This window comes from Misgurnus anguillicaudatus, chromosome 4 (genome assembly GCF_027580225.2).
Source record: "Misgurnus anguillicaudatus chromosome 4, ASM2758022v2, whole genome shotgun sequence".
NCBI lineage: Eukaryota > Metazoa > Chordata > Actinopteri > Cypriniformes > Cobitidae > Misgurnus > Misgurnus anguillicaudatus.
In genome coordinates, this window is record NC_073340.2 from 7,965,129 (window position 1) to 8,037,217 (window position 72,089).

Here is a 72,089-nt window from a genome sequence, read left to right on the forward strand (position 1 = left end):
GTCAGTCATTATGTTTGTGCGTTCGATGTTGCGTACCCGCTCAAGGCAATCTCGTAATAATGTATTATCATATCCCCTATTTGCGAACCTTTGACATAGCTCTCCTGCCTGTCTTTCAAAAGCCTCTTCACTGTCACAAATACGGCGTACCCTTAGTAACTGACTATACGGTAAACTGCGTTTCAGTGATGGTGGGTGGAAACTCTTGTAATCTAGAAACGCGTTCCGATCTGTATCTTTTCTGTAAATCTCAGTGTGTAGTACATTATCACATTTTGTAACCCATACATCCAAAAAAGCCATGGCATTGGAATCAGAGTTTATGGTGAATTGAATGGACGGCAGTCTAGTGTTGACATAATCATGAAAAGCTTCCAACTCTACCATCATTCCTTTCCATATAAAAAACACATCATCAATATATCTGTACCATACCTTAAGATGTTTTTTGAATTCATTATCGGAATAAACAAAATCATGCTCAAATTTTCCTATAAACAAATTGGCATAATTGGGTGCCATTGGCGAACCCATCGCAGTTCCTTGTGTTTGTAGATAAAATTTATCCTGAAACATGAAATAGTTTTTGGTCAAGACATCATTAGCCAATGAGATTAAAAAGTCAGTGTGTTCCACATGATGGGTCTGCAGATAGTATTTTAAAGATGCTAAACCCGCTTTGTGTGGAATGTTCGTATACAAACTTGTCACATCCATTGTACATAATATATCAGATACATTCACTTCTATACTAGATATTTTTTTCAAAAAATCAGTCGTATCCTTCAAAAAAGATGGCAGTTTATACACAAGATCCTTTATATGGTAATCAATGTATTGTGAAAGAGGCTCTGTTATAGATTGATTGCCAGACACAATAGGACGGCCAGGTGGATCATTTAGCCTTTTGTGAATTTTTGGAAGGGTATAAATGACTGGTCCTACTGGGTTAGTCTGTAACAAATATTTATACTCTTTGTCATCAATAATTGCGTCATTCAATGCTTTTTTTAATTTAGATTTTATCTCATTGCTAAATTTCATAGTCGGATCAGCAGATAAACACTTGTATGCATTTTCATCACCAAGTTGTCTCTCTATCTCTGCAACATAAGACAACTTGTCCTGGATGACAATAGATCCACCCTTATCAGCAGGTTTAATCACAATATCATTGTCCAGCATCAACTGTTTTAAAGCCTCTTTTTCAGAAATTAATAGGTTGGGCCTAATTGAATAGTCCTCTCTTCTCACATGGCTAAATGTGTCTTGTTCCACCAATCGACAAAACGTCTCTAGTGAGGGATTGTTAACCGGAGGAAGAAAAGTCATCATGTCTGTGCCAATAAAAAATACGTTTTATATGCAAAGTGCGGCCCTTTTCTTTGTTCTTTGAGATTATTTATGAGTTTGGTCTTATAATATATAATAAATTGAGTGAAGCCTGCTCCTACGGCACAATTGTTTGAGAAATTATTGAGCGGAGCTCCTCCAACTATGTCATATGAAGAAGTTGAACGCCTCACTAATGTGAGAGCCAGTACCTTCGCATACACCGATCAGGATTCTACACAAATTCTCTTCCCTCTTACTACTATGGAAATGCCGAATGACACCTGGGAGATGCAATATAATCTGCTGGAAAATCTCAGAAAGAAAGAAACAAGAGCACTGCTCCATGGTAGCGTACTTTCACAATACTGGCGCAACAAACGTATACCGAGAGGATTATGCATCATGAAGGAACCCACTTTGGGTCGTGATGATCCAGATTTCTGCAACAAGTGGTGCGATATACTTAACAAATGTTCCCTTGATCTGATGCTGCTTATCATTGTTCGTGAGGAGATTGCCGATCTCGAGACACAACTTAAGAGCAAGTTTTCTTCGGCACAGCTCAAAGAACTTTTGGATAAGTGTGAAGCGCAAATAAATACATATAAAACTGAAACACAGCGCATTAAAATGGACAAATACCGGAGAGATACGATGGATTATGGGAACAATACTGTGTATCCCTGGCTTCAAGGAAAACAAGGCCCTAGCAGAGTCATTCAAAGACAGCGTAGAGCACCCAGCACTGCCTCATCTGGGGATTTGTGCACCGACACCGACTCATACGTCACTACCAGTTTTTTACGCAATCGGCGCCCGCCTCCCATGGCAGCCCCAGTAACAGACCAACACACAGCCGCAAGACGCGGAGGGGGAAGAAGAAACATAAACACGCGAAGATAGTAAGTGACAGTACCAACGTCATTAACATCTCATCTAAACAGTTAAGTGAAGACCAACTTTCCGTGCTATCCAAGGGCCTCTCATTTGTTCCTGTAAAGGTAAATGACCCTTTCACTTTGAAAGTAGAAATGTTTAAGTTTTTTAGATCCATTCGCCTGAGGGCGTTTTATTTGAAAGGGACGGATAGACTGTATACTCAACAAGAGACGCTAACCCAGGAATGCACCCCTGTCGCAAAAAAGACTGTGTTTAAACAAAGAAGTACTTTTCTTCCTCCGGTTAACAATCCCTCACTAGAGACGTTTTGTCGATTGGTGGAACAAGACACATTTAGCCATGTGAGAAGAGAGGACTATTCAATTAGGCCCAACCTTTTAATTTATGAAAAAGAGGCTTTAAAACAGTTGATGCTGGACAATGATATTGTGATTAAACCTGCTGATAAGGGTGGATCTATTGTCATCCAGGACAAGTTGTCTTATGTTGCAGAGATAGAGAGACAACTTGGTGATGAAAATGCATACAAGTGTTTATCTGCTGATCCGACTATGAAATTTAGCAATGAGATAAAATCTAAATTAAAAAAAGCATTGAATGACGCAATTATTGATGACAAAGAGTATAAATATTTGTTACAGACTAACCCAGTAGGACCAGTCATTTATACCCTTCCAAAAATTCACAAAAGGCTAAATGATCCACCTGGCCGTCCTATTGTGTCTGGCAATCAATCTATAACAGAGCCTCTTTCACAATACATTGATTACCATATAAAGGATCTTGTGTATAAACTGCCATCTTTTTTGAAGGATACGACTGATTTTTTGAAAAAAATATCTAGTATAGAAGTGAATGTATCTGATATATTATGTACAATGGATGTGACAAGTTTGTATACGAACATTCCACACAAAGCGGGTTTAGCGTCTTTAAAGTACTATCTGCAGACCCATCATGTGGAACACACTGACTTTTTAATCTCATTGGCTAATGATGTCTTGACCAAAAACTATTTCATGTTTCAGGATAAATTTTATCTACAAACACAAGGAACTGCGATGGGTTCGCCAATGGCACCCAATTATGCCAATTTGTTTATGGGAAAATTTGAGCATGATTTTGTTTATTCCGATAATGAATTCAAAAAACATCTTAAGGTATGGTACAGATATATTGATGATGTGTTTTTTATATGGAAAGGAACGATGGAAGAGTTGGAAGCTTTTCATGATTTTGTCAACACTAGACTGCCATGGCTTTTTTGGATGTATGGGTTTAAAAATGTGATAATGTACTACACACTGAGATTTACAGAAAAGATACAGATCGGAACGCGTTTCTAGATTACAAGAGTTTCCACCCACCATCACTGAAACGCAGTTTACCGTATAGTCAGTTACTAAGGGTACGCCGTATTTGTGACAGTGAAGAGGCTTTTGAAAGACAGGCAGGAGAGCTATGTCAAAGGTTCGCAAATAGGGGATATGATAATACATTATTACGAGATTGCCTTGAGCGGGTACGCAACATCGAACGCACAAACATAATGACTGACAGAGCGCGGAAGCCACATACAGATACTCCAATTACGTTTGTGTCAACTTATGGACACATATCTCATTCATTAAAACATATCGTTCAACGACACTGGCACGTTTTAAGCAGTGACCCCACAATCGGTCATGCTTTCTAAGACCCTCGGCGATTTTGTTATAAAAGAGCATCTAATTTGAGAGATCGTTTGGTGCGATCGTATTTGCCTGCGCCGAGTCCGCTGCGTCTTTCTTTCAAAATCCCAGACGGCAATTTTAAGTGAGAACGGCCTTCTACAGAGGGAGGCGTGGTATATTTTTAATTTGAATACACGCACACCTAATGGCTTGAATGAAGAATTGTCATTGACTTGTTTCTTGTAAAAAAAATAGTTATTGGTTCATTTGATCTGAGTAACTTTGGTGTATTTCTGTTGTAGTTCTGTGTACAATGTGTTAGAAAACAAAAAATGATGATTGTATTAATTGTTTTAATTGAATGATTGAATGAATGGGATGACACTACATTATCATTGGTCGATTGTGTGGGTATATGGAAGGGTAGGAATATATGAATGAGTTTGGAATGTTCATTCACTTAAGCACACTGAGGAAGGCGCAAAGCCGAAACGCGTCTGTGCCAATAAAAAATACGTTTTATATGCAAAGTGCGGCCCTTTTCTTTGTTCTTTGAGATTATTTATGAGTTTGGTCAAGCACTCTTATAATATAAAATAAATTGAGTGAAGCCTGCTCCTACGGCACAATTGTTTGACATCCCACCAAACCATAATGATATCGCTGCAGGTCAGAAGCAAACTTTTTCCAATACCCTTTTTTGCGTGACAATCTCCGCTGTCGTGGCTGTCAGTTTGGTTCCCCTCGACGCAACTTCGGATTTCCTCACACGATGTACAGAGTAAAAACATTATTGAAATTGTAATATACATTTAGTTTAATTGCTAAACTACAAGTGAATTAAATTTCAAAGAATTTGAACGACGCGCACAACTTATAAAAGGATTTATTATTTTACAAGGTTGTCTGTTGACTGCTGTATATAAAACCCCTTCAATATAGGTGGAGTCGAGTCAGCAAAAATAAAAAAATTAATATAGTACCGGGCACCTCTTTTGGGCCACTTAAAGACTGGCTACCGCAGTCTCACTCGCTGTAAACAAGGGTTTTGTTTCAGATGCATTGAATGCGCTTGCCCGATTAAAAGCATTTTATGTGTAATTTAATCTATAGATTAAACTCGTTGCGTTTATATTTTGTGCGCATCTGTTTGCGCTTACATGATTTACTAATAATTGTATATTTTAATTGAACTGTCTTAATGGATTAAGCATACATATTTTTTCACGTTATTCCTTGAATATCCCAGGGGGCTAGATGTTTTGCCAACAGTTTGACAATTTGTTAAATGTGCACAAAATACATATGAAGGGTGATTAACAGTTGACTTCTGAAATTAAATAAAAATAACAAGATAAGAGTTTATCTTATAAGAGGTTATCTATGGAGAAATGAGTGCTTGCAGAATATGTCATCTTTTTTTGACTAATGCTTCATTCGAATCAGCATTACTTTTTTGTTTCTTCAACTTTAAAGATGAATATTCTCCTTTAGAGATGGGCATTTTAGAGATTTTCAGCAATAGCACATTATGTTCAAATTTTTGATTATTTATATGCATTTAATAATAGGCTACCGTAAGATCATAATGTACACACCGTAAAAATGATTCAGTGGCTTTGTAAATATCTCTAAAATAAATGATTAAAGTAACTTTATTTCAGTTAATGTGATTTTTTTTTGTTGGACAAACCAAAATAAATTACTAAAAATAGAACAGATATTTTGAGTAAAATGTACATATTTTATTTGATGTATACCCCTTAATAATATAAGTATTACATTTACAGATTATTTTAATCAATATATTTAAGAAGGTCAGAGTTATATATTTAAGTTTTTAAAACTGTAATAATTGCACATTTCAAATTAATATTATTTCTATTTAACATCAACTTGTGTAAAAATGTGTAAGTTTTACGCCTAACTTGAAGTATGATTTACTTATATTTTTACATTGATATTATTTGAGTAAATGTAGACAAAAAAATAAATGAATAATAAGTACAAATGTTAATTTAAAAAAATCCCACAGCCAACGGTTTTTAATCAGCAACAAAGAAACTGCGCCTTTTGCCGATGACAAACACCTCAGAAACTCCTCAAATTTATGAATATTTACACACACAATATGATTTTATTTCCTTACTACAAAAGTATAACATATTAGACAAATTCTCAGTGAAATTTATTTAACACCATTGCATACTTTTTATCGTGTTGCATACCATGTAAAGGGAAACATGATAATATAAAAAGTAGACTATGTACAGTAATGCAGAAAAGCGCATCACAACCATCTTAAAGCTATTAAAACGTTCAGATGCAAAAATGAACTAAATGTAAAATTAGATAAACTAGTTAATGATATTGCGTAAATGCTCTCTTCAAAGGTCTTCGCAAATTATTTTGTTATAAGACTCAGTTATCATACATCACGTCTCTTCTACTGTAAGTGCATGGAAAAAAATAAGACAAATGATGCGCTTTTGAGTCGGACTTTTATGAAGAATATGTGACTTTTATGTAACTGGCAAAAGAAAACTTCGCCTACGCAATGTACAGTAGCGGAGTGGCCATCGGGAGAGTCGGGACATTATCATCAAAAACTTTTATGACAAAAATTATATTTAAATGAAATATTCTTACAGTTAATAAAAGATGCACATATTATTCCATAGCCTATTACTCCCGTTTATGAGCACGATCATCTCTTGTCTCGCTCTGTTATGTTATAGCTGTTTGATAGCTGCGCATCTCCGTCTTTCAAACAGGTATCATTTTGTGAAGTTACTCATTTAGGAAAATTAGCCATGATTTAATGATTTTATTATTATTATTATTTTTTTTTTTGCAGATTACGATATGTATTACCCCAGTTTTACTACCAATACGAGACCGTTTTTTGTTTTTACCACGGAGGGCCGGTGGTATACGAAATTTCCCGGTAAATTTTTTGGTCCCACTCCGCCCCTGGCAATGTTTGCCAAAAAGCCTGCATTTGTATGACATCACAGTCTTTCGCCTAAACACTGATAATCCGTGTCATGTTACTTCAATATCATACAGTTTACGCTCAGCATGAAGTCGAGCGCACAAATTGCCGTCAGTATAGCCTACATGAAACACGACTGCCCTCTACAGGTTTTTTATTTCCAGCGTCCCCCACCGAACACCCATTCTGCAGAATGCCGCAGAATTTCGGAAGTGCTCGCGGCATTCTGCTCTCAGAGACGCGCATTTTTAAAGGGCACATCTGTATGAGGATCCGGCTTACTTCATACTCGTCATGGAGCGGCCTGATCCTTGCATGACCTTGAATGAGTTTATTAAACTTCAACGAGGTCTGCTGGAATCAACAGCACGCACCCTAATGCGTCAGGCAGTCATGGCTGTAAAACATTGCTTTAAGTATGAGATTTTTCATACTGACCTCCACGCTGGCAACTTCCTCGTGGATAAAAACAACATGCTGCTGAAGCTGATCGACTTTGGGTGCTGTGACCGATTAAGAGACACGGCCTATGCATATGAAGAGTATTTGGGTGAGTTGTTTTTCATACCATAGTGTAGTGAGGCAATCTGCTTGTAGTGACTTATTGATCATGTGACTCTATCACACAACAACTGTCTTGCTTACAGGGGCACCGGCTTATCGGCCACCTGAGGTCCGCAACAGGGACAGATACCACGCCATGTCAAGCAGTGTCTGGTCTCTGGGAACTCTGCTCTATTATATGGTTAATGGAAACTTGCCCTTTCCCAAATATGGGCCAGTAACTGAAGGCATGATAAACCACGAGAATGACTATTTAACAAAGCGTAAGTAAACGGCACAAACACAATAGGTCAGTTAAGTCTCTGATCAAATGCACAGTATCTGTGGAAGTCAGTCAGTAAACATTATTCGAGCATATGCAGGACTCAGTGCAAGGATTATCCCCCTGACAAATTGTTTCAATATTTTTACTTTCATTGCCAAAACAAACATCCTGTAATATACCAGCAGAAAGATGTGATTCATTACTACTTAGCAGTTAGTTAAACTGACCGGTCAATGCTCATGATAAAATATGGGCATATTATTAAAGAAACTCTATAAAGTCTCTGATCACATGAACTTAAGGTTACATAGTCTTTTAATTTAAAATGATGACAATAATGTTTCCACATGCCATAACAGTTTATATGAAGATCATTTTCTTTTCACTACTCACATATCTTAGAAACTTTACTTTAGTGATCAACATTATTGCTCTTGATTAACCAGATTTATCCTAAAACATGCACAGAGATTCAGGATCTGATTGAGAAGTGCCTGTCCATTGATCCAGCTAAACGACCAACTCTAGACCAGATGTTAGAACATCCCTGGTTTAAAATGGGTGAAGAAGGAGGGATGGTAGGCCATTTAGTCCAACATTACTATGAAATATGAGGTATTGCAGTGGTTCCCCTGTCTGTATTTGGTATAATAACACCTGCTAAATCTGCTTCTTCTAGTCAGCCGAATTCCGTCAGATCATGGATGAACTCAGGCAGAACACTGACAAACCCAGTTAGACCATCAAGAAAGCCAGTTTCCAATAAGGAAGTCAGTAAGACCATTTAGGAAGTCAGTAAGACCATTTAGAAAGTCAGACAGACAAATTATCATTGATGTGTAAATTCTAGAGCAGTGGTCTCCAATCTTTTTGTGAGCAAGGGCTACCACAATGGATAAAACATTGTGTTGGCCCTTCTGGGGGGCTACTTTTTGTTATATTTAAGACTGGCATCACATCAGGTGAGATTGAAGTGGACTGTGTAACTTTAACGCACAGTAATTGTGTGGATTTTTGGCACCTGCAAATGTGATAACCATTTAATGAAGGTCAATAAGGTTTTAAAGTAAAATTGGGTGAATTTAAAGCATTAAGGGCGGAGTCCACAATGTTTGAAAAACGGTTTGGAAAAGGAGACGGGCCGACTTATAGCCAATCAAATCAAATCAAATGCCGGGTTGCGTATGTGTGGGGCGGGTCTATCAACAGAAGGTCCAGATTCTATTGGGGTAGGGGCGTGTTTGTTTAGGTGATTTCAAATATCAACATTTGCTTTCAAACATCATGGACTACGCCTTTAAAGGGATAGTTCATCCAAAAATGAAAATTCTGTCATCATTTTCTCATCCTCATGTTGTTCTAAACCTGTATAGACGGTTTCAGCAGTAACAACATAAACACGCGGCTTTCGTGGTCATCACGTAACTAACGGTAAACTCTGCGAAGAATAAATAACAACAAAGTCCTTTTAAAGTAGTTTATTTATATAACAAACAAAATACACAACACGTAGATTACATAGGAACCCAAAACGTTTGTTATTTTCGACGAGGTATTTGTTTAAGAGTTCAGTTTCAGCAACTAGTCAGACCATTTAAGAAACAGAAATCGGAAGTAAAGTTCTGACCAGACGCTTATCGCGTCACCGCACGTGCAGTGTGTTTTTTTCTGATATTTTGAGAAATGATGGTAAGCACACAGCTCATTACAGTAACCATTGACTTCCATTGTAGGGAAAAAACAATCATGAGCCCCATTCACTTCCATAATAGGAGAAAAGAATACTGTAGAAGTGAATGGGGCTCATGAACGGTTTGGTTACACACATTTCTCAAAATATCTTCCTTCATGTTAATCAGAACAAAGACATTTATACATGTGTGTAACAAAATGAGAGTGAGAAAAAGATGGTAAACTATCCCTTTAAATGATTCTTAACTCGCCCTTTGCAGCAGTTTAGATTAAGATATCTGTGATATAATGCGCTGTCATGCTAAACTCATAGAGAGAGGATGAGAGAGAGCTTTGGAATGAACAATGAATCACTGTTTGTTTGTTTGTTTGTTTTTAGGGAAAAAACAGCAAAATCTGTTAAAAGACATTGGGGAAGAAGATAAAGAGCCCCTTTGTTCACTGCTTAGGGAGGAACAAAGTGGTACCTTTCATACCCTCCCCAGAGCTGAAACCGGGGAATCCGGGGAAGGCCAATGATGATCTGGACAAATCACAGATGAAGACCAGTTCCGGGATGAAGACTGATGATGATATTGCCCATCCCGTGGCACTAATCACCTACAAAGCTTTAAATGGCCTAGCACCCTCAAATCTTGGAGAACTACTATCAACCTGCATTAACGACGACAGTGGGGCCTCCAGCCTTAGTCAAACGGGTTGGCACATATGGTCGGGTCGCGATTTTGTCGCTTTCGTGTATCTTGCGAATAGTATGCCATACAAACCCGTTTGCCACTGAACCTGCATTAACGACGACAGTGGGGCCTCCAGCCTTAGTCAAACGGGTTGGCACGTATGGTCGGGTCACGATTTTGGCGCTTTCGTGTGTCTTTTGAATATGCCATACAGACCCGTTTGCCACTGAACCAGCAGTCACGACCACAGTGGGGCCTCCAGCCTTAGTCAAACGGGTTGGCACATATGGTCGGGTCGCGATTTTGGCGCTTTCGTGTATCTTGCGAATAGTATGCCTTACAGACCCGTTTGCCACTGAAGCGGCCTTCACGACGACAGTGGGGCCTACTGCATTATTTTAACGGGTTCGAAGATATGGTGGTGTCTCGATTTTGGCGCTTTCGTGTGTCTTGTGAATATGCCATACAGACCCGTTTGCCACTGAACCTGCATTAACGACGACAGTGGGGCCTCCAGCCTTAGTCAAACTGGTTGGCACATATGGTCGGGTTGCGATTTTGGCGCTTTCGTGTGTCTTGTGAATACTATGCCATAAAGACCCGTTTGCCACTGAACCTGCATTAACGACGACAGAGGGGCCTCCAGCCTTAGTCAAACGGGTTGGCACGTATGGTCGGGTTGCGATTTTGGCGCTTTTGTGTATCTTGCGAATATGCCATACAGACCCGTTTGCCACTGAACCTGCATTAACGACGACAGTGGGGCCTCCAGCCTTAGTCAAACGGGTTGGCACGTATGGTCGGGTTGCGATTTTGGCGCTTTCGTGTGTCTTGTGAATACTATGCCATAAAGACCCGTTTGCCACTGAACCTGCATTAACGACGACAGAGGGGCCTCCAGCCTTAGTCAAACGGGTTGGCATGTATGGTCGGGTTGCGATTTTGGCGCTTTCGTGTATCTTGCGAATATGCCATACAGACCCGTTTGCCACTGAACCTGCATTAACGACGACAGTGGGGCCTCCAGCCTTAGTCAAACGGGTTGGCACTTATGGTCGGGTTGCGATTTTGGCGCTTTCGTGTATCTTGCGAATATGCCATACAGACCCGTTTGCCACTGAACCTGCATTAACGACGACAGTGGGGCCTCCAGCCTTAGTCAAACGGGTTGGCACGTATGGTCGGGTTGCGATTTTGGCGCTTTCGTGTATCTTGCGAATAGTATGCCATACAGACCCGTTTGCCACTGAACCTGCATTAACAACGACAGTGGGGCCTCCAGCCTTAGTCAAACGGGTTGGCACGTATGGTCGGGTCGTGATTTTGGCGCTTTCGTGTATCTTGCGAATAGTATGCCATACAGACCCGTTTGCCACTAAACCTGCATTAACGACGACAGTGGGGCCTCCAGCCTTAGTCAAACGGGTTGGCACGTATGGTCGGGTTGGGATTTTGCCGCTTTCGTGTGTCTTGTGAATACTATGCCATAATGACCCGTTTGCCACTGAACCTGCATTAACGACGACAGTGGGGCTTCAAGCCTTAGTCAAAGGGGTCGACAGGTTTCATTATCTCTTAAAGATTGGAAGGTGACCCTTAGTTACCATATATACCTTCGCATTGGGCCCCTAATTTGCTAAATCCTCGTCTGTTGATAACATAATTATGCCGCAATAGTTATCCTGTCTGGAACTAAGCTGATTTAAACCACAACACTGTGTGACACTTGCATTACTGTACATGTGAACGGCCCCTACGCTAAAATGATTTTGTTTTTCCCTCCCTGTCTCGTCCTCGACCCCGAGGACAGTGAGACAAACAGACCCAGTTCCGGTAAATGTGAAAGTCTGCACACCTCTGATCTACTGGCCGTCCTTCAACGTGATGCCCAGCTGATGCCGGACCAACGATCACCGGCAGAACCCGCTTAATCTCCACTTAATCTCCTTATCCGTTTATATGTCTGTATATATATATATATATATATATATATATATATATATATATATATATATCTCCCAAGGGTTTATTCCTCCTAGGACTTTTTTTATTTCCCCGGCTAAAAAGCCTGGGTTTTTTTCTCCTAGGGTTTTTTTTAAAGGGGGGGTTTAATGGTATTTCAAGCATTCTGACTTATTAACACAGTTATAGAGTTGTTTCCTCATGCTAAACGTAGGCAAAGTGTCAAAACCGCAGTTGGGCATGTTTCAGAGTATTTCTGTGCCGAATGCACTTCGCCAGGGTTCGTACAAGTTTCGGCTAGTTTTTTTCGATTACAGTTCGAACTGACGTTTCAGGGGTTTTCGAAACGTATCACTTCTTTATATGGGCTTCCGGCGGAAAACTTCCCCCGGAAAACCCCGCCCAGCCGTCAGTCAGCGGGAGACGCTAGAGCTTGCTAACAGCTTATCACGCCACTCAGCTTTGTTTAATTTCAAAAGTCAACAATGGCACAACAAGAAGTGTGTTTTTGGATGTAAGGAGAAGACATTCAGCCTTATGGAAACAATGGATATAGTTTATTATCCGGATTAGCAGCGGAGTTTTCCATGTGTGTTTGATGCTGTGGATTTTCAGAACCGGGTCATGACGAGTTAAAGCGCTATATAAATAAAATTGAATTGAATTGAAAGGCAGACAGTGATCTGCCGAATACTACAAAGACTGATGATGTCTCAGACGCCCCTCAGCATTACACTGGCACTTATTCCATCGGTAATGGACTTAAGGCTACCGATGACCAAGCCTTAACCAAGCTGGGGGCAGAGAAACGTCTGACCAATTTCATCTTGAACTCTGATGCCAGTTCAGCCGAGCCTCAGATGACTGCCATTTATTTGGTCAGCGATGGACTAAAGGTTGATGAAACAGGTGAGTCTACTGTCATTGTTTTCTTTCCTGTGGTTGGAGTTCATTTAATCAATCACAGATTCTAACAGTCAAAGTTTTTGTGTTTTTCATGATTTGTGCTTTTTGATTATAATATTAATACAGATGAGGTGCTTGGGGTGAGTGGCTTTACCAGCAGGATGTGCCAAAAAGCCATGAATCTGATGACCAACAGGTAACAAACTTAAATTATCATTGATGTGTAAATTCTAGAGCAGGAGTCTCCAACCTCTTTGTGAGCAAGGGCTACCACAATGGACATAGTGTTAGCCTTTCTGGAGGGCTACTTTTTGATATAGTCTACTCAAAACTTTTTTGTTTATTTTATTTGACTTGTTGATATGTTTTAGTATTGTTTAAAATATTAACATGCGTAAACCAAGACAAGCTAATATAAAAATATCCACCATGTTGGAGCTCTAGAAGTAGTTGCGCAATTATGTCTCATACTGTTTCAGATTAAAACACGCTTGGCGAACAGAATAATAAAAAAAGGGTCATTATATCTTTATCTGGAGCGACAGTTTATGTGCCGTACCCTTCGCTAAGGGCCCTTCAAGGGTGTATGAAAAATGGCCAGATTTTAGATTCTCAAAGCTTGAAAGTTATGTGTAGAATGTCAGGTGAAAAAATAAACTGATATTGTAAGTTATCAAAACAAGTTTGTGAAAAGAACATTTGATGTTATATTATTTATTTATGCATTAATGTGTTATAAATATATATATTTAGTTTATTAAGTGGTTATCGCTGTAAGATTGATAGAAATTTGTAGATATAATATCTATTTGATCTTAATTTCATCAGAAGGCTAACAACAATTCAGATGATGCCAAATTTAAGACTGGCACCATTCCCAAGACAAAGAGTTTCATTAATCCATATGAACCCAAGGAGAAGACGGACCCCAACCCTGCCAATCCCAAGCCAAAGAAGCCAACCTCTTCTACAAGCGGTGAGTCTACTGTCATTGTTCTCTTTCCTGTGGTTGGAGTTCATTTAAATCAATCACAGATTCTAGCGGTCAAAGTTTTTGTGTTTTTCATGATCTGTGCTTTCTGATTATAATATTAATACAGATAAGGTGCCCGGGGCGATTGGCTTTACCAGCAGGATGTACCAAGAAAGAGAAGAAACAGGTAACAAACTCAACATTGTGCTCTTTACATAAAGATTTATGTTTACTCAGAACATATGTTAAAAGAGTTAACTGATTGTAGATTCTCAAAGCTTGAAAGTTATGTGCATAGTGTCAGCTGAGAAATAAACTAATATTTTTCATGTTTCTTTCTGTATTTGCAGGTCACCATCAACCAAGTTTCAAAATAAACGTGTAATCTTTGCATTATTATTGTACTATTGGATACATCTCAGGGTTTCCTGCATAAAATTTGTTAGTTAAGGTGGTAGGGTTGGGCAAGTGGGCGGGCCAGAGGGCGTGACAATCAAATAGGCGGGGCATATGCGTCATGATGAGAATTAATTTTTTTTTATTTAAAACACTCAAATAAAACTCAATTTCGAAGAAACTATGACAGAAAATGAACACATACTAGATTATTAATGAATTAAATGTTTTAAACAGATACCTCTAATAGGAATAGCTGCGTAATGAATTGAAACTAAAGGGTTAATCAACACAAACTAAAGCAGATGTTGTAGAACGTCAGGCGAACAATGATAGATGGCGCAAAAATGGTAAAAACTGATTATTTCCTACTATTAATAACATTATCTTAAAGGTGTGTAACTACTGTAGCATGTAAATATTTGCGCATAAATAAAGTGAGCAAGATTATTATATTATATATTAAGATTATATCTAATCAACAGGCACGTGAAACCCAGCTAGCAGGTTGCTCAAACAACAAAATCACCAGCTAACTTACTTTAAATTTGCAAGAACTATAGACTAATACAATAACAGGCTTAAATAAACCCAAAACATAAGTCCTCTTACAGTTCTCATGGACACGCGTTTTATCAACTGGCTATCCTCCAGACATGACGGACCACGTCTTTATCTCATTTCGGCCGCGTGGCACGCGTTCACGCTCGTGGTGTGAAGCGCGTCCGCGCTATTCTCCGAGATGTTTTATCAACTGGCTAGTTATCCTCCAGACAGTGACGGTCCGGACCACATCTTTCTCATTTCGGCCGTGTGGCACGCGTCCCCGCTTGCGTGTACGCGCTATTCTCTGAGATATTCTCTTATTTTTTATGGACAACCTAGTTAAGGCGGTAGGGTTTCCAAGCTTAGGCGGGCCGCCTGAACTGAAATGTGCTGCGGGAAACCTTGCATCTATACTGATGCTATTTAACTCAGTCACTGACTGTAGTGCATGACTGTAGCTTTCAGCCAGGAGAAGATGTCATCAGGTGGAGTCCAACTTTCGACCCTGAATCACAACACCCTCCAGTTGGCGGGTCTGCAGTGGTGGCCAGTCACTGCCCATCTCCTCCTGGCCCCCAGCTCACCTCCTCCCTCCTACTCCAGAGCCAGCACAATGCTCTTTCTGCTGCCTCACCCAACCAACGGACAGCTGCCTTCCTCTCTCTTCCTGCTATACCCAGAGCTGTGAGCGTCTTCCACACACACCGTGCCGTCAAACCCCTACACCCGACGTCGACCGGGAATAGCCAGGTCTGCCGACCTTTGGCTCATAGGCCTCCTCGCACCCGTCTTCCCATGGGAGCATCAGTTCAATCATAATTATCTTCCTTGCCTCTTCAGAACATAAGACCATTGTAGCTCCCTGGTTTAATAAATACTGACTCTTCAACTGATGATCCTCAAGCTTTATTCAAATGTTCATCATAAATGCCGTGAGATTACTGAAGATCACCGTAAGAGCTTAGACAAAGGGAAAATCAAACAAACACTTGAATAAGTAAACCTTGAAATAAACATACATCAAAACCAAAACTACAAACACAGCAATAACTTAAACATACCCAAATAACAAGCGAATACTTATATCACAATGAAAGATAAATTAAAACATTAACAACAGGTAGCAAGTTACAATACCTTGTTCTCCACTTAAACCAGGAACTAAGCCTTTGTAAACCGTAAACCTTCGAGGCCACAACCGTTTGCATCTGGGTCTCGTTTCACTCTGAATTGATTAGCACATACTCGTGCTATATGCGGTCATGACCATACATTTCAAAATAAAAGCCTTCCTTTACCATGACAAAAATACAAGTAAATAATGCATCAAAAACATAAATTATACACATAAAAAACTCAAATTCTTTACAACCATGTCTGGCCTCAGCGGTGTTTGCACAACCTGGGGGAAGACTAGTCTCCTTCCAAGGTCCACCCTCATCTCACAGGATTGTGCTGCTTGCAAGAGCCTCTTTTTACTCGTCTTGGGGTATGGTGGTTTCTCCCCTTCCCTGATGAACTGAATGGATCTCGCTGGCCTTGTACTGGGCTGGTGCTTTTTCTGCCTCTCCCGCTCCAAGATGCCAGCCAGTGCACTAAGAACCTTGTCATGATGCCACCTGTATCTTCCTTGGCTAAGAGCTGTCTTGCATCCTGCCAGTATGTGCGCCATTGTTCCCCTCCCTCTGCATAACCTACACAATGGGTCCTCCCTCATTCCCCATCTGTTGAGGTTTGTTGGGGATGGAAGAGTGTCGTTCACTAAACAGAGCAGGAAAGAAATGCGAAAGGGCTCCAGTCTCTAGATCTCAGGCCACATGATCTTCCGCTTCGACAGGTCCCACTTTGTCCAGGCACCTTGCGCTCCAAGCTCGACAGCCCTAGACCTGCCCCTTCTTCCTCCAGGTGTCGGACCTCGGCTTGGATCATGTCCCTCCTCTGCCTTGGGTCTGCTTTTCCCCACTGCTGGAAGTGGTTGGATCCGAGTCCATGTCTCCCTACGCATGGGTTCCCGATGATGTCCTTCAGCTTCAATGCACTTTCAGCTTGCGCCACTGATGTTTCATTTCCACACACTTAATTGGGTTTTCCTCAAGTGATGGATTTGTCTGCCCCTGTACGCGCAACTGGAACTTGCTGGTCACTTTCCCACTTCTGATCACCATGCTTCTTGATTTCCTTGGCTTGAACTTCATCCGGGCCCATGTTGCCACGTCATCAAGAACCTTCAGGATCCATCTTGCTTGCACATGGGTTAAAGTTGTTATAGTAAGGTCATCCATAAAGCCTCTTATTAGAGGTTGGCTGGTGCCAGACTCCATTAGTGGCCCTCTGGATTCCTTTCCTGCAGCTGTTATGAGCAGGTTCATTCCCATGACAAACAGGATGGGGAGATTTTGCAGCCTGTCACAATTCCTTTTTCAAGGTCCTGCCACCGAGTTGTGAAGTGGGCAGTTTTGTATGTTATCAAAACAAGTTTCTGAAAAAAATTAATTTATGTAATCTTTTATTTATTTAAATATAGTGCTTATTGCTGTAATTAGAAATTTGTAGACATATATGATATGTATTTTATCTTAATTTTATCAGAAGGCTGACAATAATCCAGGCGATGCCAAATTAAAGACTGGCACCATTCCCAAGGCAAAGGCTGGCACCGGTGTTGGCAATCCAGTTCAAAAAACTATTGTTATTCCATGTAGTATCATAGTGAAGACCTGCGGTTTCCAAGAAGACGGCTCGTTTTCATCCACCTGATACCAAGGTGAAGGCAGACCCCAAACCTGCCATCCCTAAGAAGATGCCTGTTTTTTATCAGCGTGATACCAAGGTGAAGGCAGTAACCAAACCTGCCATTCCCAAGAAGACAGCTGTAGGTAATCCACATGATACAGAGGTGAAAGCAGATAGCGAGTAGGTCGATCCGGCACACTACTGTTATGATTACTCTAAATTGGTGGATCTTAATGATGTGTTGATGCCCTCTAATGAATATTATTATATTAATAAATAAAATAGAAATATTATTAAATAAAACACCTTTATTATATTTACATTACTTTGTCTCCTGCTTGCTGTTTTTCCCTTCATCTTTGTATCTGACTCATGGTTGATTTGAAGTATTACCTCACTACAAAGTTAATATTAGAGTATAGATTTAGTCGTTTCCATCATTTCCTGATGGGGAGAGACATCTAATGACATCTGGACTCTAATTGGATCTATAAGATAGTTAGGATATGACTGTAATATGCTGCGATATTAAAGAGAAAGCAGACAGACACACTCATTGCAGGGTTACTTAGTTTACAGCTAACTTCCGGGTGTGCGTGGAAACCCCATACATAAACAAGTGGGCGTGGCTTAACGTGCCCATCACTCAGCACATCTATTACATTCCTTCACCTTAAGAATTAAACATCTTTTGTGGGACAAAATCCCTCCTGCAGTGTGTGCAAACCTCTGTAACTGCAAACAAAGCCTTCTGTACCAAATATTAACATTGATTTTCTCAGGTGTTCAAATACTTATTGTCTTCACTGTATATAAATATGCAAATAGTCCCATCCTCCACTCTTTCGCACCACCTCAGACAATCCAGCCAAATCAAATGGCAAAAAGTGAAAAATTTATTTTCTGGGATGCACATTGACAAACAATTAACACTTAAAGAATAAAACAAATTATTGTAGAAACTTTGGTCTATGCAATAAGGATGCAGCATTTAAAAAAAAAAGGTTTTACTTAGTTGGTCAAGGCAATGAGGCCATTTGTATAAGACATACATTAACAAATGTTTTATCATTTCAAAAAAACATCGATACATTTAATCTCAAAATTCAATTAATGAAACACACACACAGACACACGTATAACAATAAAATAAAAGACATATACATAAAAGCATTTGGTAAAAAAATGTAGAAAAGTTGTTTTGTGGGAGGAATGTTATGCTTCTCTTGTATTTCTGTCAGATTTGGCAACTAGTAATCGGGGTCTGTCTCCTGATGTCTGAATGAGCTCCCTGCCACTGCAAACACACAAACAAAATACATTACAGTGATTTTATTGACACAGAAAATATAACAAAAATGCTTTATAAATGACTAAGAGTTACAATAATACTTATTAACAAATTGTCAAATCCTAATGCATCACTTGTGCTTTCCTGGTAGAGCATTACACACTGTCAGAAATTAAGGTAAAAAACTGTAACTGGCTCAATCTATAGTCATTTTACTCACGTTTGGTAGTCCACCCCAACCAGACTGAGTCCATTCACTGCTAGAATACGATCCCCTGGTCTCAGCCGCTGGGACAAAGCAGCAGGAGATTCCGGCATTACGGATTTGATGTATATTCCATTGACTTTAAATGGTGTTTCCTGTTTAAATAAAGATTACTGTATAATATTTATATAATATTATGACATGCCCACCAAAAATACAATACTAAACAACGAGACAGTAAGAATTTGTTACATATTCATTACCACATATTGTCACTTTTAGTGTTTGATTTCCATAAGCAGTTTTTTGGATGCAAACTTTTAGACATAATATCCTAAAATGGCCAAGTATTTATTGATTCCAATTTATTTTGCTATTAGTCAATAACACAAAACATCTGAAAGTGTATTTTAAAAATATTGCATATAGAGGGATGATGCAAACATTGCCTACTGATCCACTGACCTGTCCATCTACCAATGCCAGACCCAAACCACATGATCCTCTCTGCAACTCCAGCACAAACACATCTTCCTCATCACCCTCACCTTCAAAAACATATTATACACACCAAACACGTGTCACCATTTTAGCATCTTGACCTCATTATGGTTTTTTACATTCGGTGTATTTAAAAAACAAGGAAGACAAAATCCTGCTACCTTCTTGTTTGATATCAGTAAGGTATTTGGAGGTCTGATGGTGTGATATCGTCTCCTGCTGGTCTGTTTCAGGATCCATCAGCTCAAGGTTTTGCAGTGGGTTTGGTGGTGTAAGTAAAAATGGGGCCGAGCGCTCCACACTGCTGGGATGCAACCCTTTCATCTGTAACTGGAGATTTTGAAGCTTCTTTGTTAAAATAGTTTCACAAGAGCTCAAATCATTTGTTCCAGCCCAAGGAAAAACTTTCTCCGTGTGCCCAAGTTCAAGATGAGCTGTTGGATGAGCTTCCAGTTTAGTAAGTTTGGCTTCTGTTGGTACAGCGGAGACGAACTGTAAAAACACAGAAATAGGCAAATTTATTATTATTCTGTCATTTACCATAAAGTTTTTGGCTGTGTACAAAATAGCCCCCTTTACTCTCATTCACTACTCCCTAGTACATTACTTCACGAATGTTGTGCACTTAAAGTAGTGAATTTGGACACTGAAGGGATGTTTACAGGACTCCAAGTAATAAAATGGCATCTTTTGGCTGTTCATATACATTTTGGGGCTTTCAAAGTGCATGTTTTTTAAAACTAAACCATTATCATCTCCATATAAACTACAAAAAGGTGCATTTGTGAAAATGGTGACTTCATGCGTATTACGTGTTCAAACATCGCCAACTACAGGCCTGGTATGGGTAATACAACATGCTCATTTTTGTTGATCCATGTGAACAGGACTGTTTTGAAAGTTAGCCATGAATTTTTTTCTTCAAGACTGATCATAATTGTTTTAAGTGTGTTACATAGAAAGGTGGATTTGTCTAATTTAAATCCAAATAATAAGACTGATTAGCCCTAACTAATTGCTAGTTAGTCAGAATCATTCTTAAGACGCAGTCTTAACGTCACGGCCATGTTTATGCAACCGGCCACTGGTTTCAGCTAAGCCTTGTCTGTGAAATCAGGCCTATATGTTTTTGGTCTTTTTCAAGGGCGCATGATGCAAAGCTCATAAAAACATATATTGAGCCCATCATGTGTGTGGCTCGTCCTATCAAAATATGAGTTTGGCGCGTCATGTGAACCTATGCGCATTAGGGGTGTCCTCGACTAAGGATTTACATATTCGAATCAGAATTGTCGAATCTTTCCATAGTCGAATCATATCTATGTGTGTGCATGGGTTGGGAGGGGGCCAGACAAGGTACAAATTGGTAACTTTTATTTTCTTTCACAAGCAGCACACATAAACAACTTTCTGTTAAAGTGACCAAAACTGTCTTTCAAGTGATGAACGAAGACAAAACTGACGATGCATTTATGTCACACCCCGGGGCGGACCCAAATAGACTAAAGGGTCACACCCCTCTTAACCCTTCCACCTCGAGGGGTTTCCCAAGACCACCCCAATGACCAGACAGAGGAGTATACTATAATTAAAACAAACTTTATTAAATATTTAAAAAGGGAAAAGGGGGAAGGGAAAAAGGGAAATTAAAAAACTAATATGGCTCTTCTTTGCCTCCAGGGCCACTTGGGGAAAAGACTGGGGACCAGGGCTCTGGCCCAGCAATCCGTGGCGCGCTCCGTTTCTCCTGGAGGCAGAATCAAACACAGTCAGACCAGGGTAAGTACTCCTTTGCTACTCACAGTACTGGGGGATCCTCGTTCCCACACAGAGCTTCACTGATGCAGGTAGGTAGTTGCCATAAGCACAGCACAGGTTTATCCCACAGGTTGCGTTACTCACAGTGCCGGGGGATCCTCGTTCCCACACAGAGCTTCACTGGTGCAGGTAGGTAGTTGCTATAAGCACAGCACAGGTTTATTTCACAGGTTGCATTACTCACAGTGCCGGGGGATCCTCGTTCCCACACAAAGCTTCACTGGTGCAGGTAGGTAGTTGCTATAAGCACAGAACAGGGTTACTTCACAGGTTGCGTTACTCACAGTGCCGGGGGATCCTCGTTCCCACACAAAGCTTCACTGGTGCAGGTAGGTAGTTACTATAAGCACAGAACAGATTTATTTCACAGGTTGCGTTACTCACAGTGCCGGGGGATCCTCGTTCCCACACAAAGCTTCACTGGTTTCAGGTAGGTAGTTGCTATAAGCACAGAACAGGTTTATTTCACAGGTTGCGTTACTCACAGTGCCGGGGGATCCTCGTTCCCACACAAAGCTTCACTGGTACAGGTAGGTAGTTGCTATAAGCACAGAACAGATTTATTTCACAGGTTGCGTTACTCACAGTGCCGGGGGATCCTCGTTCCCACACAAAGCTTCACTGGTTTCAGGTAGGTAGTTGCTATAAGCACAGAACAGGTTTATTTCACAGGTTGCGTTACTCACAGTGCCGGGGGATCCTCGTTCCCACACAGAGCTTCACTGGTTCAGGTAGGTAGTTGCTATATACAGTGGATTTCGCTACAGTGTCAGTGTACCGTATTCCTTCGCCCCTCCAGTTTGGCTGTCAGGGCGTCGTAGGGACTAGTGGGTCCGATGACCGGAGCCGAACGCTTCCCAAACTCCCCCTCCTTCTTCCACGACCGGGGTCACGAGCTGGGGCGAACTTTCGTCGGGGCTCCGTTCACCACAAGCTTCTGTTGAAGAGGTCAGTACACACACCGTTACGACCCACAATCCGCACGGTACACACTTGATACTACTCACTGTGTTTTACCACTGTCTGTTCTGTGTACAAACGAAGCTCTCGTTGTCACACCCTGGGCACCGGGCTTGGTTTTCTCTCTCTCTGTAGGACTCAGGCCACAACGGATGTCGTCATCTCGTGACTCGTCGGAGGCTCGGCAGTTTGAACGCTACAAGCACAGCATACACACAGCAAGTAAAGCGTAAACACCATCAATCAGTGAAACTCACCCACAGCACTCTTATACAATTTCACGTGAATTTTAGATCGTCCTTGCCACCTGACTACGACGACCTTGAGAGGATGGTTGGGCAACAACTGGATCACAAATGAGGGAGAGATGTGTGATATTCACAGGCCCGGCGTGTTGGTTATCACTCCCCTGGCTCACCTGTACTTCCTTTTTTTCCCACAGGGCCACTGGCTTACTGGTGAACGGTGCTTCGTCCGTGCTTCCGGTCAACCCGCGGCTCACCCACGCTTTCCTCTCCAGTGGGGCCAGGGACCTCAAGAAACACAAAAAGCACACACCAGGACAACTCTTCATACAAGTTATGTACAGATAAGTACCACAGCGGTTACTCACGCTTTGTTGCCAATAACCTCTGTTCACTGCGCTCTTGATGGCTCTGTGTCCACTCTTTCTCACTGAGACTCCACAATATTCCTTCGTCAGCTGATTGTCTCTTCCTCTCTTCCCCAGGAGAGCGATCCGACCAGCGTGGTCCATCTGCAAAGCAGCAACACAGCGTACACAAAGTATACCACCAGCACCCCGTTTGAAGTCTTCAAAGGTGTTTTTATACACTGACTCTTCTCCTTGTCAGCCTATTAGCAACCGCTGTGTAAATTATCCCCACCTGCGCGCAATCAGGCTTAATTTTGACTTTGGGGAAACCCCGGAAATGAAATGTGGAAGACGGGTTCTGCCCGTCGTCGGTTCAACCAAGGATGTGGAAGACGGGTTCCGCCCGTCGTTGGTTCAAAACATCACCTGTGACATCCTCCCCCGCCGAAATGGTTCTAGTCCCTAGAACCGCTTCCTGTGACCCACTCTCCATACTGGATGGGCGGCCGCCCCCGGGTTTCCCGCTGGGGGCGCTGTGGTAGGGGCTCTGGGGCTCCTTCAGCAGGTAAGTTGTCCGGCTCTCCTGGAGCCTCTGGGGCTACGTCGTTCACTGGACCCACTACGACAGGTAAGTTCTCAGGCTCCCTTGGGGCCACTCGGGCCGGCCCCTCCGCCGGGCCTCTTGGAAAGATGACCCACCCTTCATACCAGGGGGTAGCAGTCTCCGGCTCCTTAGGAGCCACCTCTGTGGCTAGTGGGGGATAGTTTAGACAAGGGCGGATCATGTTCCGGTGAACCACCCGATCCGGTCCAGGCTTCCCTTCTGGCCGGATCGTGTATACCGGCTGCCCCGGTCTCTGCTGCCGTTGCACAATGTACAGCCTCGCCTCCCACCGATCACTCAGCTTGCCTCCACCTAGTCGCCGATTGTCCCGGACTAGTACCCTTTCTCCAGGGAGCAGGGGAGCATCCCGCGCCGTCCTATCATACAACCTCTTGTTCTTCTCCCCGGCTGCCTGGATCCTCTTATTGACCTGTTCGTAGGCAAAGTGGAGACGGTGGTGGTGTCGTCCCACCCACTCGGTCACGTTCCCTTCTCTCTCACCTCCCGATGTTCCCAATAGGAGATCTGTGGGCAAGCGAATGTGTCTCCCAAACATTAAGTACGTGGGGGCATACCCCGTTGTACTGTGTACGCTGTTATTATAGGCTTGTAGCAAGTTAGGTAAAGCACTCACCCAATCATCCTGGCGTCTCTGGTCCAGAGTTCCCAGCAGGTTCAACAGGGTCTGGTTGAAGCGCTCACATCCTCCGTTTCCTTGGGGGTGGTACGAGGTCGTATGGGTCTTTATACACCCGTACAGCTGGCATAGTTCTCGGATTATACGGGACTCGAAATTTGGGCCCTGATCCTAGTGCAGGAACTCAGGGCACCCAAATGGCTGAAAGACCGCCCGCCATAGCGCCGTGGCCGTGGTACTTGCCGTCTGGTCGAGAGTGGGAATAGCCCAGGCGTACTTGGTAAACAAGTCAGTCACGACTAAGATGTTCTGGTAACGGTCCTTGGGACGACTCGGGGTCAGATAGTCCATCGCCACAATGTGGAGGGGGGCCTTTGCGTGAATCGGGACCATCGGTGCTCGAGGTTCCTGCCGGGATTTAAACAGAGTGCATCGGGGACATGCTTGAATGAACGTACTCACAGAAATCTCCATCCCTGGCCAATAGAAGTGTCGGCGTAGCAACGACACGGTGCGCTCCTGCCCCTGATGTCCCATCTGGTCGTGGTATGCCTCCAGCAGTGCCCGAACTTGGCTGGCCGGTACCACAATCTGGCTAACCTCCTCATCGGTCCCTGGGTCCCGAATGTTCCTACACAACACACCTTCTCTCAATGTCAATCTCTCCCACTGTCCCAGTATTTTTCGACCCACCTCTGTCTGGGCTTGTCTCTCGGCGGGGGTCGTTCGCCGAGCCTGCCTAAGCCACTCGCCCAGATTCCGCAGCTCCTGATCCTCCTGCTGCCTAGCCTTCCAACGCTGGGGGTCCCATCCCCAACTTACGGGCGCTGCCTCCTGTTGGCTCCCAGGCGCCTCCACTACTCCAATCATCAGTCCTTCTTCTGCTTGTTCTCCTTCGAGTGGGGCCGGGCCCCTCGAGTCTTCCCTTGCTGGCAACCGGGAAAGGGCATCGGCATTGGTGTGCTCCCGCCCCGGACGGTACTGCAGCTGGTAGTCGTAGTTTGCCAGCTGTGCCACCCATCGCTGTTCCACTGCTCCCAACCGGGCCGTCTGCAAATGTACCAGAGGGTTATTATCAGTGACCACGGTTACCTTGGCTCCCCAGAGGTAATCCTTGAATTTCTCACTCAAGGCCCATTTTAGCGCCAGCAGTTCAAGCTTGAAGGAACTGTAATTGGCATCATTTCTTTCAGCAGGGTGGAGACTCCGACTAGCGTAGGCGATCACCCGTTCCACTCCATCCTGTTTCTGTGCGAGCACCGCTCCCAGGCCCAGGTTGCTGGCATCTGTATAAAGTAAGAATGGTTGGGAGAAGTCAGCATATGCCAAAATCGGGGCTTGTAATAATTCTTGCTTCAGAACCCTAAAGGCCGTCTCACACTCTGTGGTCCACTCCACCGTAGGGGATCCTCGCCCTCGTGGTCGCCCGGTCCCGACCAGTAACTGGTTCAAGGGTTTGGCAATCTTTGAAAACCCCTTGATAAATCACCGGTAGTACCCTACAAAGCCTAGGAACGATCTCACTTGCCTTACCGTCCTAGGGGCCTCCCAGTCCCGAACTGCAGATACCTTCCCGGGGTCAACGGCCACGCCAGCCGCACTCACCACGTGTCCCAAGAACTGCACCTTACGGCGCAGCAGGTGGCACTTTTCTGGTTGTAATTTCAGCCCGTACCTCTCCATCTCTCGAAACACCTTTTCCAGGTGTTGCAGGTGAGTCTCGAAGTCTGGGGAATACACAATCACATCATCAAGGTATACTAGTACAGATTCCATCAACTGACCTCCCAAGCATCGTTGCATCAGTCTCTGGAAGGTGGCGGGAGCGTTGCAAAGACCGAAGGGCATCCGGTCCCACTCAAAAAGACCAAATGGCGTGGTAAAGGCGGTCTTCTCTCGGTCCCGTTCCTCAACCGGTACCTGCCAGTACCCGCTGGCCAAATCCAAGGTGGAATACCATGCAGACTTGGTCAGGCTTGTCAGCGAGTCCTCAATACGAGGCAGGGGGAACGCATCTTTCTTGGTCAGTTGGTTCAGCTTCCTATAGTCCACACAGAACCTCCATGCCCCCGTCTTTTTCTGGACCAGTACTATAGGTGCCGCCCATGGGCTGCTGCTTTCCCGCACAATCCCCTGCTCCAGCATACCTTGTAGGAGAGTTCTCACTTCTGTGTATAAGGTGGGGGGTATCGGCCGATACCGCTCCCGACTCGGTGCAGCTTCTCCCGTAGGGATACTGTGTCGTATTACCGTCGTACAACCATAGTCTTCATCATGGGTAGAAAACACGTGTTGACATCTCTCCAGTAACTTCCGCAGCTCTTCTGCCTGTTCCTGTTCCAGGTCCTCTCCTCGTAAGGAGTCCCCTGTCAAATGGGCCGGTACCTTTTTCTCCCTCGTCCTAGACGCTCCTTCTGCTTGCGTTAGTGCTACCTCAACAACTGCAGGGTGCACTCGCCGGAAACTCACATCTTCCTTATCCCGCACCTGATGTCCCTCGACCGACGTCACCGTCACCAGCCGCTGGTGCTTGTGTAAGTGTACTGGGTAGGGGTTTTCGTTACAGACCTTTACCGGCACTCGGCCTCGTCGCACCACCGTCAGTCCTCGGGCCATCCTCACCTGTGTGCAGTCTTCGTGAGGTTCAACCAACACCCAGCTCTCAGAGCCTCGACGCTGTTGTGGCACCCTGGCCCACACTATGGCTTCACTTTCTGCTGGTACTGACAATGCAAATCGACATGCTACTCGACCAACCTCTTCTCGGCCATCTTGGTTCTTAGCCAGCTGCACTCGCCTGCAGTCGGCCACTACTCGTTCCCAGCCTGGCCGCTCGGCCCTCGGTATTGTCTGAACGGGCCTAGCCCGAAATAGCTCCTCCCAACACTCCGAGAGAACATTCATACCCAGGAGGGCTCGATGACGGCCGAGGCAGTGGTCCTGTACGATGATGACCCCCTTCTGCGGAACTCGTACTCCATACAATTCGAAGTCGGTAAGTCGATAGCCGATGTAGGGGATCTCTAAGCCGTTCGCCCCCTTCAGGGTAAGCCAGGGCGCTTCAGCCTTGTGTGCGGGGTAGGCCCCAAATAGCTCATGGGACAAGCTCTCGGAGAATAAGGTGACCTGGGAACCAGTGTCAACGAGACAGCGCACCGTGGTGCCACATACCTGGGCCTCCACTGTTGGGCTAAGCCCAATCATCCCATCCTTGGGTTCCATTCTTCTATGGGGGTCACTTTGGGGGGCGCCGACCACATGACCCACTGTGGCCGGTCGTCTTAAAAACCCCCCTCGGAGGCTCTTCGTGGTCCGCACTGCCTACTCACATGCCCTGCGGTCCCACACCGATTGCAAATGGGCCTCCCTTGCTCGTCCCACTCGAACCTGGGCCGACTCGTCTGCCAGGGCCGCCTCATCCCATCTCGGCCCCGATCAGAGCGCGTCCGTTCTCGGGGGGCGGGCCCTTCTTCTCTCCTTCCCGGCCCTAGGCGCAGTTCCCCTACCAGGGCCTTAGTTAGCTCGGCCATCTGATCTCGCACGTCTTTTAGGAGCTCCATCTTCAATGTTTGTTTCCAGTCTGACACCTCCGAGGCTGCCGCCGGGCCACTCACTGCTGCACATACGGGGGCCTCCTTTACTTCTGCTTGGTCACCTTCCAAGGCCATAGCCTCCTTCTTCAGATCATCAAACGTAAGTTCAGGGTCTCTTCTAAACTGTACTCGGAGGTTTTGACGTAGGGGGCCCTCCCGTAGCCCTAACAGGAACTGGTCCCTTAGCAGGGTCTCCTCATCTCCCAACCCATGATCTCGTCGTCGCTGTAGGCGCGTATACTGCTCGCGCAGCTTCAGGGCAAAGGCTCGAACAGACTGATGTGGGCCCTGCTTGCAATTAAAGAACTGCGACCTCAGGACGGCCACAGGGGTGGTATCACCATACTGCTCGGTGAGGAAGTGGAATATGGTCTGGGCGGTGGCTCAAACGGCTTCGGGGGCAGCTTGTACTTCTCGCCGGGCTTCTCCTCCTAGTGAGTTTAATACGAATTGCTGTTGTTGACTGGCGCTCAGCCCCTGAAGGCCGGCCAAATACTCAATCTGGGCCCTCCACTCAGTTAAATGAACCTCGGACTCGACCCCAGTATACTTCTGCACCCAGGGGTTTCCCAGGAACACGGGCATGACACGGGGTGGTGTTTCCGGCCTTTCAGGCACAACACGGGGTGGGGTTTCTGGCCTTTCAGGCACAACACGGGGCGGGGCTTCGGGCAACTCGTCGTCGGCCATTGGAGGCCCTTGGTCGCTCAACTCGAGGTGGAACCCTGCCGACTACGCCAAATCTGTCACACCCCGGGGCGGACCCAAATAGACTAAAGGGTCACACCCCTCTTAACCCTTCCACCTCGAGGTGTTTCCCAAGACCACCCCAATGACCAGACAGAGGAGTATACTATAATTAAAACAAACTTTATTAAATATTTAAAAAGGGAAAAGGGGGAAGGGAAAAAGGGAAATTTAAAACTAATATGGCTCTTCTTTGCCTCCAGGGCCACTTGGGGAAAAGACTGGGGACCGGGGCTCTGGCCCAGCAATCCGTGGCGCGCTCCGTTTCTCCTGGAGGCAGAATCAAACACAGTCAGACCAGGGTAAGTACTCCTTTGCTACTCACAGTACTGGGGGATCCTCGTTCCCACACAGAGCTTCACTGATGCAGGTAGGTAGTTGCCATAAGCACAGCACAGGTTTATCCCACAGGTTGCGTTACTCACAGTGCCGGGGGATCCTCGTTCCCACACAGAGCTTCACTGGTTCAGGTAGATAGTTGCTATAAGCACAGTACAGGTTTAGTTCACAGGTGGCGTTACTCACAATGCCGGGGGATCCTCGTTCCCACACAGAGCTTCGCTGGTTCAGGTAGGTAGTTGCTATAAGCACAGCACAGGTTTATTTCACAGGTTGCATTACTCACAGTGCCGGGGGATCCTCGTTCCCACACAAAGCTTCACTGGTGCAGGTAGGTAGTTGCTATAAGCACAGAACAGGGTTACTTCACAGGTTGCGTTACTCACAGTGCCGGGGGATCCTCGTTCCCACACAAAGCTTCACTGGTGCAGGTAGGTAGTTACTATAAGCACAGAACAGATTTATTTCACAGGTTGCGTTACTCACAGTGCCGGGGGATCCTCGTTCCCACACAAAGCTTCACTGGTTTCAGGTAGGTAGTTGCTATAAGCACAGAACAGGTTTATTTCACAGGTTGCGTTACTCACAGTGCCGGGGGATCCTCGTTCCCACACAAAGCTTCACTGGTACAGGTAGGTAGTTGCTATAAGCACAGAACAGATTTATTTCACAGGTTGCGTTACTCACAGTGCCGGGGGATCCTCGTTCCCACACAAAGCTTCACTGGTTTCAGGTAGGTAGTTGCTATAAGCACAGAACAGGTTTATTTCACAGGTTGCGTTACTCACAGTGCCGGGGGATCCTCGTTCCCACACAGAGCTTCACTGGTTCAGGTAGGTAGTTGCTATATACAGTGGATTTCGCTACAGTGTCAGTGTACCGTATTCCTTCGCCCCTCCAGTTTGGCTGTCCGGGCGTCGTAGGGACTAGTGGGTCCGATGACCGGAGCCGAACGCTTCCCAAACTCCCCCTCCTTCTTCCACGACCGGGGTCACGAGCTGGGGCGAACTTTCGTCGGGGCTCCGTTCACCACAAGCTTCTGTTGAAGAGGTCAGTACACACACCGTTACGACCCACAATCCGCACGGTACACACTTGATACTACTCACTGTGTTTTACCACTGTCTGTTCTGTGTACAAACGAAGCTCTCGTTGTCACACCCCGGGCACCGGGCTTGGTTTTCTCTCTCTCTGTAGGACTCAGGCCACAACGGATGTCGTCATCTCGTGACTCGTCGGAGGCTCGGCAGTTTGAACGCTACAAGCACAGCATACACGCAGCAAGTAAAGCGTAAACACCATCAATCAGTGAAACTCACCCACAGCACTCTTATACAATTTCACGTGAATTTTAGATCGTCCTTGCCACCTGACTACGACGACCTCGAGAGGATGGTTGGGCAACAACTGGATCACAAATGAGGGAGAGATGTGTGATATTCACAGGCCCGGCGTGTTGGTTATCACTCCCCTGGCTCACCTGTACTTCCTTTTTTCCCACAGGGCCACTGGCTTACTGGTGAACGGTGCTTCGTCCGTGCTTCCGGTCAACCCGCGGCTCACCCACGCTTTCCTCTCCAGTGGGGCCAGGGACCTCAAGAAACACAAAAAGCACACACCAGGACAACTCTTCATACAAGTTATGTACAGATAAGTACCACAGCGGTTACTCACGCTTTGTTGCCAATAACCTCTGTTCACTGCGCTCTTGATGGCTCTGTGTCCACTCTTTCTCACTGAGACTCCACAATATTCCTTCGTCAGCTGATTGTCTCTTCCTCTCTTCCCCAGGAGAGCGATCCGACCAGCGTGGTCCGTCTGCAAAGCAGCAACACAGCGTACACAAAGTATACCACCAGCACCCCGTTTGAAGTCTTCAAAGGTGTTTTTATACACTGACTCTTCTCCTTGTCAGCCTATTAGCAACCGCTGTGTAAATTATCCCCACCTGCGCAATCAGGCTTAATTTTGACTTTGGGGAAACCCCGGAAATGAAATGTGGAAGACGGGTTCCGCCCGTCGTCGGTTCAACCAAGGATGTGGAAGACGGGTTCCGCCCGTCGTTGGTTCAAAACATCACCTGTGACATTTATATATTTATTTTTTTTAAGGTAAAATATATAAGGCAACATTTGTTTATTTATTCCTCATAACATTTTAAAGCCACGATCTACAGAACATCACACAAAAATACATTTTGATAACTAAACCTAAAACAATTTATTAAACGTTAATTTATAACATGAAAAACACTGAAATTAATGATTTTATAGACACTATGCGTTATTATTTAGCACAGAAATACCTGCTTGCTTGCTCTGACTTTGATAATCTCTGTATTCACTTTAGATACAGAAAGACCGGATGATATTATTTATTTCAGGAATCTATTTGCTATCATTTAAAAGTGAACACCAACCAATATTAAATCACAAGAAAGACATTCGTGTCAGGCAGAAATATAGGTTCGGTGCAGATAGTTTCCGTTTCATCACCGAAATTTTAAAAAACGGCTTACCTGTTATGTAGTTTAACTTTTGACAAGATAACCAAAATGTATGATAAATACATTTTAAAAACTTATACCCGTCGAAAAAAATCCGTTTTTTAATGTTTAGTTTAATGAACTCCTAAATATGAGACGCAGAGCACCTAGCCTGTTCGGCTAAATTACATGCGCAAGCATGGCCAGCACGCAATAGCGCAACATCGATACAACGAAAAGCTATCCAAAATGTACAGACTTAAATTAGATCAGAATGTACGTTTATAATAGATACATTTTTTTAATAAAATAAGGTCAGAAGTAACAAAGTGCAGAACAAATGTGCAAAATGCCTCAAGTGCACGAAAACAAAACACAAGCCAAATAGATACATCAGATAACCCAGAGTGATTTATAAATAAAATAAAATAAATTATTAAAAGAATAGAAAAGTATAGCCATAATATAATTGCCAGCTTTGTCTTTTAAATGTAGAAACAAAGAGGCAATGGTTTATTAACGAAGAAACCTCCAGGTGGGGCAAACCCATATTGAAATGTTGGCTGGGGCAGGCTCACCATAGATGTTAAAAATGTGTTTTATTTATATAGCGTATTTTATATAAACATGTTTAGATGTAGAAACTTACCTGATTTAGGATAGGTAACGACAGGGCCGCCTTAACCTAATGTGAGGCCCCGGGGCTAAGAGGTTTTGTAGGCCCCCCTTCCCCTTGATTTATGGTCTATTTTTTGTAAGTGTAATATCTAGGTAATCTACATATCAAAATGCATTAGTTTCTTTCGAGACATACAACAGTGAGTTTTCCCTCTTTGAGCCAGAAAACACCATAATATTGTTAACATATCACTGAGCCCACTTGAGCATAAACACAAGACACTTTATTTAACAACCACACACAGCAACTTGTGGTGATAATAAAACCAAAATGTGTGAAAGTATATATGTTTATAAGCTTTATATTTATATAGTTTTTGGAATATACAAATTTGCAGAAAATTGCACTCACTAACTAAATGCTCACCACAGTTTTAAAAATATAATAAGTTAAAGTTAGTTTTAAAGTGAAAATGCATTAATGATAACAAAAGATAAGTCTTTATAGACAGAATCTTGTTAAATGCATTAATGATAACAAAAGATAAGTCTTTATAGACAGAATCTTGTTTTTTAATCATTTATTTATTTTGTAGGCTATTGAAGATATAGTATGCATTGTATTTAGTATTTATGCATAAATAAGCATGTAAAACGAGCAAGTATGAATATGCACAAGACAGACAGGGAACATACCTGTATATAAGATCTTTAGATAATGAGATTGTAAATATGAATGGTGCTATCAGGGGATGATCATTTGAGATGGTCTTGTCGCTCTTTACTTTCTAAGACTTGCACCTTTACCGTTGCGTGCGTCTCTTTCTCGTCTTTCTGAAATCAACAGATGTGTGTAATGTGAGCTAATGTCGCGTCAAACTACATCGCTCCAGCTGCGCACGCGTCACTGATATAAACGCGAGTAAACTTAAACTTTATAACAACTAACAGCATTATGTGCGAGAACTCCTTTCTTAATTTAGCGGCACAGTTTCTTGCGCACGTTTGGAGAGACTTCTGCATGCTAGAGACTCAGACAGCTGAACGAGCACAGAGAGCGAACGAGCGAGCGCGCGCACGAAAGAGAGAGAGACCTGCACCTCACTAGTGCTTGTGCTTATTATGAAATTTCAGAAATTACTCTTTCATTTGTTGGTGGATTATTTCCCGTTTATCTGTCACACTCAGTCTAACGTGCAGGAATGTCAAGTTGACAACGCGCACTTAATTACATTACGCGGAATAAAAAATATGTTACGTCTAACATTTTATTTCACGTTAAGTTACAACGGACCAATCAGCAGCCATGAAACGTGCAATTAGAGTGATTGACAGAAAACCTGACAAGTTACAAAACAATATGACCTTTTCAGCTCATCATGAACGCAAACTTGGGAGGCCCTTGAACTTGGGAGGCCCCTGGGCTTCAGCCCAGGTAAGCCCGTGCATTAAGGCGGCCTTGGGTAACGATAAGGATGTCATCCGGGCGGAAAGTAAAGTCCTCGTAGTATTTTAGACATTCAGGAGGGTGCAAGTGAGTTGGGACGAACACCCCTTTATATACAGAGTACAATTCTGCCTCTGTCATTTTCTAAACTACACAAACACTTAGAACAGATCTGAAACGTAAAAATGTAAAATCTGTAATGTAAAACCGTGAACAAGATGTAAGGAAGATCTCGGTTTATCACATCTGATAGTGATCGAGTAAGGCGCCTTAATCCTCCTCAACTTTTAGAGGTGCAAATAAAAATGTTTTGGTAGTGTAAACCGCGTGGTCGACAGGTTGCCCAAATAAAACGACGCGTAACCTGAAGCACCATTCAGTCCTCCAACACGAGGGTCAACTGATTTAAGGTATGTGGATGAAGAAGCCAGGGTGAGGGTCTGTCTGCGTCCTGGACGACTACAAGAAACGCCCCTATTAAATTCCAGGACTTTCCACGCCCCTCCAAAAAGCACACGAAATTCGTCTGTTTGGTAAAAAAAGCGTTTTTTTTAATTAAAACTTTATATTTATGTTGAAAGTCTTGGGTTTGTAAAAAAAACCCGTTAATATTAGCTAACATTAATCCTAACCGCTTTATCGATAAGTGGCTAGATTGATGCATACACTGCAAAAATATAAGTGTCGACTGCATGTGCCGTATGACATCAGAACTCCGCGAGAACGGCTCGAGAATACACTGCTCTGTATACTCTCGATTTGCTCTCGCGGTACATTGATGTCATGAGTGACCAGTTTGCGCATCCCTGCATGTAAGCAAAATACGTAATGTAAAAGTATGCGGTGAGGAATGTGCTGAGGGCAAGCCCGTTCAGGGTGTAATCTCCACTGTCACGTGATCCTTCAAATATGCCGATTTACTTCTGCGGAAAAACAGCTGTGTTGCTTCATAGTTTAGTGGGGATTTTTAGATAAATAAACATTTACATTGAACAGCGTTATTTGAAACAGAAATCTCTCCCTCTGACAAACAGTGGTGCAAGTTACTATTCAAAGTTAGTGTCTATTAATAATGAATCATGACATAAAACAACTTAAATAACACTAAAATATTTATTAACACAACTGTTTCAACAGTGTTAATAATCGAAAAAGTTTCTTGAGCAGCAAATCAGCATATAAAATGATCTCTGAAGGATCATGTGACACTGAAGACTGATGATGCTGAAACATTAACCACAGGAATAAATGACAGTTTACAATATTGAGACACGTAAAAAAATCTGAACGTGAACCTTTGAACGGCAGTGTAAATTATAGTTATGATGGCCTGTTTCTCACACTTAATGATATTATTGCATATAGTTTGTTCCTTATCCTCAAATTATAGGGACAAATTTACAAAGGGATCCAGAAACAATCTGATGGTGACTGAACCAGATAATTTTTGCTAAATAAGGTCACAAAATTCTTGGTAGTACCCAGGATGTCGAAGTCTCCAAAAGAAGGCAAAGAGTTTTTACATTTTACTCCGTAAGGGTGGATTCACTACAGTTATTCAAGCTGTAGAAATGACAAAATGACTGAAGAAACATTAACAGCAAGATGATGTAAAACTGTCAGTAACAACCAACGGCGGAAATAAGCGCAGTTATGATAGCAAAATATGTGGGAGTGTGTCACAGGTCGGAGCGGACCCAGATGCTATTGAGTCACGCCCCTTCCTAGTTTCCACCTCGAGGATGTTCCCAAAGCCACCCCAATGACCAGACACACAAGGTACAAGTAAAATTAAAATAGACTTTATTAAATTATTTAAAATAGTATTCAGGGAAGGGGGATTTAAAAACAAGGTTTCTTCTGGCTTCCAGGCAGAGGGGACGGGACTCTGGACTGTCCTTCTTGAACCCGTGGCGCCCTCCGCTTCTCCCGGAGGCAGAGTTTAAGAGGGGAAAGACTGCAGTCATGGATTAAAGTGAAAAAAATTCTTCTGAGTGAAATTTTTTTCAGGCCAAGTCATATTCCTTGTAAACAGGCGAGACCAATAGCATTCTAAGGGGAGATGTTTTTTGCCATTAATGCCATATTGAAGTCTACTGTGGCATTTATAGGTTTGACAACTGTCACTATGAAATACAGCAGCAGTGCGAGTATGTTTTTTTGTGAATTAACACTTAATTACAACATATGATAGGTTTATTAATAGTTTGTTAATTTACAGCTTTACTTTCCTTTAATTGAACCATTACCTTTAATATATGTCTAAAACAAAACACTTGTGACTCCTGCACTAAGGGTTAAAAACGTTATCCCGTCATGTTAATCTACTTGTGACAAACTAAAAAAAATGATTCTGTGATGTAGTTTGCAGGGCATTTCAGATTAAGGTGAAACAGCTAAATAACTCACTATATAAAAAGAAATACTAATATCACCACCTTTAATGAATCTTAATTATTTATTAATTGTAAATCTTATTAATTTTGGCATTTACTTATACATTTTTTTAAATCAAGGTTGAAACTGTTAACATTAGTTAATGCACCATGAACTAACATCAATTACTTTAAGGACATAAACATGAATTAATAAATGCTTATATACTCTATATTTTTCATAGTTTGTGTCAGAATTTAATTGTTGTTCCCCCACACCCCACATTTATATATTTGATATATTTTCATAGAACCTTGTATATTTCTTTATTGTTATACTCGGATGATTAATGAAGCAATGATACGGTTCATTTATCTTGCATTTACTAAGTTGAGATTGAGTTGTGACATTTTCCCTTGACTATGCACAAAAGCTAGACATGGGCTGGTCAGTCCAGGTCATGAAGTACGACCAGACTTCCCTGTTCTAATCTCCCTTTCCCCGTTTACACAATACAACTGTCTAAGCATTATTATTTATGTATCCGTATCCAGACGTTCCTGTGAAGGGACCAATCATGTGATTGTTCTCCAGACATGTTTGCTCAATAACTGCCCACATGATTCTTCTAGACATTATCAAATGTTTATCAGGTGACCAGTGCTTCCTTTCTGTACACTATATAAGCTGAAGCCTGTCTAATAAACTTTGGTCTATGTTTGAACTGCATCTCGGTGTCAGTGTCTTTCATGCCCCCTGATATATATCAGAACTCTCTGCTGCTCACCTCAGACCTCGTCTCTTTACTACAGATTCAACGAAAACTTCATACCTCTAGACCTGCTTAGAATTAGATTCTAACAGTTGGGGGCTCGTCCGGCGACAGGGGGGTGAGCCTCCTCCCGACAGAACCGGAGACCGAAATTCGAACACCGCAGATCGGGGAGGACCCACAGAAAGGGGTAAGTGTCGCAATATTTCTAATAAATTTGAAATACAGCGCTTACCCCTGTAGAGTCCCAGTAGGACCCATATCTTGTGCTCGAGACAAGATCGGTCAGTTTCACTCGGCCCACGTGGGGCAGGTGGCCCAGAAATCGCCACCGTTGGCTAATTGATTTACGAATTAATTGCTAGTAACGAAGTGATAGTCGCTCACGAGTAAAAGAAAGAAATAAATTGACAACGAGTGATTTCTTGTCAATTAAATTTCACGGGTGCGGTAATCGAGATTACCAGCACATGCAGCATTGACTGCGTACGGAGCGAGGTCAAATATACAGTTAGAGCTCGCTGTATATTTGAGATCGCGGTGTTATTGTTATTCGTTATTGTTGAGTAATCATCAACGAAACGTTGAATTGAATATAAAACGAGCATTGCCCACTATCAAAGAAATTTATTAAAACTATATGAATAACATTTATGACATTTTATGAAAACTGGATTTTTGCAAATTTCAAATAATTTGCCAAACTAATATATAACTTCTAAAGAACGAAACGATACGTAAATGTATTGAGGCTGAGTAGAGGAGCACAGAAAACCCGGGTGTTTGTCAATTGCTTATTTGTGCTTATTGCTGTTTGCTTGTTATTGCTGCTATTATTTGTTTACATTGTGTTGAAGATGGGTGATTCTGCCACGGCCAGGCAAAAGCCTGATGAATTTATGTATACAAATAATAAAGGTTTTTATGTTGAACTGTACGTCACTTAGCGGAAAACAAAAAAAAAAAAACATAACTGATACGTGCCGCTGTCTGATTCGGGAAAACCATGTGACTGGAGGTGAGGGGACTGCAGCCTCTCGCAATCCATTCACACGGGAAGATCATGAATATCATGATATGCTTTTTTGATCAGCTGCGCGTTTTTCTAGATAAACGGTTTGGCATTTGCCAGTATTTATCATTTGCATTAAACGGAAAGATAAAGCCAAATGAAACTGCCTCTGAATTATGCACACGTTTTAAAGTATTATGAGTTTATTCTAGATTACCGATTGACAAAGTCTGAGTGCGCTGTTACAAATATGCTGTTGAACAATATGAATCGTAGGTACCGGTAAGTGAAATCTGTTGAATATGAATGTGAATAGACTGATTTGTGAGTCTGATGCATCTGGTGAACATGCTATGTTTTCAGTGCAAGTCTCATCGAACGGGAAAAAGCTTGCTTAAGCACCGGAAAGGAAGATTTGATATAATGTGTTATTATGTGGACAAAGGGGCCACATGAAATGTGACTGTCGTTCAAAGGGGGGTGCAATTTTATTCCAAGGGCGCCACCACGTAGACAGTCAATGCAACAGCCAAAGCAAGTGCATCAGAAACTATCTGACAGTAATTACCAGACAAACTGGCATAACAAAACACAATGAAATGTTCTGACCCATTACACCACCTCTGGAGGTAAGAGCTCCAGGTGTCAAACCATTTTTTCTTCACAAATTTCAAATCATACCAGATGTTTGTCTTAATTTGCTCGGGCGAGACATTATGCATAAGTTAAAAATGGAATTTCATGATTCTCATGTTGTTTTCTCTTTTATGTCATGTTTACAGACATACAGTGATCCTCTGCCTATGGGGGGAGGAAGTGAGAAGGCCGACCAAGACCCAGTAGTCGCCCGCATACCACATGATGTAGAAACCTTGATTAACCCATGCCTATGAACTCAGTCAAACAATGATACAGGTTTCATTGATATGAAACCATACAAAGTTAAACTTAAACCTGTGTACATCAAACAATATCCTTTGTCAAAAGAAAAGGAAGATGGCATTAAACCTATTATTCACCATTTTGTTTAACAGGGTGTCCTCGTACCTACTCGCCATACAACACACCGATTAACCCGGTGGTGAATGCTGATGGAAAGACATAATGTCTTACACAAGATTTAAGAGCACTCAATAAACTGATAATTCCTCTGTCTCTGATTGTTCCAGATGTGCCGACTGTTATAAATTTTATACCATGCACACATAAGTATTTCTGTCATTGATTTGTGTGCTGCTTTTGTTTCTCTGTTCCAGTGCATCCAGACACACAGCCACTGCTAGCCTTATAGGATAGGCGGTGCAAAAACTAAGAAGGGTATGTTGACTCACCATCCGTCCTCTCCGCTGCGGTGAAAAAAGACATTGAGAAAAAAAAGATCAACTTGCTGTTTTCGGGTTTGCTGTCTGCTGTATGCCGATGACATCATGGTCTCTGCTCTGACTGAAAAGAACTGTGAGGAAGCCTCCATTATCGTCTGCAATATTTTGGTGGACGCTGGTTTCAAAGCATCAAAAGAAAAGTTCGGTGGGTCAAGCAAAAGTTCTCGTACCTGGGTCACGTCATAATGCCAGGTGTTCGAAAAAAAAAACCTCCACAGATCAGGTTGAACTGATCCGGAAGATGTAATTCACACAAACTGTGTAACAGCTCCAAAGTTTTCTGGGGTTAATAAACTGTTGTCGCTCATGGAAACCTGAGTGTGCTGCCCATGACGGACATTTGCGGAGCACGATTGATCACAAGGCATCGCCTGCATCACTGATATGCTGGACTGATGAAGCAGAGACTCATTTCATGGCACTGAAACACGCCATTACTACGGCCCCAACTCTGGGCCATCCGAACTATGCAAGGACTTTTCACCTGCATGCGTGAGAGGCGAAGGGTGTGGCTCTGGGTATCCTTTGGCAACAACAAGGTTGCACTTATAGGCCAGTGGCATATCTGTCTAGAAAACTAGATAATGTAGTAACAGGTATGCCTAAAATGTCTTTATGCAGTGGCTGCTGATGTTCTGTTTGTACAGGTGGCTGAGAGAACGGTGCTGTCACAGTCAATGACTCTACACATCACATCAAGTAGGTGCATTTTTACACAACACAGGACGGCACAGAGGCGATATGGGTATGAGGCTACGCTGTTGGCAACCAAAAATGTAACGATCCAGCCCACTTTTAACATTAATTCCACTTTTGCTGGGAGTTTTGGGACTGGTAGACATGACTGAGCACGATCTAAAACATGATTGCATTGTTGGATTGACTACTTCCTGTTCCTCTAGGGCCGATTTAATGGAATCGCCCCTAGATGGGGGGGGTCAGATCTATGTGGATGGCTCATATACAAAGCCATCGGACGGTGTCTACCTGTGTGGTTATGCTGTGGTGTCAGATACTGGTGAGGTTATTGAACCCTTTGCTCTAAATTACAACTCAGCATAAGCTGCAGAATTGGTAACTCTATTACGAGCTTGTGAGCTAATGAAAGGAAAAAGCCAAAATCTACACGACTCTAAATATATGTACTCTAAATTTTGTAAAAACAGGGGAAGCCCGAGATTTTGAGACAACAGATGGTAAGCTTATAGCTCATTCATATTTGGTAGGACGGTTGACAAAAGCAGTACAGCTACCGTCTGAAATGGCAATAGTGAAAGTAAAAGATCATGGATCAGGAAATGATGACTAGGCTGTGGGAAACAAGAAGAGCAGATGAGGCTGCCAAAGAAGCAGCTCAAGCTCACATTAAATGACTATTTGAGTATGATGTCAAAACAGACCTTGCTATGGCTGTGCAAGTGATTAACACTATCAGATTGACTTCATTCGCATAGTGCCGATTGGAAAAGATGAAATATCTTTATCACAAAGAGGATGCGCAAACTGTAGTTAAAATTTTGACAAAAGGAAATTATTCCTCGTTTTAGCATACCGAAAACAATTGAATCCGACGACGAGACACCTTTTGTGTCTAGAGTAATGTAGCTCTTAGCTAAAGCGCTGACTATTAATTGCCATTTTAATATCCCGTATCATCACCTACAATTAACAGCTGTCATAGAGAGAACGGACACGAAAATTAAACATAGGATAACCAAAGCTGTGTTAGAAACTGGAAAAAAAATGGGTAGATTTGCTACCTGCTTTATTATACGAAATAAGAATGACTCCATCTTCAACCAAACAATTGTCTTCATTTGAAATACTAATGGGTAGGCCATTCCCCACCCTGTGGGTCAAAGGCCGCGCAGGCATTTCTTCCCCAGGTGACTGGAGGTGATACAAGAAGACTATGTGGTGTCCATAATTGAGAAATTGAACTCTATCTGTGCTAATTTTCTTTGTCTCTCCCCTCAGAAAAACCAACTTACATTTTTGCTCCAGGACAGGTTGTTCTAAATAGGAGCCTGAAGCCCACGAGGGTATGAGAGCCAAAATACCTCGGCCCAGACAAGGTGATGGCTGTGACAAAGATGGGAGTTCTGATTGACAACCAGCTACAGTGGATTCACGCCTCAGGGTTGAAGCACCACTCTGCCACGGATCAGGACACCAGAGACGAACCCAAACAACGACTACTAGTAATGGAAAACAACGGAGAACAACGAGTGAGATATCTTGATGGAAGCTCCACTGCCGAGAGGATTCGAACCATGTATTGTGACCAAAGCTTTCATCATCTTCAGCGAGCACATTGTGGAAGCAGAGCAAAGAATATTGGAAGACAACGAACACATCACACAACTGGCCCTGCAAAAGCAATTTATAGATCATATGCTGTGGTATATGTTTATTTTGAATGATAGTGATCTGAAAGGTTTATAGAAATAATAATAATAATAAAGTTCTTGGTTTCTTGAAAATAAGGGTTATTTAGGAAATTGCTATTTAATAAACTAATTGTAACTATTTGATTTCTGCAATTAGGAAAAGTATTTTCTTAAAGTATATGAAACCAGTGCTTTCCAGATGTGGACCCATAACCCTGTTATATGTCATAAATAATGTATCTGGAGTAAATGGATTAGTGATAACTCGATGTATAGAAGGTGGACCCAAACGACCTGTGATGCAAAATTTTATTTTCAAACACAAGGGAATTTTTCTTTTTGATATGGGTGTGTGGGATCAGATGTGATCCACTGACGTGTCTCAAAGGGGCCATTGTCAGAATTTAATTGATGTTCCCCCACACCCCACATTTATATATTTGATATATTTTCATAGAACCTTGTATATTTCTTTATTGTTATACTCGGATGATTAAAGGGATAGTTCGGCCAAAAACAATATTAAACCCATGATTTACTCACCCCCAAGCTGTCCGAGTTGCATATGTCCATCGTTTTTCAGACAAACACATTTTCGGATATTTTAGAAAATATTTTAGATATTTCTGTTCATTAAATGTTATGTTACGGGGTCCAGCAATAGTCCACGACCTTCAAGTCCAAAAAAGTGCGTCCATCCTTCACAAATTAAATCCAAACGGCTCCAGGATGATAAACAAATGTCTTCTGTGGGTAATCCGTGCGGTGTTTTTGTAGAAATATCCATATTTAAAATGTTATTAACTTTATAAACTAGCTTCCGGTAGCGCCGCCATTTTGGAGTGATGCGCATTCAGGATGAGAGCTTACGCAGCGTACAGAGTTTCTCTGCTGCTGCTCGGTGCCCCCGCCCTCCGAATTTGTCATACGTCACTAAGAAAAGTGCGTACACTACGCTAATCCTCTCTCCTGAGTCTAAGATGGCGGCGCTACCGGAAGCTAGTTTATAAAGTTAATAACATTTTAAATATGGATATTTCTACAAAAACGCCGCGCGGATTGCCCGCAGGGGACCTTTGTTTGTCGTCCTGGAGCCGTTTGGATTTGGTTTGTGAGGGGTGGACGCACTTTTTTGGACTTGGGGGTCGTGGACTGTTGCTGGACCCCGTGGCATAGCATTTAATGAACAGAAATATCTAAAATATTTTCTAAAATATCCGAAAATGTGTTTGTCTGAAAAACGATGGACATATGCAACTCGGACAGCTTGGGGGTGAGTGAATCATGGGTTTGATATCGTTTTTGGCCGAACTATCCCTTTAATGAAGCAATGATACGGTTCATTTATCTTGCATTTACTAAGTTGAGATTGAGTTGTAACATTTTCCCTTGACTATGCACAAACGCTAGACATGGGCTGGTCAGTCCAGGTCATGAAGTACGACCAGACTTCCCTGTTATAATCTCCCTTTCCCCGTTTACACAATACAACTGTCTAAGCATTATTATTTATGTATCCGTATCCAGACGTTCCTGTGAAGGGACCAATCATGTGATTGTTCTCCAGACATGTTCGCTCAATAACTGCCCACATGATTCTTCTAGACATTATCAAATGTTTATCAGGTGACCAGTGCTTCCTTTCTGTAGCCTGACGTTGTCATACTCAATTCTAGTCAGAATTTGAGTCTGATACCTCTCCATTGAGCTATAATTATGAGGCGTGTCTCAACCGAAAAATGCCTCTGCACTCAATTGGATAGACCTACGACCAATCAGAGCAACGGAGTGTATGTTGAAATTACGTCTTTGCAGCCTGACCGAACTGCTAGTCATTTCGCTACGACACTAACATGGTGATTATACTAAGTCTGAGTTAGCGAATGTACATCAACACCTACTATGTTTACAACATTTCGTTTATATCACAACATGAAGTATTTACTAAGTCATAGAGTATGACTATCTCTTACCATTTGTACGTTAGGTGAACTTCATCCACGACGATACCCTACGTTGGCTTGAAAATATTGGAGCCTAGCATGTCCCTCCACTTATTAGACAACCACGATTCCGGGCTTCCGAAAAGAAGCTGGCAACGACCGCTAATTATATCCATCTCGTCGTGCACGCAGAGTTGCCTCGCCATGATAAGGTTGTCCATTTCAGTTGCGACCAACCTTTGCCGAATCCCATAAGAAGGACGGCAAAAACATCAACAAATGCCCTGCTCGCGTTTCTCTGTTCCTCTTTTAAAATCAATGCTCTGTCGATATCTTTTAGAACAGACTCAATGTCAGAATCCACACATCTGAACTCTACAGCGGCAGCCATTCAACACACGCGCTCTTTGGTGACGTGGTTCATTACGTTACTGTCGTTTATCTGTCAATCATCGTATAAAGCCCGCCCTCACAATTTGATTCGTCTGCCTGTTTTGATATTCTCATAGTAGCTCCTGAACGGTGAATCCCCAGACCGATCTTCCCCGTATTTCAAATCGTGGTGGGCGGGGCTAAGATCGGCTGGCACCCAGGCTATCCTTTCTGTACACTATATAAGCTGAAGCCTGTCTAATAAACTTTGGTCTTTGTTTGAACTGCATCTCGGTGTCAGTGTCTTTCATGGCCCCTGATATATATCAGAACTCTCTGCTGCTCACCTCAGACCTCGTCTCTTTACTACAGATTCAACGAAAACTTCATACCTCTAGACCTGCTTAGAATTAGTTTGTAACAGTTTGTTCATGTTATATAATGCATTTAGTAATGTGAACAAATACAACTTTTTTTAAAAGTGGTACAGAAATGTTTATATCATATTATTCAGTGCACATAAACGAAAAATCCACGGTCTGTACTGCTCACACAACAGCTTACAGTCACAGCTCTAATACAGTAACTTTATGTATGAATATAAACCCTGAACGAGCAACTCGAATAAAACTCGTGTACAATTCACACAGGATGCCTGTAATCATAGTGACAGTTGTACATTAAATGACTGTACCCTTTATCAACAAATTATTATTTTACAATAGAGGCAGAGCTGAGGTGCTTTTTATGCGCAATGTTATGCACTTAAAACAACGCATTGTGCGCAACTTGTGTATATTACACAAGAACAAAATTCAAGCTCACTAAGGATAAACAGTCAGTGATGAAATAAGGATAATAAACAATATTTTAGTAAAGGTAAAAAATGTAACTTACCCTTTTTTCTGCTGTTTACTTTCTCCTAAGCCCTAAATGGTCGTGTTTGAGGATACTTGCAAAGACGGGATTTTTGACGCATAACCTTATGTGTATTTAAGGCCAAAAATACTCACAAGCTCAAAGAGAAGCGAATGCGCGACTGGCTTATTCCCCTCACACAGAAACAGCGCGCACATATGTCATTAGATGTCTCTCCCCATCAGAAAATGACTAAATCTATACTCTAATATTAACTTTGTAGTGAGGTAATACTTCAAATCAACCATGAGTCAGATACAGAGATGAAGGGAAAAACAGCAAGCAGGAGACAAAGTAATGTAAATATAATAAAGGTGTTTTATTTAATAATATTTCTATTTTATTTATTAATATAATAATATTCATTAGAGGGCATCAACACATCATTAAGATCCACCAATTTAGAGTAATCATAACAGTAGACGCACTGTGTGCCGGATCGACCTACTCGCTATCTGCTTTCACCTCTGTATCATGTGGATTACCTACAGCTGTCTTCTTGGGAATGGCAGGTTTGGTTACTGCCTTCACCTTGGTATCACGCTGATAAAAAACAGGCATCTTCTTAGGGATGGCAGGTTTGGGGTCTGCCTTCACCTTGGTATCAGGTGGATGAAAACGAGCCGTCTTCTTGGGAACCGCAGGTCTTCACTATGATACTACATGGAATAACAATAGGTTTTTGAACTGGATTGCCAACACCGGTGCCAGCCTTTGCCTTGGGAATGGTGCCAGTCTTTAATTTGGCATCGCCTGGATTATTGTCAGCCTTCTGATAAAATTAAGATAAAATACATATCATATATGTCTACAAATTTCTAATTACAGCAATAAGCACTATATTTAAATAAATAAAAGATTACATAAATTAATGTTTTTCACAAACTTGTTTTGATAACATACAAAACTGCCCACTTCACAACTCGGTGGCAGGACCTTGAAAAAGGAATTGTGACAGGCTGCAACATCTCCCCATCCTGTTTGTCATGGGAATGAACCTGCTCATAACAGCTGCAGGAAAGGAATTCAGAGGGCCACTAATGGAGTCTGGCACCAGCCAACCTCTAATAAGAGGCTTTATGGATGACCTTACTATAACAACTTTAACCCATGTGCAAGCAAGATGGATCCTGAAGGTTCTTGATGACGTGGCAACATGGGCCCGGATGAAGTTCAAGCCAAGGAAATCAAGAAGCATGGTGATCAGAAGTGGGAAAGTGACCAGCAAGTTCCAGTTGCGCGTACAGGGGCAGACGAATCCATCACTTGAGGAAAACCCAATTAAGTGTGTGGAAATGACACATCAGTGGCGCAAGCTGAAAGTGCATTGAAGCTGAAGGACATCATCGGGAACCCATGCGTAGGGAGACATGGACTTGGATCCAACCACTTCCAGCAGTGGGGAAAAGCAGACCCAAGGCAGAGGAGGGACATGATCCAAGCCGAGGTCCGACACCTGGAGGAAGAAGGGGCAGGTCTAGGGCTGTCGAGCTTGGAGCGCAAGGTGCCTGGACAAAGTGGGACCTGACGAAGCGGAAGATCACGTGGCCTGAGATCTAGAGACTGGAGCCCTTTCGCATTTCTTTCCTGCTCTGTTTAGTGTACGACACTCTTCCATCCCCAACAAACCTCCACAGATGGGGAATGAGGGAGGACCCATTGTGTAGGTTATGCAGAGGGAGGGGAACAATGGCGCACATACTGGCAGGATGCAAGACAGCTCTTAGCCAAGGAAGATACAGGTGGCATCATGACAAGGTTCTTAGTGCACTGGCTGGCATCTTGGAGCGGGAGAGGCAGAAAAAGCACCAGCCCAGTACAAGGCCAGCGAGATCCATTCAGTTCATCAGGGAAGGGGAGAAACCACCATACCCCAAGACGAGTAAAAAGAGCCTCTTGCAAGCAGCACGCAGAGATGAGGGTGGACCTGGGAAGGAGACTAGTCTTCCCCCAGGTTGTGCAAACACCACTGAGGCCAGACATGGTCTTATGTTCTGAAGAGGCAAGGAAGATAATTATGATTGAACTGATGGTCCCATGGGAAGACGGGTGCGAGGAGGCCTAAGCTTGGAAACCCTACCGCCTTAACTAGGTTGTCCATAAAAAATAATAAATTCGCAGCACAAAATGCCGTCAAGTGCATCTCAGAGAATAGCGCATACACGCAAGCGGGGACCCGTGCCACACGGCCGAAATGAGAAAGATGTGGTCCGGACCGTCACTGTCTAGAGCAGGGGTCTCCAACAGGTAGCTCGCGAGCTACTGGTAGCTCGCGTCTTAATTGCAGGTAGCTCGCTCGCGGGTTTATTTATTTATTTATTTTCTGTGGTTATGCCGCATTTGGATGTCTGGTTAGTGTTACAAGCGCCTGTGGTAGTAAAGACTGGGTACATGTTTGACGTCGCGTTGAGCTGTGTAGACCGGCGTATCATATGACATCAGTAATTTAACATTTATGATTCAAAAACAAACAGATAAGTGCGCGCACCCACGCCGGACGATCCGCGCAACGCAGTTAAGCCCGCGCCGCGGCAACCGGACGATCTCCGCAACGCTGTGAAGCCCGCGCCGCGGCAACCGGACGATAGGCGCAACACTATGAAGCCCGCGCCGGGGCAACCGGACGATCCGCGCAACGCTGTGAAGCTCGCGCCATGGCAACCGGACGATCCGCGCACATCTCGAGTCGAGGCACTATGGTTAAAATGCATGCCGTCATTTTCGGATTCATTTTTGATAAAACGAAAATACAGTCGTCGTCACAGGTTCAATGGGTTATCATCTCATATTTAAACATAAAATGTCAAGAGATACCAAAAAAATGCTTGCACTGGCTGACACCTTTTAAAAAAAAAATGCTGGCAGGAAAGAGTTCAAATCACAGTGAGTTAATAGACCGGTGTTTTAGGTATAACGTGACACAAGTAGCTCTCGACCACTTTTATTTTTTAGAAAGTAGCTCTCCAATGAAAAAAGGTTGGAGACCCCTGGTCTAGAGGATAACTAGCCAGTTGATAAAACATCCCGGAGAATAGCGCGGACGCGCTTCACACCGCGAGCGTGAACGTGTGCCACGCGGCCGAAATGAGATAAAGACGTGGTCCGTCATGTCTGGAGGATGGCCAGTTGATAAAACGCGTGTCCGTGAGAACTGTAAGAGGACTTATGTTTTGGGTTTATTTAAGCCTGTTATTGTATTAGTCTATAGTTCTTGCAAATTTAAAGCAAGTTAGCTGGTGATTTTGTTGTTTGAGCAACCTGCTAGCTGGGTTTCACGTGCCTGTTGATTAGATATAATTGTTGAGCGCTCTTGCTCACTTTATTTATGCGCAAATATTTACATGCTACAGTAGTTACACTCCTTTAAGATAATGTTATTAATAGTAGGAAATAATCAGTTTTTACCATTTTTGCGACATCTATCAATGTTCGCCTGACGTTCTACAACATCTGCTTTAGTTTGTGTTGATTAACCCTTTAGTTTCACTTCATTACGCAGCTATTCCTATTAGAGGTATCTGTTTAAAACATTTAATTCATTAATAATCTAGTATGTGTTCATTTTCTGTCATAGTTTCTTCGAAATTGAGTTTTATTTGAGTGTTTTAAATAAAAATATTTTAATTCTCATCATGACGCATACGCCCCGCCTATTTGATTGTCACGCCCTCTGGCCCGCCCACTAGCCCAACCCTACCACCTTAACTAACAAATTTTATGCAGGAAACCCTGAGATGTATCCAATGGTACAATAATAATGCAAAGATTACACGTTTATTTTGAAACTTGGTTGATGGTGACCTGCAAATACAGAAAGAAACATGAAAAATATTAGTTTATTTCTCACCTGACACTATGCACATAACTTTCAAGCTTTGAGAATCTACAATCAGTTAACTCTTTTAACATATGTTCTGAGTAAACATAAATCTTTATGTAAAGAGCACAATGTTGAGTTTGTTACCTGTTTCTTCTCTTTCTTGGTACATCCTGCTGGTAAAGCCAATCGCCCCGGGCACCTTATCTGTATTAATATTATAATCAGAAAGCACAGATCATGAAAAACACAAAAACTTTGACTGTTAGAATCTGTGATTGATTTAAATGAACTCCAACCACAGGAAAGAGAACAATGACAGTAGACTCACCGCTAGTAGATGAGGTTGGCTTCTTTGGCTTGGGATTGGCAGGGTTGGGGTCCGTCTTCTCCTTGGGTTCATATGGATTAATGAAACTCTTTGTCTTGGGAATGGTGCCAGTCTTAAATTTGGCATCATCTGAATTGTTGTTAGCCTTCTGATGAAATTAAGATCAAATAGATATCATATCTACAAATTTCTATCAATCTTACAGCGATAACCAATTAATCAACTAAATATATATATTTATAACACATTAATGCATAAATAAATAATATAACATCAAATGTTCTTTTCACAAACTTGTTTTGATAACTTACAATATCAGTTTATTTTTTCACCTGACATTCTACACATAACTTTCAAGCTTTGAGAATCTAAAATCTGGCCATTTTTCATACACCCTTGAAGGGCCCTTAGCGAAGGGTACGGCACATAAACTGTCGCTCCAGATAAAGATATAATGACCCTTTTTCATTATTCTGTTCGCCAAGCATGTTTAAATCTGAAACAGTATGAGACATAATTGCGCAACTACTTCTAGAGCTCCAACATGGTGGATATTTTAATATTAGCTTGTCTTGGTTTACGCATGTTAATATTTTAAACAATACTAAAACATATCAACAAGTCAAATAAAATAAACAAAAAAGTTTTGAGTAGACTATATCAAAAAGTAGCCCTCCAGAAAGGCTAACACTATGTCCATTGTGGTAGCCCTTACTCACAAAGAGGTTGGAGACCCCTGCTCTAGAATTTACACATCAATGATAATTTAAGTTTGTTACCTGTTTGTCATCAGATTCATGGCTTTTTGGCACATCCTGCTGGTAAAGCCAATCACCCCAAGCACCTCATCTGTATTAATATTATAATCAAAAAGCACAGATCATGAAAAACACAAAAACTTTGACTGTTAGAATCTGTGATTGATTAAATGAACTCCAACCACAGGAAAGAAAACAATGACAGTAGACTCACCTGTTTCATCAACCTTTTGTCCGTCGCTGACCAAATAAATGGCAGTCATCTGAGGCTCGGCTGAACTGGCATCAGAGTTCAAGACGAAATTTGCTGCGGCTATGACTCAACATTATAAACGAGCGTATTACTAATGTAACGTCTAGAAGAGGAAGCTAAGTTAAGCCCAAAAAGGCTGCCTCCCCGGGTTAAAGCTCACGTAACACACACTGTTTCTGCATTTCTGATGTTAATCTGGAGTACCTATAGAGTAGTATGACATCCTTTATATCTCTGAAGAGTCTTTAGTTTAATCAGATTTATAAAAGAAAGATTAGCTTTACCGAATCTTTCCGATAACGTACGAAAAAATGAAGAAGGAGGAGTTACTACCGCAGGAGGAGCGAGTACGAGTCATGCAACACTATACAACACTTATAACTTATGATTCACTACATGTTCGTGTCATTTATATAATATACACGCGCCTATTTCCAACATAAGACAGAAGTCTTACTAACCACGTGTAACTCGTCATGACCCGGTTCTGAAAATCCACAGCATCAAACACACACGCAAAACTCCGCTGCTAATCCGGATAATAAACTATATCCATTGTTTCCATGAGGCTGGATGTCTTCTCCTTACATCCAAAAACACACTTCTTGTTGTGCCTTGTTGAGTTTTGAAATTAAACAAAGCTGAGTGGCGTGATAAGCTGTTAGCAAGCTCTAGCGTCTCCCGCTGACTGACGGCGGGGCGGGGTTTTCCGGGGGAAGTTTTCCGCCGGAAGCCCATATAAAGAAGTGATACGTTTCGAAAACCCCTGAAACGTCAGTTCGAACTGTAATCGAAAAAAACTAGCCGAAACTTGTACGAACCCTGGCGAAGTGCATTCGGCACAGAAATACTCTGAAACACGCCCAACTGCGGTTTTGACACTTTGCCTACGTTTAGCATGAGGAAACAACTTTATAACTGTGTTAATAAGTCAGAATGCTTGAAATACCATTAAATCCCCCCTTTAAAAAAACCCCTAGGAGAAAAAAAACCCAGGCTTTTTAGCCGGGGAAATAAAAAAAGTCCTAGGAGGAATAAACCCTTGGGATATATATATATATATATATATATATATATATATATATATATATATATATATATATATATATATACAGACATATAAACGGATAAGGAGATTAAGCGGAGATTAAGCGGGTTCTGCCGGTGATCGTTGGTCCGGCATCAGCTGGGCATCACGTTGAAGGACGGCCAGTAGATCAGAGGTGTGCCGACTTTCACATTTACCGGAACTGGGTCTGTTTGTCTCACTGTCCTCGGGGTCGAGGACGAGACAGGGAGGGAAAAACAAAATCATATTAGCGTAGGGGCCGTTCACATGTAATGCAAGTGTCACACAGTGTTGTGGTTTAAATCAGCTTAGTTCCAGACAGGATAACTATTGTGGCATAATTATGTTATCAACAGACGAGGATTTAGCAAATTAGGGGCCCAATGCGAAGGTATATATGGTAACTAAGGGTCACCTTCCGATCTTTAACAGATAATGAAACCTGTCGACCTGTTTGACTAAGGCTTGAAGCCCCACTGTCGTCGTTAATGCAGGTTCAGTGGCAAACGGGTCTGTATGGCATACTATTCGCAAGATACACGAAAGCTCCAAAATCGCAACCCGACCATACGTGCCAACCCGTTTGACTAAGGCCGAAAGCCCCACTGTCGTCGTTAATGCAGGTTCAGTGGCAAACGGGTCTGTATGGCATATTCGCAAGATACACGAAAGCGCCAAAATCGCAACCCGACCATAAGTGCCAACCTGTTTGACTAAGGCTGGAGGCCCCACTGTCGTCGTTAATGCAGGTTCAGTGGCAAACGGGTCTGTATGGCATATTCGCAAGATACACGAAAGCGCCAAAATCGCAACCCGACCATACGTGCCAACCCGTTTGACTAAGGCTGGAGGCCCCACTGTCGTCGTTAATGCAGGTTCAGTGGCAAACGGGTCTGTATGGCATACTATTTGCAAGATACACGAAAGCGCCAAAATCGCAACCCGACCATACATGCCAACCCGTTTGACTAAGGCTGGAGGCCCCTCTGTCGTCGTTAATGCAGGTTCAGTGGCAAACGGGTCTGTATGGCATATTCACAAGACACATGAAAGCGCCAAAATCGCAACCCGACCATACGTGCCAACCCGTTTGACTAAGGCTGGAGGCCCCACTGTCGTCGTTAATGCAGGTTCAGTGGCAAACGGGTCTGTATGGCATACTATTCGCAAGATACACGAAAGTGCCAAAATCGCGACCCGACCATACGTGCAAACCCGTTTGACTAAGGCTGGAGACCCCTCTGTCGTCGTTAATGCAGGTTCAGTGGCAAACGGGTCTGTATGGCATATTCACAAGACACATGAAAGAGCCAAAATCGCAACCCGACCATACGTGCCAACTTGTTTGACTAAGGCTGGAGGCCCCACTGTCGTCGTTAATGCAGGTTCAGTGGCAAACGGGTCTGTATGGCATACTATTCGCAAGATACACGAAAGCGCCAAAATCACGACCCGACCATATGTGCCAACCCGTTTGACTAAGGCTGGAGGCCCCACAGTCGTTGTTAATGCAGGTTCAGTGGCAAACGGGTCTGCAAGGCATACTATTCGCAAGATACACGAAAGCGCCAAAATCGCAACCCGACCATACATGCCAACCCGTTTGACTATGGCTGGAGGCCCCTCTGTCGTCGTTAATGCAGGTTCAGTGGCAAACGGGTCTGTATGGCATACTATTCGCAAGATACACGAAAGCGCCAAAATCGCAACCCGACCATACGTGCCAACCCGTTTGACTAAGGCTGGAGGCCCCACTGTCGTCGTTAATGCAGGTTCAGTGGCAAACGGATCTGTATGGCATACTATTCGCAAGATACACGAAAGCGCCAAAATCGCGACCATATGTGCCAACCCGTTTGACTAAGGCTGGAGGCCCCACTGTCGTTGTTAATGCAGGTTCAGTGGCAAACGGGTCTGTATGGCATACTATTCGCGAGATACACGAAAGCGCCAAAATCGCAACCCGACCATACGTGCCAACCCGTTTGACTAAGGCTGGAGGCCCCTCTTTCGTCGTTAATGCAGGTTCAGTGGCAAATGGGTCTGTATGGCATACTATTCGCAAGATACACGAAAGCGCCAAAATCGCAAACCGACCATACGTGCAAACCCGTTTGACTAAGGCTGGAGACCCCTCTGTCGTCGTTAATGCAGGTTCAGTGGCAAACGGGTCTGTATGGCATATTCACAAGACACATGAAAGAGCCAAAATCGCAACCCGACCATACGTGCCAACTTGTTTGACTAAGGCTGGAGGCCCCACTGTCGTCGTTAATGCAGGTTCAGTGGCAAACAGGTCTGTATGGCATACTATTCGCAAGATACACGAAAGCGCCAAAATCACGACCCGACCATATGTGCCAACCCGTTTGACTAAGGCTGGAGGCCCCACAGTCGTTGTTAATGCAGGTTCAGTGGCAAACGGGTCTGCAAGGCATACTATTCGCAAGATACACGAAAGCGCCAAAATCGCAACCCGACCATACATGCCAACCCGTTTGACTATGGCTGGAGGCCCCTCTGTCGTCGTTAATGCAGGTTCAGTGGCAAACGGGTCTGTATGGCATACTAATCGCAAGATACACGAAAGCGCCAAAATCGCAACCCGACCATACGTGCCAACCCGTTTGACTAAGGCTGGAGGCCCCACTGTCGTCGTTAATGCAGGTTCAGTGGCAAACGGATCTGTATGGCATACTATTCGCAAGATACACGAAAGCGCCAAAATCGCGACCATATGTGCCAACCCGTTTGACTAAGGCTGGAGGCCCCACTGTCGTCGTTAATGCAGGTTCAGTGGCAAACGGGTCTGTATGGCATACTATTCGCGAGATACACGAAAGCGCCAAAATCGCAACCCGACCATACGTGCCAACCCGTTTGACTAAGGCTGGAGGCCCCTCTTTCGTCGTTAATGCAGGTTCAGTGGCAAATGGGTCTGTATGGCATACTATTCGCAAGATACACGAAAGCGCCAAAATCGCAAACCGACCATACGTGCCAACCCGTTTGACTAAGGCTGGAGGCCCCTCTGTCGTCGTTAATGCAGGTTCAGTGGCAAACGGGTCTGTATGGCATACTATTCGCAAGATACACGAAAGCGGCAAAATCGCGACCCGACCATACGTGCCAACCTGTTTGACTAAGGCTGGAGGCCCCTCTGTCGTCGTTAATGCAGGTTCAGTGGCAAACGGGTTTGTATGGCATACTATTCGCAAGATAAACGAAAGCGCCAAAATCGCGACCCGACCATAAGTGCCAACCCGTTTGACTAAGGCTGGAGGCCCCACTGTCGTCGTTAATGCAGGTTCAGTGGCAAACGGGTCTGTAAGGCATACTATTCGCAAGATACACGAAAGCGCCAAAATCGCAACCCGACCATACGTGCCAACCCGTTTGACTAAGGCTGGAGGCCCCACTGTCGTCGTTAATGCAGGTTCAGTGGCAAACGGGTCTGTATGGCATACTATTCGCAAGATACACGAAAGCGCCAAAATCGCAACCCGACCATACGTGCCAACCCGTTTGACTAAGGCTGGAGGCCCCACTGTCGTCGTTAATGCAGGTTCAGTGGCAAACGGGTTTGTATGGCATACTATTCGCAAGATACACGAAAGCGACAAAATCGCGACCCGACCATATGTGCCAACCCGTTTGACTAAGGCTGGAGGCCCCACTGTCGTCGTTAATGCAGGTTGATAGTAGTTCTCCAAGATTTGAGGGTGCTAGGCCATTTAAAGCTTTGTAGGTGATTAGTGCCACGGGATGGGCAATATCATCATCAGTCTTCATCCCGGAACTGGTCTTCATCTGTGATTTGTCCAGATCATCATTGGCCTTCCCCGGATTCCCCGGTTTCAGCTCTGGGGAGGGTATGAAAGGTACCACTTTGTTCCTCCCTAAGCAGTGAACAAAGGGGCTCTTTATCTTCTTCCCCAATGTCTTTTAACAGATTTTGCTGTTTTTTCCCTAAAAACAAACAAACAAACAAACAAACAGTGATTCATTGTTCATTCCAAAGCTCTCTCTCATCCTCTCTCTATGAGTTTAGCATGACAGCGCATTATATCACAGATATCTTAATCTAAACTGCTGCAAAGGGCGAGTTAAGAATCATTTAAAGGGATAGTTTACCATAATTTTCTCACTCTCATTTTGTTACAAACATGTATAAATGTCTTTGTTCTGATTAACATGAAGGAAGATATTTTGAGAAATGTGTGTAACCAAACCGTTCATGAGCCCCATTCACTTCTACAGTATTCTTTTCTCCTATTATGGAAGTGAATGGGGCTCATGATTGTTTTTCCCTACAATGGAAGTCAATGGTTACTGTAATGAGCTGTGTGCTTACCATCATTTCTCAAAATATCAGAAAAAAATACACACTGCACGTGCGGTGACGCGATAAGCGTCTGGTCAGAACTTTACTTCCGATTTCTGTTTCTTAAATGGTCTGACTAGTTGCTGAAACTGAACTCTTAAACAAATACCTCGTCGAAAATAACAAATGTTTTGGGTTCCTATGTAATCTACGTGTTGTGTATTTTGTTTGTTATATAAATAAACTACTTTAAAAGGACTTTGTTGTTATTTATTCTTCGCAGAGTTTACCGTTAGTTACGTGATGACCACGAAAGCCGCGTGTTTATGTTGTTACTGCTGAAACCGTCTATACAGGTTTAGAACAACATGAGGATGAGAAAATGATGACAGAATTTTCATTTTTGGATGAACTATTCCTTTAAGGGCGGAGTCCATGATGTTTGAAAGCAAATGTTGATATTTGAAATCACCTAAACAAACACGCCCCTACCCCAATAGAATCTGGACCTTCTGTTGATAGACCCGCCCCACTAGGGCTGCACGATTCGGAGAAAAAATCTAATTGCGATTTTTCTGATCAAAATTGCGATTCGCGATTTAAAGTGCGATTCATTAGTATATAATAAAAGAGGTACATCCAGGTTTGTTGTGGTGGTTTTAATAGCACCAAAGAAAGATGCTGTGCTACTGTTTATTTAAAACCTCTTAAACATTGTACCAAGTTGTCTGCAGGACTTTGCTATTCTGCAGACAAACTTTTTTTTTAATCTAAGAACATTAAAAAAAGTACAATTTAAATTTTTTTTTTTTTGAAAGTTTTATTTAAAATAACATATAGGCCAATTTATTTTGGCTGTCACTACAACAATGCATCTGACAAGCAAATGTTTAGTTTTTCTTTTAATCATAAGACTATACTCATCTTGTTTTACTTGTCAGGCATCTGTAATAAATGTAAATATATTAGTTATTAGAATCTATGATTTAACATAAGCAAAAAATACAAATAAAAGACTGCACAGTCCTCACTGTAGGATTTTAAAGAAGCTTGTTCAGTTAAGAGTAAGGAGTGATTATAATTTTTGGTGTGTAATAAACATTTCTGACACAGAAAGCACCAGGTTACTGTCACTTTAAGACACAAGACAGCTAAACTGCTCTGCTTCAATATAGCCTACTGATAAACATCCAGCTGTTTATGTTCACTTAGACAAGAAAGAAAACTTAAGTTTAGTGGTCACGCGTGTGCTGACTGCTCTCTGTGTGCGCGCTTCATGAACCCTCATGCCTGTAAATATTCAAAGCGGTGCAGATGTGCGCATGCAAGAAAGTATAATGTACCTGTTTCGTCTGCTTCGTCGTCTGCGGCTTTAATGAAACCTGCTTATAGTCTGATGAGGCGCTTGTCATTGTTTGCGATGCATGACGAGAAACGGACGTATATACACCTTTCTTTAAGTCCAACATTACACAAAAGGGAAATGTTTTCGCGCATTTCTTTCCTTTCATTTGCCGGTTAATGAGTTATAATGCGTTTTTAAAATGACTGAATCCAAAATCTGCCAACTTCATGACATTCCGCGTTGTGCAGTTAATTCCATTTGTATGCATTTCGCGATTCTGTCCGTGTTTTCCGCATCGCGGAAATCATATGGCCGTACACTTTGTTGAGGAGTTGAACTGCTGCTCGCGCTCATGTTTTCCAAATGGTGTGATGACGTGTAGTCAGCACCTCAGTGTTCATGCACTCTATTGGTCTAAACTGCATCAAACGTAAAATGCGCATGAAGCGAACTGTCAAAAACTGCGTACTAGATGATTGTTATATTTAATAGTTTTGAATCGAAATAATCGCATTTCTTGCGATTCGAAAATCGCATCCATTCACATCGCGATTTCGGTTTTAAAACGATTAATCGTGCAGCCCTACGCCCCACACATACGCAACCCGGCATTTGATTTGATTTGATTGGCTATAAGTGTGTTTTGGTAGTCGGCCCGTCTCCTTTTCCAAACCGTTTTTCAAACATTGTGGACTCCGCCTTTAATGCTTTAAATTCACCCAATTTTACTTTAAAACCTTATTGACCTTCATTAAATGGTTATCACATTTGCAGGTGCCAAAAATCCACACAATTACTGTGCGTTAAAGTTACACAGTCCACTTCAATCTCACCTGATGTGATGCCAGTCTTAAATATAACAAAAAGTAGCCCCCCAGAAGGGCCAACACAATGTTTTATCAATTGTGGTAGCCCTTGCTCACAAAAAGGTTGGAGACCACTGCTCTAGAATTTACACATCAATGATAATTTGTCTGTCTGACTTCCTAAATGGTCTTACTGACTTCCTAAATGGTCTTACTGACTTCCTTATTGGAAACTGGCTTTCTTGATGGTCTAACTGGGTTTGTCAGTGTTCTGCCTGAGTTCATCCATGATCTGACGGAATTCGGCTGACTAGAAGAAGCAGATTTAGCAGGTGTTATTATACAGACAGGGGAACCACTGCAATACCTCATATGTCATAGTAATGTTGGACTAAATGGCCTACCATCCCTCCTTCTTCACCCATTTTAAACCAGGGATGTTCTAACATCTGGTCTAGAGTTGGTCGTTTAGCTGGATCAATGGTCAGGCACTTCTCAATCAGATCCTGAATCTCTGTGCATGTTTTAGGATAAATCTGGTTAATCAAGAGCACTAATGTTGATCACTAAAGTTAAGTTTCTAAGATTTGTGAGAAGTGAAAAGAAAATGATCTTCATATAAACTGTTATGGCATGTGGAAACATTATTGTCATCATTTTAAATTAAAAGACTATGTAACCTTAAGTTCATGTGATCAGAGACTTTATAGAGTTTCTTTAATAATATGCCCATATTTTATAAAACTATCATGAGCATTGACCGGTCAGTTTAACTAACTGCTAAGTAGTAATGAATCACATCTTTCTGCTGGTATATTACAGGATGTTTGTTTTGGCAATGAAAGTAAAAATATTGAAACAATTTGTCAGGGGGATAATCCTTGCACTGAGTCCTGCATATGCTCGAATAATGTTTACTGACTGACTTCCACAGATACTGTGCATTTGATCAGAGACTTAACTGACCTATTGTGTTTGTGCCGTTTACTTACGCTTTGTTAAATAGTCATTCTCGTGGTTTATCATGCCTTCAGTTACTGGCCCATATTTGGGAAAGGGCAAGTTTCCATTAACCATATAATAGAGCAGAGTTCCCAGAGACCAGACACTGCTTGACATGGCGTGGTATCTGTCCCTGTTGCGGACCTCAGGTGGCCGATAAGCCGGTGCCCCTGTAAGTAAGACAGTTGTTGTGTGATAGAGTCACATGATCAATAAGTCACTACAAGCAGATTGCCTCACTACACTATGGTATGAAAAAAAACTCACCCATATACTCTTCATATGCATAGGCCGTGTCTCTTAATCGGTCACAGCACCCAAAGTCGATCAGCTTCAGCAGCATGTTGTTTTTATCCACCAGGAAGTTGCCAGCGTGGAGGTCAGTATGAAAAATCTCATGCTTAAAGCAATGTTTTACAGCCATGACTGCCTGATGCATTAGGGTGCGTGCTGTTGATTCCAGACCTCGTTGAAGTTTAATAAACTCATGCAAGGTCATGCAAGGATCAGGCCGCTCCATGACGAGTATGAAGTAAGCCGGATCTTCATACAGATGTGCCCTTTAAAAATGCGCGTCTCCGAGAGCAGAATGCCGCGAGCACTTCCGAAATTCTGCGGCATTCTGCAGAATGGGTGTTCGGTGGGGGACGCTGGAAATAAAAAAACCTGTAGAGGGCAGTCGTGTTTCATGTAGGCCATACTGAATGCAATTTGTGCGCTCGACTTCATGCTGAGCGTAGACTGTATGATATTGAAGTAACATGACACGGATTATCAGTGTTTAGGCGAAAGACTTTGATGTCATACAAATGCAGGCTTTTTGGCAAACATTGCCAGGGGCGGAGTGGGACCAAAAAATTTACCAGGAAATTTCATATACCACCGGCCCTCCGTGGTAAAAACAAAAAACGGTCTCGTATTGGTAGTAAAACTGGGGTAATACAAATCGTAATCTGCCACAAAAAAATAATAATAATAATAATAATGATAAAATCATTAAATCATGGCTAATTTTCCTAAATGAGTAACTACACAAAATGATACCTGTTTGAAAGACGGAGATGCGCAGCTATCAAACAGCTATAACATAACAGAGCGAGACAAGAGATGATCGTGCTCATAAATGGGAGTAATAGGCTATGGAATAATATGTGCATCTTTTAATAACTGTAAGAATATTTCATTTAAATATAATTTTTGTCATAAAAGTTTTTGATGATAATGTCCCGACTCTCCCGATGGCCACTCCGCTACTGTACATTGCGTAGGCGAAGTTTTCTTTTGCCAGTTACATAAAAGTCACATATTCTTCATAAAAGTCCGACTCAAAAGCGCATCATTTGTCTTATTTTTTTCCGTGCACTTACAGTAGAAGAGACGTGATGTATGATAACTGAGTCTTATAACAAAATAATTTGCGAAGACCTTTGAAGAGAGCATTTACGCAATATCATTAACTAGTTTATCTAATTTTACATTTAGTTCATTTTTGCATCTGAACGTTTTAATAGCTTTAAGATGGTTGTGATGCGCTTTTCTGCATTACTGTACATAGTCTACTTTTTATATTATCATGTTTGCCTTTACATGGTATGCAACACGATAAAAAGTATGCAATGGTGTTAAATACATTTCACTGAGAATTTGTCTAATATGTTATACTTTTGTAGTAAGGAAATAAAATCATATTGTGTGTGTAAATATTCATAAATTTGAGGAGTTTCTGAGGTGTTTGTCATCGGCAAAAGGCGCAGTTTCTTTGTTGCTGATTAAAAACCGTTGGCTGTGGGATTTTTTTAAATTAACATTTGTTCTACTTATTATTCATTTATTTTTTTGTCTACATTTACTCAAATAATATCAATGTAAAAATATAAGTAAATCATACTTCAAGTTAGGCGTAAAACTTACACATTTTTACACAAGTTGATGTTAAATAGAAATAATGTTAATTTGAAATGTGCAATTATTACAGTTTTAAAAACTTAAATATATTTAAGAAGGTCAGAGTTATATATTTATTAAAATAATCTGTAAATGTAATACTTATTTTATTTGATGTATACCCCTTAATAATATATGTACATTTTACTCAAAATATCTGTTCTATTTTTAGTAATTTATTTTGGTTTGTCCAACAAAAAAAAAAATCACATTAACTGAAATAAAGTTACTTTAATCATTTATTTTAGAGATATTTACAAAGCCACTGAATCATTTTTACGGTGTGTACATTATGATTTTACGGTAGCCTATTATTAAATGCATATAAATAATCAAACATTTGAACATAATGTGCTATTGCTGAAAATCTCTAAAATGCCCATCTCTAATATTCATCTTTAAAGTTGAAGAAACAAAAAAGTAATGCTGATTCGAATGAAGCATTAGTCAAAAAAAGAGTACATATTCTGCAAGCACTCATTTCTCCATAGATAACCTCTTATAAGATAACCTCTTATCTTGTTATTTTTATTTAATTTCAGAAGTCAACTGTTAATCACCCTTCATATGAATTTTGTGCACATTTAACAAATTGTCAAACTGTTGGCAAAACATCTAGCCCCCTGGGATATTCAAGGAATAACGTGAAAAAATATGTATGCTTAATCCATTAAGACAGTTCAATTAAAATATACAATTATTAGTAAATCATGTAAGCGCAAACAGATGCACCCAAAATATAAACGCAACGAGTTTAATCTATAGATTAAATTACACATAAAATGCTTTTAATCGGGCAAGCGCATTCAATGCATCTGAAACAAAACCCTTGTTTACAGCGAGTGAGACCGCAGTAGCCAGTCTTTAAGTGGCCCAAAAGAGGTGCCCGGTACTATATTAATTTTTTTATTTTTGCTGACTCGACTCCACCTATATTGAAGGGGTTTTATATACAGCAGTCAAAAGACAACCTTGTAAAATAATAAATCCTTTTATAAGTTGTGCGCGTCGTTCAAATTCTTTGAAATTTAATTCACTTGTAGTTTAGCAATTAAACTAAATGTATATTACAATTTCAATAATGTTTTTACTCTGTACATCGTGTGAGGAAATCCGAAGTTGCGTCGAGGGGAACCAAACTGACAGCTGCGACAGCGGAGATTGTCACGCAAAAAAGGGTATTGGAAAAAGTTTGCTTCCGACCTGCAGCGATATCATTATGGTTTGGTGGGATGTCAAACAATTGTGCCGTAGGAGCAGGCTTCACTCAATTTATTATATATTATAAGAGTGCTTGACCAAACTCATAAATAATCTCAAAGAACAAAGAAAAGGGCCGCACTTTGCATATAAAACGTATTTTTTATTGGCACAGATGCGTTTCGGCTTTGCGCCTTCCTCAGTGTGCTTAAGTGAATGAACATTCCAAACTCATTCATATATTCCTACCCTTCCATATAGCCACACAATCGACCAATGATAATGTAGTGTCATCCCATTCATTCAATCATTCAATTAAAACAATTAATACAATCATCATTTTTTTGTTTTCTAACACATTGTACACAGAACTACAACAGAAATACACCAAAGTTACTCAGATCAAATGAACCAATAACTATTTTTTTTACAAGAAACAAGTCAATGACAATTCTTCATTCAAGCCATTAGGTGTGCATGTATTCAAATTAAAAATATACCACGCCTCCCTCTGTAGAAGGCGGTTCTCACGATCTCCTCCTCTAATAAGCCGACTAACTGTTTCTAAACCCATAAACCTAAGTGTGTTAGCATCATGTCCTGCGCTGTTAAAGTGTCTTGCTACTGGGGACCTTTCGTCATTCTTCCTGATGTTACACTTATGTTCACAAATTCTGGTTTTCAATTGGCGTTTAGTTTTGCCCACATACAATAACCCACATGGGCATGTCAGTAAATACACCACGAAGGAAGTTAAACAAGTGATTCTGTCTTTCACTCTGAACGTCCTGTTTGATTTTGGATGCGTAAAAGTTTTTTCAGTGAGCATGTAATTGCATGCCACACAATTAAAGCACTTAAAATTGCCGTCTGGGATTTTGAAAGAAAGACGCAGCGGACTCGGCGCAGGCAAATACGATCGCACCAAACGATCTCTCAAATTAGATGCTCTTTTGTAACAAAATCGCGGAGGGTCTTGGAAAGCATGACCGATTGTGGGGTCACTGCTTAAAACGTGCCAGTGTCGTTGAACGATATGTTTTAATGAATGAGATATGTGTCCATAAGTTGACACAAACGTAATTGGAGTATCTGTATGTGGCTTCCGCGCTCTGTCAGTCATTATGTTTGTGCGTTCGATGTTGCGTACCCGCTCAAGGCAATCTCATAATAATGTATTATCATATCCCCTATTTGCGAACGTTTGACATAGCTCTCCTGCCTGTCTTTCAAAAGCCTCTTCACTGTCACAAATACGGCGTACCCTTAGTAACTGACTATACGGTAAACTGCGTTTCAGTGATGGTGGGTGGAAACTCTTGTAATCTAGAAACGCGTTCCGATCTGTATCTTTTCTGTAAATCTCAGTGTGTAGTACATTATCACATTTTTTAACCCATACATCCAAAAAAGCCATGGCATTGGAATCAGAGTTTAAGGTGAATTGAATGGACGGCAGTCTAGTGTTGACATAATCATGAAAAGCTTCCAACTCTACCATCATTCCTTTCCATATAAAAAACACATCATCAATATATCTGTACCATACCTTAAGATGTTTTTTGAATTCATTATCGGAATAAACAAAATCATGCTCAAATTTTCCCATAAACAAATTGGCATAATTGGGTGCCATTGGCGAACCCATCGCAGTTCCTTGTGTTTGTAGATAAAATTTATCCTGAAACATGAAATAGTTTTTGGTCAAGACATCATTAGCCAATGAGATTAAAAAGTCAGTGTGTTCCACATGATGGGTCTGCAGATAGTATTTTAAAGATGCTAAACCCGCTTTGTGTGGAATGTTCGTATACAAACTTGTCACATCCATTGTACATAATATATCAGATACATTCACTTCTTCCAATACTAGATATTTTTTTCAAAAAATCAGTCGTATCCTTCAAAAAAGATGGCAGTTTATACACAAGATCCTTTATATGGTAATCAATGTATTGTGAAAGAGGCTCTGTTATAGATTGATTGCCAGACACAATAGGACGGCCAGGTGGATCATTTAGCCTTTTGTGAATTTTTGGAAGGGTATAAATGACTGGTCGTACTGGGTTAGTCCGAATTTTAGCAATGAGATAAAATCTAAATTAAAAAAAGCATTGAATGACGCAATTATTGATGACAAAGAGTATAAATATTTTTTACAGACTAACCCAGTACGACCAGTCATTTATACCCTTCCAAAAATTCACAAAAGGCTAAATGATCCACCTGGCCGTCCTATTGTGTCTGGCAATCAATCTATAACAGAGCCTCTTTCACAATACATTGATTACCATATAAAGGATCTTGTGTATAAACTGCCATCTTTTTTGAAGGATACGACTGATTTTTTGAAAAAAATATCTGGTATAGGAGAAGTGAATGTATCTGATATATTATGTACAATGAATGTGACAAGTTTGTATACGAACATTCCACACAAAGCGGGTTTAGCATCTTTAAAATACTATCTGCAGACCCATCATGTGGAACACACTGACTTTTTAATCTCATTGGCTAATGATGTCTTGACCAAAAACTATTTCATGTTTCAGGATAAATTTTATCTACAAACACAAGGAACTGCGATGGGTTCGCCAATGGCACCCAATTATGCCAATTTGTTTATGGGAAAATTTGAGCATGATTTTGTTTATTCCGATAATGAATTCAAAAAACATCTTAAGGTATGGTACAGATATATTGATGATGTGTTTTTTATATGGAAAGGAACGATGGAAGAGTTGGAAGCTTTTCATGATTATGTCAACACTAGACTGCCGTCCATTCAATTCACCTTAAACTCTGATTCCAATGCCATGGCTTTTTTGGATGTATGGGTTAAAAAATGTGATAATGTACTACACACTGAGATTTACAGAAAAGATACAGATCGGAACGCGTTTCTAGATTACAAGAGTTTCCACCCACCATCACTGAAACGCAGTTTACCGTATAGTCAGTTACTCAGGGTACGCCGTATTTGTGACAGTGAAGAGGCTTTTGAAAGACAGGCAGGAGAGCTATGTCAAACGTTCGCAAATAGGGGATATGATAATAATACATTATTACGAGATTGCCTTGAGCGGGTACGCAACATCGAACGCACAAACATAATGACTGACAGAGCGCGGAAGCCACATACAGATACTCCAATTACGTTTGTGTCAACTTATGGACACATATCTCATTCATTAAAACATATCGTTCAACGACACTGGCACGTTTTAAGCAGTGACCCCACAATCGGTCATGCTTTCCAAGACCCTCCGCGATTTTGTTATAAAAGAGCATCTAATTTGAGAGATCGTTTGGTGCGATCGTATTTGCCTGCGCCGAGTCCGCTGCGTCTTTCTTTCAAAATCCCAGACGGCAATTTTAAGTGCTTTAATTGTGTGGCATGCAATTACATGCTCACTGAAAAAACTTTTACGCATCCAAAATCAAACAGGACGTTCAGAGTGAAAGGCAGAATCACTTGTTTAACTTCCTTCGTGGTGTATTTACTGACATGCCCATGTGGGTTATTGTATGTGGGCAAAACTAAACGGCAATTGAAAATCAGAATTTGTGAACATAAGTGTAACATCAGGAAGAATGACGAAAGGTCCTGCGCTGTTAAAGTGTCTTGCTACTGGGGACATGATGCTAACACACTTAGGTTTATGGGTTTAGAAACAGTTAGTCGGCTTATTAGAGGAGGAGATCGTGAGAACCGCCTTCTACAGAGGGAGGCGTGGTATATTTTTAATTTGAATACATGCACACCTAATGGCATGAATGAAGAATTGTCATTGACTTGTTTCTTGTAAAAAAATAGTTATTGGTTCATTTGATCTGAGTAACTTTGGTGTATTTCTGTTGTAGTTCTGTGTACAATGTGTTAGAAAACAAAAAATGATGATTGTATTAATTGTTTTAATTGAATGAATGGGATGACACTACATTATCATTGGTCGATTGAGTGGGTATATGGAAGGGTAGGAATATATGAATGAGTTTGGAATGTTCATTCACTTAAGCACACTGAGGAAGGCGCAAAGCCGAAACGCGTCTGTGCCAATAAAAAATACGTTTTATATGCAAAGTGCGGCCCTTTTCTTTGTTCTTTGGTGGGATGTCAGCCAGCGAGTCCTCTGATTCTGACCTTGTTCTTTTACTACTCAGAGTCTAAAACCAGGAGGGCATATTAAGTGTTCATAGTATTTTCATTTTAACCGAGCAGCTAGGTTGCGCGTTTCACACACCTCTCCAGACCACGTTGTTAACACTAGGCTTGTTCGACTGCTCTCGGTGGGACGAATTAGGAAGCGTGCATTGTGAAGGGCGCTTTGAAAAGCAGCAGTGCAGCCAAATGATTAAATTAAACATCTGATTTAAACAGATGTGCAAATGAGCGTCCCGGTACGCTAAAAGCACGTTCGGGCGCACGCTGAGGTGGTGGTACGCTTAAGAGCTGCTATTTGGAAGTAACGGTACTGAGTACTGGCGCCTACCGGCCCACTTAAAGCACTGGCGGTAGCAAAGATAGACGGCCCTTTGAAAAGCAAAAGAAAGCTGATAAAAATGAGAAACCTACACTGAAATAAATTGGAGTAGGATTTAGGCTACTTAAAAAAAGATAGGAAACAATTTTCACAAATGCTAGTAAATGTAAACAAAAATATCAGCAGCTTTAACTTTATTACTTTTTTCATTTTAATTCACTTTGTTTTAGCAATGTTTATAAATATACTATATTTTTGCATTTTGTTGACAAACTGTTCTACACTGAAAAGAAACCAATGTAATATTCCTGATTAAATCACGTCAAACACAAGTCTAAACACAAGCACCACTTTTCTGAATGATGATAATTACAAACACCATCATTGTGATTCAAACACTGATTCTTGATGTTTGTGTGTCTACATAACAAACCAGTTAATTTTAAGTGTCAGTGTTTCAAAATTCTTCAGAATAACAAACTGCTATGAGAGAGCTGGAATTCATACTGTAGTATCACTTTATTGTCAGAGAAAGATGCTTCTGATAAGTGTTCAAACATTAAATTAATACATACGTTTTCTAGATGATGATGTTTAGACTTTATTAACAGTGCTAATCACAATCAAATAATTGCCTTTATTGTCTTTTCCCTGCTGTAAACAATATGTCTTAAAACACAGAGGTAAAGCAATCAAAAAACTAAATAAGGGAAGAGTAAAGAGTCAAGTTCAACTAAAACAAACACTAATCACAAAAAGGGTGACTTTAAATGGAACAAAATCTAAACCTAAAGTATGAAAATGACTCTACAAATAAGATTTAAAATGCAATTTTAGGTTTCAGACAGAGATGGTGAGAGAGAGGATAACAGAGCTTTTAATTCTCCTTCAGTGTTACTTTTTAACACTCTGTAAGATTAGGACAATATATACATCCAGCAGTGTTTATTTAACTCTGGGGATTTTGCTGCATGAGGGCTTCCTGGGGGTAAGTAAGGGCTGCCCATGCAAGGGCCATCGTAGGCTTGTTTGTAGGGCCTGTTCTGGCCCAGGTCTGGGCCAGTTATGTGCTATTGTCTGTAATTCAGAGCTGGGCCATTGAAGGGCCATCATTCTTCGTTGTATGTGGGCCGAGGAAAACTGGTTGTGTGGGCCGGAGCTGGGCCGGAACAACATTGCTATGTGGGCAGTCCTGTTTGATAACCCGCATCTGCGCGATTAAAATAACACTTGACCCGTTATCCGACATCAATTTATCCAGCATCAATTTATTTCATACCCGCCCGTTTTACATAAAGACTGCGACCGGCCGCACCGCAAATCGTGAAGTAAGCAGAAAACTTTAAAGATCTTTATGCAGAACATTGACAGAAATAAGCACAGGACCATGACTGGACAAATATATTAACATTTAATGTGAAACTTTGTGAGGGTCGGCAGATTGACAGCTGAGCGGTCAGCAGTGTTAGAACACTCATAAATTTGCGCTTATATTTATACCTTTTAAATTGATGATATGATTGCAGTGATTCCAAAGGGATGTCCAAAAAAACTTAAATAGAATGTTAAATGTTTAAAGTTTAATGTATTTTTCTCGCTGCCCTGTGTAAACGCGCGCCGGTGATGGCATGAAACGCGTGATGAGATTGCATAAAAAAAAATTTGTGCTGCATCGGATTTGGAGCGCATCACACAATAAATAAACTCATATAGGCTACTTTTGAATTCGTTTTGTTAATTTGCTAATATTTAAGTTAAACACATTTCATGTAGGCTTATTTATTTTATTATTTTTTCACAAAAGAAAGATGTAATCATCATGTTCTATTCATTTTAATGCTTTTTGCGCATAAACTAAACCCTTGGGTATAAATGAATCAACAACGCAAATCAAGGAATGAACTTATTTCTCTATTTAAGACAGTCTGGCAGGGCGGTGATAGCGATACAGCAAACACCGAAAAGTTTATAGGATTAGATTTGGAAGTAAGATTATGAAGAAAACAGCGGTCCTGACTCCTGCCTTTTTTCTATAAATTTGGCGCACGGCAAGCGACATTGCTGTTCGGGGTTACGTTCAAATAATTTTCTTCAAAAGAATTATGCTTTGGCTCTGACTCGATTGTATGAGGCTCATTACCTAATTCCGTCTTCGGGTTCGGACCTGATGTGACGGGAGGCTGATGTCAGAGCATTGGTTATGATCTTCGGACAGATCAGGCAACTTAACATTCTTAACGAAAAAGTTGTCAATCGTTCTTTTCCTCTTCTCTAATCATCTGCGGCAACATCCACTCTGTTTATCTGACGGACTCACCTCTCTCTCTCTCTCTCTCTCTGACTGGAGCGCACACGCATTTTTAAACGTACACACACGTAGATCTGGACCATGGCTTTTTCCCTCGAACTCCAGTGCGACCTGATATTTTTTTAAGTCGCACCATTGAGAAATTAGGTGCGCACTCTAGAGCCCTGCTGATGGTTCTGTTGAAAATGTAAACAGGCTGTTGTAGACATACATTTGCATATAGCATATATATTATCCAAATCCATGCTGATTAGAGCATTAAAAACTTGAAAAGCGTTACATTTAGGTAAATTTAGAAAAGATAAAAATGTGCAATTAATTTGCGATTAATCGCGAGTTAACTCATGAAATCATGCGATTAATCACGATTAAATATTTGAATCTATTGACAGCCCTACATAAAATACACAATATTTATGTAAATTACATATTTTTCTATTATTTCTATTTATATTGCACTGTATATTTAACAGTATTAACATTTTCTTAACCTTATCTTAAATAACTTTATATTAAAACTTGGCACTAAACTAACACATTAAATTCCTGAGTATGAATGTATTAATGATTATACATTTTCTGCAACCAGGTAGTGTTTCTGTTTTGATTTAATTAGGATTTTTTAAGTTACAGACTTGACTTGGTTATGTTCAATCTCTGTAAAAATAAATAAGGCTACTGCTCTGAGTAACTTAAGCACAGACACAGCAAGCAACATAATGATATATACTTCATATAATTCTTATATTGAGATGAGTGAGCTTCATAGCATACAGTCTTTTATTTTTTGCACCTTTCTCCTTATCTTTCCTCTTTTCTTAACATGGGCACTGATGACTCTATTTTTAATCCGTGGTTTAGTATGTGTTACATCTCCATCTCTACAGTATATGAGGTGTTGCCATTGAAGCTGTGACTTGGCGTGAACTAACCCCGCGCAGCTCTTTGAGTAACAGCTGAGTAACCCCACAGACAGAGTAACAGATCTTCTCTAGACGAAAACTCCAAAGTCCCGACAAGATTAACTGATTGCATGGTGGCAATGATATGATTGACGTGTGGTGCATATGACACAGGGAACTAACCTTTATTAACTAACCTTTTCCACTGGTGGCACTTGCGCTACCAACTTTTTCAGTTACTGGCAGTGTTCGAATTACCGTAAAACTTCAAATAATAGCCCGGGCTTTTATTTTCCCAAACCTATCATCACACCAGGCGTCTAAAAGAGACAGGCGTCTATAAGAGACAGGCTTTTAATTGAATTGTTCCAGCATGACAGCAGGAGGTTACCACATATTACGTTTTATTTTTAATTTGAATGTGTTTAACAAATTAGTTAGTGTAATAACAACAGTCTTAAATTATTGGCAGTATAAATAAAGCAAACAATGATATGTTTTTTATTGGTTGTTGCGTGAAATCTTACCCAGATACAACAGTGCTATTTTCTGATTGGCTGTTGTGTAGCCTCTTTCTTTTTTTTGTATTGGCTCGCTCGACTAGAACTCTAGGGAAGACGGGCTTGATAGAGAGAGAGAGCAGTGCGGCCAGATACATTTTAGGCGCGGCAGCATATTAAATATGATAAATAGTGTTTCCGCGTGAGAAATACAATGTGTGGCGGGAGTGCATGCATGACAAAAGACTGAAAGCCCGGCTATTATCAGCGGCCCCAAAACACTACCGGCCCACCGGGAAAAGTCCTGACTCCCTCGATTGCCACTTCGCTACTGTCATCATCACCTCAATCCTGGCGACGAAGCTTGTTGTGTTGTCATAGTGATGAGTAACGGTCCGTTCTGCACCATAGAACTGTCTTAAACAGACTATCTGACGGGTTTTAGAAGATTAAATACAACCCGAAACTAAAAAACAGACCAGGCCTTTATTTGAGACAGGCGTTTATTTACCCAAACCTGTCGTCACACCAGGCGTCTAAGAGAGACATGCGTCTATTTGGGACTCGGCTATTATTTGAAGTTTTACGGTATGTCAAAGCTTATGGGGGGTCCCCTACTTATGCCCCACCCCCTGGCCAAGCCCCACCCCCTCATTATATGGTCGCTGTGATTTGACAAAAAGTAAGATGTGATCCTTCAACACTCATCTGATCCTGGTTTTAATCAAAGAAACCCCAAGTTACCCTTAACTCAAACCATTTTTACCCCTCAAATTAATGTGAAACAGTGGCGAGGCCAGAAATTTTAAACAGATAAAGCAATGTACCGGTAGATGTCACGTGACAGACGCAGTCGTTGCTTTACTCATCACTATGACAACACAACAAGCTTCGTCGCCAGAATTGAGGTGATGATGACAGTAGCGAAGTGGCAATCGAGGGAGTCAGGACTTTTCCCGGCGGGCCGGTAGTGTTTTGGGGCCGCTGATAATAGCCGGGCTTTCAGTCTTTTGTCATGCATGCACTCCCGCCACACATTGTATTTCTCACGCGGAAACACTATTTATCATATTTAATATGCTGCAGCGCCTTAAATGTATCTGGCCGCACTGCTCTCTCTCTCTATCAAGCCCGTCTTCCCTAGAGTTCTAGTCGAGCGAGCCAATACAAAAAAAAGAAAGAGGCTACACAACAGCCAATCAGAAAATAGCACTGTTGTATCTGGGTAAGATTTCACGCAACAACCAATAAAAAAACATATCATTGTTTGCTTTATTTATACTGCCAATAATTTAAGACTGTTGTTATTACACTAACTAATTTGTTAAACACATTCAAATTAAAAATAAAACGTAATATGTGGTAACCTCCTGCTGTCATGCTGGAACAATTCAATTAAAAGCCTGTCTCTTATAGACGCCTGTCTCTTTTAGACGCCTGGTGTGATGATAGGTTTGGGAAAATAAAAGCTTTGAAGTTTTACGGTATACACACAATATTAATCAGACTTGGTATCCAAAGTAATTAAACTAGGACCTAACCGGACCCGAACCATACGGGTCCCGCGTCCTCAGTGAAGAAAGACCTCTGCTCAAGTTCAGAAACATGGAAGACACTGAGGGCCTGTTAACACGAGAACGCTCGAGGGTGAAAATGTAAAAATATTTTATCGGATGTGCCTTTCGTTTACACGGCGACGGCGTTTTGGGGGCTTAAAAACGCAAAAAAGTGAAACCACCCTTCAGAGTGGAAATCTTAAAAACGATCTACCGTCCCGTTCTCGTCTAAAGAGTAAAAACGCAGAAGTCTGTTCACGGTGGCTCTCGTCGCGTACGCGTTTACGTCACAGGCATGCGCCAGTTCAGGAAAATAACAACAAACATGTCAGATTATTTCCATACGTCGGACCTTCAAGTTGCCATAGCAGCTCTGATAAATATACAAGTCTTTCCAGCAGTTGTACGAATTATTCACAGCAAGTATTACTGATCAGAGAAGGCGCGTTAATTACCTCAGTGAAACTGTTGATGCGCCAATTCGTCGGAGGCAAACCAGACGGCTTTGGACGAGACCTGGGAGAACCAGAAAGAAGGTTGTACGCAGGTTCACGGACTGGGTGTTATTGTGTGTCAGTGCTTCACATTGCCACCTAGCCGCCTGGAGTGCATACTACATCGAAAATCACACACTTTTGCATCACCATGTGCATGCAGATTTCCTTCTCAAAATGCTCATATAAACGGGGAATAAAAAGTGATAACGCAACGCCACTTTTGCGGTTTCTTTTCAGATCGTTTCCATGTAAACGTGGCCTGACTTGCTTCGCGTCACACCCAATTCATTGAGAAACAGAGAGCACGCGAACGCATGCGAATGCAGACTCATAGGGAGAGACACAACGTGCTTTCACGCAAAATGAAGCCA

At 41.9% G+C, this 72,089-nt stretch overlaps 1 protein-coding gene and 2 long non-coding RNA genes across 4 annotated transcripts; 2 read left to right on the top strand and 1 right to left on the bottom strand.

Moving 5' to 3' along the window:
• The first annotated feature begins 13,213 nt into the window (after window positions 1-13,213).
• Window positions 13,214-14,333, top strand: LOC129420550 (uncharacterized). The gene is made up of 3 exons (XR_008636875.2): window positions 13,214-13,945; window positions 14,070-14,129; window positions 14,293-14,333. It is a non-coding gene; the product is annotated as an uncharacterized lncRNA (long non-coding RNA).
• A 4,274-nt stretch (window positions 14,334-18,607) lies between these two features.
• On the bottom strand, window positions 18,608-46,830 carry LOC129420546 (disks large homolog 2-like). 2 transcript variants are annotated; one of them, XM_073866613.1, is made up of 5 exons: window positions 43,363-46,830; window positions 19,776-20,106; window positions 19,579-19,661; window positions 19,129-19,268; window positions 18,608-18,914 (listed from the first exon to the last, which is right to left on the bottom strand). In XM_073866613.1, exons 1-5 carry the CDS (start codon window positions 43,363-43,365, stop codon window positions 18,833-18,835), a joined length of 639 nt encoding a protein of 212 aa, XP_073722714.1. In that variant the 5' UTR covers window positions 43,366-46,830; the 3' UTR covers window positions 18,608-18,832. The 2 variants fall into 2 exon arrangements, with proteins under 2 accessions (XP_073722714.1, XP_073722713.1); XM_073866612.1 differs by lacking the exon at window positions 43,363-46,830 and adding an exon at window positions 23,006-23,174.
• LOC141363690 (uncharacterized) lies at window positions 36,586-40,113 on the top strand. Its single transcript, XR_012369206.1, has 2 exons — window positions 36,586-38,246; window positions 38,400-40,113. It is a non-coding gene; the product is annotated as an uncharacterized lncRNA (long non-coding RNA).
• Window positions 46,831-72,089: the final 25,259 nt, after the last annotated feature.

What these genes read in the sequence shown, in the direction of transcription:
- LOC129420546 (XM_073866612.1), bottom strand. Translation starts at nt 23,149, where the DNA reads ATGGACCACGCTGGTCGGATCGCTCTCCTGGGGAAGAGAGGAAGAGAC. An exon ending in GAGGTTATTGGCAACAAAGC is followed by an intron (nt 20,107 to 23,005) that starts GTGAGTAACCGC and finishes GTGTTTTTACAG; the next exon opens with TTCGTCTCCGCTGTACCAAC. An exon ending in TACTGATATCAAACAAGAAG is followed by an intron (nt 19,662 to 19,775) that starts GTAGCAGGATTT and finishes ATGTTTTTGAAG; the next exon opens with GTGAGGGTGATGAGGAAGAT.